Source organism: Xiphophorus hellerii, chromosome 8 (assembly GCF_003331165.1).
Source record: "Xiphophorus hellerii strain 12219 chromosome 8, Xiphophorus_hellerii-4.1, whole genome shotgun sequence".
NCBI classification, from domain to species: domain Eukaryota; kingdom Metazoa; phylum Chordata; class Actinopteri; order Cyprinodontiformes; family Poeciliidae; genus Xiphophorus; species Xiphophorus hellerii.
This window is the reverse complement of record NC_045679.1, coordinates 4,331,500-4,390,479: the sequence shown is the minus strand read 5'-3', so window position 1 is coordinate 4,390,479 and position 58,980 is coordinate 4,331,500. Positions and strand designations below refer to the sequence as shown.

Sequence of the window (58,980 nt, the reverse complement as noted above, 5' to 3'; positions counted from 1 at the left end):
GTAGGAGTCTCTGATTGGTCTGCAGTGAAAGTCCCAGGAGGAAGCGAAGGAACAAGTCCAGGTGTCCATTTGGACTCTGTAAGGCCTGGTCAACAGCTCTCTGATGGAGATTATTTAGGTCAGATTTATTAAGTAATGAAGACTTCTGAGATCTTTCTTCCATCAGGTTGACACCAGAGTTGATGAAGGTCCGATGAGCATGAAGAGCAGCCAGAAACTCCTGAACACTCAGATGGATGAAGCAGAACACCTTGTCCTGGTACAGCCCTCTCTCCTCTTTAAAGATCTGTGTGAACACTCCTGAGTACACTGAGGCTGCTCTGATATCGATGCCACACTCTGTCAGGTCTGATTCATAGAAGATCAGGTTTCCTTTCTGCAGCTGATCAAAAGCCAGTTTTCCCAGAGACTTGATCATCTTCCTGCTCTCTGGACTCCAGTGTGGATCTGTTTCAGCTCCTCCATCATACTTGACCTTCTTCACTTTGGTCTGAACCACCAGGAAGTGGATGTACATCTCCGTCAGGGTTCTGGGCAGCTCTCCTCCCTCTCTGGTCTCCAACACATCCTCCAGAACTGTAGCAGTGATCCAGCAGAAGACTGGGATGTGGCACATGATGTGGAGGCTTCGTGATGTCTTCATGTGGGAGATGATCCTGCAGGCCTGCTCCTTATCTCTGAATCTCTTCCTGAAGTACTCCTCCTTCTCTGGGTCATTGAACCCCCTGACCTCTGTTACCATGTCAACACACTGAGGAGGGATCTGATTGGCTGCTGCAGGTCGTGTGGTTATCCAGAGGAGAGCAGAGGGAAGCAGTTTCCCCCTGATGAGGTTTGTCAGCAGAACGTCCACTGAGGTGGACTCTGTAGCATCAGTCAGGATCTCCTTGTTGTGGAAGTCCAGAGGAAGTCGACTCTCATCCAGACCATCAAAGATGAACAGAACCTGGAAATGTTCAAAGCTGCAGATTTCTTTGGTTTCAGTAAAGAAATGATGAACAAGTTTCACCAAGCTGAACTTTTTCTCCTTCAGCACATTCAGCTCTCTGAAGGTGAATGGAAATATGAACTGGATGTTCTGGTGGGCTTTGTCTTCAGCCCAGTCCAGAGTGAACTTCTGTGTTAGGACTGTTTTCCCAATGCCAGCCACTCCCTTTGTCATCAATGTTCTGATTGGATGATCTGTTCCAGGTGGGACTTTAAAGATGTCTTCTTGTCTGATTGTTGTTTCTGGTCTGTGTGTTTTCCTGGATGCTATTTCAATGTGTGTGACCTCATGTTCATCATTGACCTCTCCAGTCCCTCCTTCTGTGATGTAGAGCTCTGTGTAGATCTGGTTCAGAAGGGTTGGACTTCCTGCTTTAGCAATCCCCTCAAACACAGACTGGAACTTCTTCTTCAGACCAGATTTAAGTTGATGTTGACAAACTGCAGCAAGACGTTCTAAAATAAGACAAAAAGTAAAATTAAGAACTAAATAAAATCATCTTCTGAAGATGTTTTTCATAAATGTGATTCCATCTCTTCAAATTTCAGTAAATGTGCGATTTATCCATCAGGTTAAACCTTGCAGAAATCCTCTTACTGCTCTCCAGACGGTCCGCCAGCTCCTCCTGCTTCATCCTCCTCAGGAAGTTCAGTGTGATCTTCATCACTGCCTCTCTGCTGCTCTTCCTCTGTTCTTCATCCTCACCTTCCAACACATCATCATCATCTCTCTGACTCTCTGAGCATTCTGAGTCATTTGGACTCAGAATCTTATGGATCTTTTTCAGTTCGTTCTTCAGAAAAGCGACAATATTGTCCTCCAGCGTCTGGAACAGAATAATAGATGAAGGAAACATCAGACTGAAATCATGGAGCCAAACCCCAGATGGCTGTTTGACAGACTGACACTCCTGTGGTCTACAAAGTGAAGCATGGAGATAACTGTGAACAGAACGCTTGGAAAAGTTGTTGTTCTTATACAGACCATAAATATGGAGTCCAGCTGTGTTTGATGCTGCTGGGCAGACAGACAACTGGGAACCTCTGAGCTCTGCTGGTCCACTCTGTGGAGGAACCAGGAACAATTAGGAAGTCAAGAAATATTCATCCAGCAGTATTCAGAAATGAAATCACCAAGACTTTCACATTAAATGTACTTGAAGCAGAAAAACAGAGCATCATATGAACAAAATGGAGTGAAGTTAAAAAGAGGAAGATGAACTACAAGGATGAAGAGCAGTAACACCAAAATCACCTAGAAGACATTTTAAAAGGTTGATGCTGAACTTGGACTTCAAACAGTCCAAACTGTCATTAGATCTGATGCTGGTGGAGACAGTTTCCCAGAGCTTGGGGACAGTGGAAGTGAAGGCTCTCTCCACACAAGTCTTCAGGACAGTGTGGGACATCCATCAGGTTCTGATGACTAGATCTGAGGTGATGTGGACATGGAGGAGGTTTGAGATATGTGGGTGTGTGTCCATGTGGGGTCCTCTTTGTCTTTCAGCATTAATCTGTGTTTAATCAGACTTAGAGACTAATCCAAATATAAACCTAGAAATGAAATTGGTACAATTATGTTTTGTTATCATTCTTACATTAGTAGTTTTTCTAAATTGTTTTTTTCATTTAAAGGTTTAGTGTTCTCACCCCAGAGAGGAGGAATTTGTTAAACTGTGTGAAAGACAAAACTTGCTTTTTCCCTCAACCTTGAACTTGTTTTCTGCAGCTGTTTCCCTTTCTACTGAAATACTCCTTACTTGTGAAACTGCCTGTGTGTAGAATGTAGTTTCTGTGTTCCTCCATCATTGTTATCAGATTAACCCTTTTCTGTTAAGATCACTCTCCCACATGCCATTCACTCCTTCCCTGTGTTAATAAAAAGATAAGCGCAGCAGCAGAGTGTGGGAACGCACGATGAGTGGCTAGAAGAAGCAGTTTTCTGTGTCTTCCCCCTTTTGCAAAAGCTTGGTTGAAAACTAATAAACGTTGTTTGTGGTTCTCTTTTATGTAGGTCGAGAAAATACCTATCAGAAATTTACTTCAAACTTCAAACCTTTGTGTTTCTGTGTTAATATTAATATTTGATTAAATAAATGAGTCTGTTTCATTTGGAAAAATTAAGTTGATGCCAAACAGAAGAAAATGCAGTTAAATATTTGTGGGTCAAAGGTCATGTCAACATGATAGTTTATGTGTCTTGATTGAAAAGTGAGTTCATTATGGGTCATTTTTGTCCCCGTTATTCATCAGCAGTAATTGGGTGATTCTCTGAATTCGGTACATTTTGGCGTCTCAGATTACTTAAAAATATACCACAATAAATTGTGTTTTTGATCATTGCATCTATTGAAGGACTCTTTAAACCTCCAGGAAAATATGTCTCCCCACCTTGTTCATGAAATCCCAAACATTATTAAGAATTTCTTTGTTACTTAAGTTGCTTTAAATTCAACCCCATAACAGGACAATTTCATTCCTCTATGAGTAAAACTCTATGTTACATCCCCAAGGCAGTCTAGGGGTTTTGGAGGGGGGCTGTAACAATAGATAAACCAGGGGAAAATGAAGAGACAAAAACAGGAGGGTAAAGTTAAAGGGTTTATTCTTTAAGTGGGATCAGAAGTTTCTAGTAGACAAATCCTCCATCACAGCACCACAAACTGCAGCACACATGCTGCCCAATTGGCCAAGAGGCCCTGAAAGTCAGTTTCCCAGCTAGCCTTATACTCTGCTAATCAAGAGGCAGAGTTAAACCAGCTGGGCCTGCTTAACCCACAGGAGCTCAGCAGCAACCTGAATTGGGGGGAAAATCCTACATGCAGCCACCACTGCATGTAACACTCTATAACATAATTAAACAAATTCTTCCAGTTCCTTTTAGATGACCTGTCCCTTGATATTAATGTACACTGCTCAAAAAAATAAAGGGAACACTTAAACAGGGGTTTAACACTTAAAGTGTTCCCTTTATTTTTTTGAGCAGTATATATCTTATTTGATTTTGAATCATAATAATTAGACTGATAAGTAGAATATGGCAACGTGATGTAAAAGTGCTTTTCATAAATCATAAAAATATACTTTAAAATAAACATTAAATCAGGCTTTTTTATGTTTTTGAATCATTCTTTAAACTTCGCATACAGTCCAACAAATATTAGGCAAGGCAAGGCAAGTTTATTTATATAGCACTTTAAAACAGTACCACTGACCAAAGTGCTGTACAATCACAAGATTAAACAAATAAAAATCAAAATTAAAACACATCAAAACCAACAATGCAGTGACGTAAAACACTCTATATAATACATAAACATACCCAGATAAATACAGAAAAGCAGCATCTCAAACTGAATCAAAGGCCAACCGAAAAAGGTAAGTCTTAAGAGCAGATTTAAAAATTGCTAAAGAGGGGGCCTGTTTTACCAACATAGGTAAAGAATTCCAAAGTTTGGGAGCTGCAACAGCAAACGCCCTGTCTCCTCTCTGCCTCCTGGAAGTCCTCGGCACCTCCAGGTTCATTTGGCTCGCTGATCTAAGAGCTCGAGGAGGACAGTGTATATGTAGCAGCTCCGAGAGATAGGAGGGAGCAAGGCCATTTAAAGATTTAAATACAAATAAAAGAATCTTAAAATGCACTCTGAAATGTACCGGCAGCCAGTGCAGAGAATATAAAATCGGGGTAACATGTTCTCTCTTCCGCGATCCAGTTAAGAGCCGAGCAGCCGCATTCTGGACCAGCTGAAGACAGGACAAAGAAGACTGGCTGACACCCACATATAAGGAGTTACAGTAATCCAGTCGTGTTGTGATAAAAGCATGGATTAATATTTCAAAATAATCCACTGGTACAATATTACTAATCTTAGCAAGCCGCCTCAAATGGAAAAAGCTCGTTTTCACAACGGCACTGATTTGTTTATCCAACTTAAAATTTGCGTCCATTACAAAGCCCAAATTTGTAACAAATGGCTTTACGTAATGTGATAGCGGACCCAAATCCACAGGAGTGGACTTGCAGGTAGTACCAGGGTCAAAAATAATAATTTCCGTCTTTCTTTCATTAAAATTCAAAAAATTCAGAGCCATCCAAGTTTTTATGTCATCAAGGCACTCCATTAAAATTGGTACTGTATTGACTCCCTTACGATTGAGAGGCACATAAATTTGTGTATCATCCGCATAGCAATGAAAAGCAATATTATGTTTCCTAAATATTGACCCAAGGGGAAGCAAATATAAAGAAAACAAAAGAAGTCCAAGTATCGAGCCCTGCGGTACTCCACACAATAAAGGAGCAGACGATGATCTAAAATCATCTATGTCAACACAGAAAGACCTATCCGTCAAATACGACCTAAGCCACACTAAGACTGTGCCTTTGAGACCTACATAATGCTCTAAACGGGAAAGTAAAACATCATGGTCCACCGTGTCAAAGGCTGCAGTCAAATCTAAAAGAACTAAAATCACTGGATCTCCAGCATCAGTAGCCAAAAGGATATCATTAAACACCCTCAACAATGCAGATTCGGTGCTGTGTAAAGTTTTAAAACCAGACTGAAAATCCTCAAGAATATTATTTACATCGAGATAGGCCTTTAATTGATTATAAACAACTTTCTCTAAAATTTTAGACATAAATGGAAGCTTTGAAATAGGCCTAAAATTAGATAACAGAAAAGGGTCTAAGCCAGGTTTTTTGATCAGCAGTTGAACTGATGCCTGTTTAAAAGGTTTTGGAACCACACCAGTGATCAGGCTACTATTTATAATAGCCGTAATAGAAATCCCTAAAACAGGAAGAACCTCTTTAAAAAGTCGTGGGGGTAAAATGTCAGCTGCAGTACCTGAGGCCTTAAGATGACCTACAGTCTCATGTATTAAAGACAAAGTAACAGGTTCAAACTGAGTCTAATATTTGCTGTTATAAAAAAGTCATAACAATGTATCAAGTAACGGTTGAACCCATTGTAACAGTTGACCAGACTGTAACGGGTTGAAGATTTTTACTAAAAGTTGCCATAAGTCCACATTAGCTGGGTTATGGAGCAACATATGATATGATGAAAACAAGAATTAATATGTTTCAAAGACCATTCTTTACTTTTTCCCAAACAACAATAATTATCATTTACATGCCTAAAGGTGTTGAAAGGTTGAGCTTGACAATGACGATGTTTGGATAAAAAATAATCAAATATCGGTAAGAAACTATATTAACACTTAAATCTCTTTACAGTGTGAGCGGGAAAAAACTTAAGTGATGTCACTTCCAGGGTGCTGAGGAAATTGGACTGAACCATTATTTATAAAAAGGAGGGATTGGTCTGCTGTTACAGGGTTAAACAAAACTGGAGGGACATGATTAAAAAGTGATATTTTATAAATTATTCATATATTTTTCTCATATTTCTTTTATTTAGATTAAAATATACCTTAAATGTTTAAAATGGTACAAATAAGTTGCAGTTACTGGTTAGTTTCATTTGTTTTATATTCAGTGAAAAATTAACATTAGTCAGTGGGGACATGCTCATTTGGCTGACCTCTACGCTTCAACAACCCATCAAATCTTTCAGAACATAATTTTTAAAATATATTTGCATGTAATATTACCAAGACACATGGATATTTCCATTACTTGAGTTTTCTTTAAAAATGTGGGTTGAATTATATGAAAATATTTGAGATAAACCTGTGAGACACAAAATGCACCGAATTCAGAGAATGACCCAGTTGCTTATTTATGGTGTCAGTTAGAGATCATCTGGTTCTGAAAGATATCCACATGAGATATTTTTTATCTTAACTGTGGAAATGGTTAATAATCCACTATGTTGGATGATGTTTGAACCACAGAGATGAAACTTTAATCATAAAATTAATTCATAAAAGCCTTTTTCTTTCAGCATTACTCTGTCTGGAAAATAAATTAAATTTAGATTTAGAGAACAATCCAAATATCAATCTAGAAATTAAACTCACTTCTGACTTTTGTGTTTGTGTGTTAAATTAATATTGGATGGTCATAATAAACAGATATAAACTGAACAGTTACAGCAGTTAGAAACAGCTCACCTCTCTGATGGTGGAGATCCAGGAGATTTAAAGTCAATCATATCATCCTTTGACCTGTCGCTCTTAAAGGACACACAGCTGGGTTCTGGTTTTGGTTCTGGTTTGAGTCTCTGATGGATCCTGACAGAAACATGATGATTAAAACTTAATCAGCAAAGAGGAGCAGCAGCAGCTTCATCACCACGTATGTTCTGGCCTGATATAGTGAACGCTGTGTGAAAAGGGCTGTGGACAGTTAGAGATGGTGACCTCACCTCCGACGTTTCCTCTGGGGCTCATCTTCCCCACACAGAGTGGTTTTAGAGGGAGGGACTCCCTCCTCTCTGTCCTCACACTGATCCATGCTGCTGAATTCACATCAGCTCACACACACTTTCTACCTTCACCTGCAGAGGAAACACACATCATTCATCTGCACATCAACTCTGATCATCCTTTACATCATTAGAGCTGGAAAAAGATCAGCTGCTCCTCCTCTGATTGGCTCTTCTTCTCTGCTTCATATCAGTGTCAGGTGAATGCAGTCAGACAGCAGAGAGGCAGAGGAAGCTGCCATCAGCTGCTGCACTTCTACTATCAGTCCACTAGATGGAGACATGGAGCAACATTTACATTCACTGATTCAACCTGAACAACAGGAAGTATTTTAGTTCACATTTATTGAACTATCAACTCGATCAAAGATTAACTATTTAATAATCTGACTGAATTAAACACATTTTAAGAATAATGTTTTACTTTGAAACTGTTGTGTTTAACTTTAATGGTGAAAACCAGAATCTGACTCTAGGAACTAAAAACATAAAGCAGTTTGTTCAGAGAAGAACATCAGCTCTTCATCAAGAGCTGCTGGACTCCAGTTTATCAGTAATCTAATAATCCCTTAGATTATTAAGGGATTATTATTATTATAAACAGCAGAGAGATGAATCTTTGAGTTCTAGTCAGTAGATTTTTGTTCTCCAAACATCAGAGAGAAAAATAAGAAACTAACAGGAAAGATCCTGAAGACAAAGTTCAAATAGAAAACAAAGAAAACTTACAGTTTGTTCAAATGATCCAAACAGTTGAAGAAGAACATCTGGACAACAAACGGAGACCCAACAGAACCGCGGTAGAACCAGACTGGTACCACAACTGAACAGGTCAGTTTAAACTGAAAGTTTTATGAGGAGAAATGAAGCCAAACTGGTTTAACTGGGACTGACTGGGAGTCAGAGGAATGTTTACCTGCTAACTTCTGAAGACATGAATTCTTCTCAGAACTCCCAGTTTGAAAACAAAGACTTTGCTCCTTTCATTTTGCTGATCCAGGTTCTGCTCAGCTCTAATGGAACCAGAACCTGTTTTAATTTGGAACCAATTGGACTCTTCAATGGAGGGGAATTTATCTTCGCTGGTGGGAGAAAGTATAACCAGCATGATGTCTGATTATTAAACCCACAAGCAGCTTTTTTAAATGATCCAAACATGTCAGTGATGGTAAAAATCGATCAGAACCAGAACCAGTTCTAAGATTTCAATCATCAGGATGTGAATAAAAGATCATCTGTTCCTCAGCAGCTCTTGAAATGAGCTCAATGCAACAGCAGTAAACATTATATTGAATCATAATTTATTGAAATGAATCAGAACCAAAGTGCTGAAGCATTGAGAGAAAAACTAAGTCCATCCTTTCTGCTTCCACAGCAGGTCAAAGGTCATCAGCTTCAAGGAGCTGCTGGTCAGATGGAAATCTTTAACTATTTTTATCCCTTTGGAACTAAATAACAAAAAGTTTATAGTTTAATGCAATTATGACATAAAAAATATCAAAACAAAAATAAAAAACAAGAATCTATTAAAACTACAAACTAACAGAAAATAATCTGAAAAATGAAACAAAGGAACAAACTCAACTGTAGTCCTTAATATCACCACACTACTGCTGCTGAAACCACACAGAAAAGTACCGTCGCCTAGCAACCTCTCAGCCAATAGAATCCAAGTGTTATATTGGGTTTTATAATATTTGGATTATATAAATGTTATAAATGGTTAGAAGGAAACTCATTGTTTCCTTCTAGTGGTTGTCTGTGTGGTTCTGTATCTGTCTAGATAGAGAGATGTCTGTCTATTCTAACAATATAGAAACAATCTAGATAGACAGATGTTAGAAAACCCATAAAGCTGATAAAAATCAACATCCATTCTTTTGATAGAATACTGTGACTCTTTAAAGTTTAACTAACCTCTGAAATCTAAACCCATTGCAAATATTCTGTTCCAAACTCGAGCAGAAAATGATTCGCAGGCAGGAAGAGAGTTTTGCAAGGGGAGATTTGATCCAAGGAGAGAAAAGTTTTGAGCGTCAGAAAAAAGGTTTGAGGAAGAACAGTGAATATTTGATAGAGAGCAGAAGTTTTGAGTAGAAGCATTAAAAGTTTTCAGAGGAAAGACATGACTTCCTGCTTTCAAACTGAAAATTATGGCTGAAAAATTCCCCCATAGACTGGAACAAAATGTCTCTGTGTCATAACTTCGACATTCAGACTGGATGAACCGGTTGCTGTTTTTACATTTATTTCCTTGTTTCGTCTTTCCTCCTCAGCTGTCATGTCTGGTGAACAGCCAGTAGGTGGCGCTAGAGTCAGGAGGAGGCAGCCTGGAGAAAAGGCTGTTCCTCCCTGATCTGTTTCCAAGCAGTCAGAGTGTAGAAGTTGAGAGCTGGAGAAGTTTCCTCCTGTTGCTGCAGCAGCAGAGATGTTCTGCTTCATGGACTAAATCAGGTTGGAAAGAGGAGAGATCTTTACTGAGCTGCTGGATAAAAGCTTCTGAAACATTTCAACTCTTTCTGGAAACTAATGAGACATAAAAACAATGGATGTTTTTACCATCCAGACCTTTAGAACCAGTTCAGGTCAATAATTCAGTTGTTTCTGTGGAAGATGAACAGATTTGATGTGAAATGATGAAATTCTTCATTTCTATCTGATGTTCCAGCAGATCTGTAGAAAATGGAGCTGCAGCTCTCAGATATTTCAGTCGTCATGTTTTCTATCAATGAATCCACTGATTAAAGCAGGAATCTCATCTCCATGTTCTCCAGAGGTTCCCAAGGTTTGTTCCTGGAAGCTGCTGCTGGTTCCTCCAATCCAGGCTCCGCCCCCTTTAGAGGAAATCTGTCCATATATGGCGCTAAGAGTCACCTTGATGCTGCAAAGCTTTGTTCAGGGATGAGATGTCAGGATGTTAGTGTCAGTCTGTTCCAGGCTTTAGTTGTTCTCCTCATGAGGAGCTGAAGTCTCTGACAGGAACGTAGAGCTGAACAGGAGAAGAACTTGAAGCTTCTTCTTGGCCTCTGATTGCAACAGCAGGACAATCCAGAATAAGGTGGTGTTTATGTGAACAGGCAGGAAAATCTTCTTCCCCGTTCGAACTGTTCCAACATTTTGTCTTTGTGATTATTCAAGATCATGAGCATGGACTTTGCTGTTTCAATCGACACTAAGAATGTCTGACTGATTTTCTGTATGTTTCTCCATGAAGCTCTGCTACATTACCAAGATGGTTCTGGACAACACATCTTCTTCCAATGAGACTGATGAGCTTGTTTTGGCACAGAGAGAGAAAATAACTGGTTCTCTCCTCCCAAACATCCCCCCTCCCTCCAGCTGTGGAGAACAGCTGAAAAACAGCTGCATGTGTAAATAATGAGTCTGGAACAAGCTGCCACCTCTCTGCTGCTTGATCTGACTCTGACTTTAAATTCAGGTTGATGATTGAAATGAAATCAGGGTTTCAACCTGGATCAGCAGAACCTCCTCAGCTGATCCAGGTTTTAAACAGAGACTGTCCTCACTCTGCTCACCACACTAACATAATGATCAATGATTATATAGGAGCTTTAGGAATAATCTGCATTAGAACAATGTGTGGTTTTAGCTGCAGTACTGTGGTGATGTTAAGAATTATAGTTTAGTTTAATGTTTCTGATTATTTTCTGCTTGTAATTATATTCTGACCAGTTACAGCAGCAGGAAGCAACCAGCTGTTCTTTTCTCTGGGCTCATTTCTCCTCATGACTCCATCATGAAACATTTTCATCAGAACTTCTCTCCTGTCTCATGAGGATTTATCAACCTGCCTCTGATTTCACTGCAGACCTTCTACTTCCTGGTTCTGCTGCTCTGACAGAAGAAACTACAAACCAGGTGAGCTGTCATATAATCACTTATGCAACATTTATAACACTTTGACTTTGAACTCATGTTGTTCAGGTCAGGTAAAGTCCAGTTCTGTTGTGTCTCTGTACAGGTGTGGCATTAGTCTGGTTCTCCTGCGGTTCTGTTGGGTCTCAGTCTGTTGTTCAGATGTTTTTCTTCAACTCTTTGAACAGTTTGAACAAACTGTAAATTTGCTTTGTTTTCTACTTGAAGTTTATCTACAGAAACTTTCCGACTTCTTTCTGTTCTCTGATGATTGGAGAAAATGTTCACTTCTAAATTCAGCTCAAAGTTTTTCTCCCTGCTGTTGGGAAGCTAATCTACAGGATTATTCAATTATTGAGGAAGTGGAAGAAAAGAAACATGATGAACAGATAATGTTCCTTTATTTCCATAAATCAAACTCCAATCTCAACCAGTAACGTCAAACCCAACAGTTTCTTGCTGCTTCGTTTCAAAATAAAACAAATATTGTTAAAATGTGTTTGATTCAGTCAGATTATTAAACAGTTAATCTTCTCCACTTGTAGAGTTTAATGATTGTGAACTAAAATACTTCCTGTTGTTCAGGTTGAATCAGTGAATGTAAATGTTGCTCCATGTCTCCATCTAGTGGACTGATAGTAGAAGTGCAGCAGCTGATGGCAGCTTCCTCTGCCTCTCTGCAAATCTTTTTTAGCTGCTGTTGCCAACAGCAGACATGGCTCAGTTTAATGTGCCATGTCTGCACCATGTTGGAGGAAGAAGAGAGGAAAATATTCTGCTTCTCTGACCTGAAGAACAGGCCTTCTGATGGTTGGCATTTTATTACCAATTTGGTCATAAAATGTTCATATTTTGTAAAGACCGTCACCGGTTCTGTAAGAAGGAATGGACCAGAACTCCAGCAATTATCATGAGAACCTTGTGGAAGGAAACCAGAACATTTGACCCAAATTAGACTGAAGGAGATTCTGACAAAACCTGAGGAGATGGAAGCAAACTTCTGAATATTAAGTTATGAAACTGTCTCCAATATATATTTTTATATAATTATTCTCTTTCTTATTTCTGAATCATGAGGCTTTTCACATTCCTGGGTAAAAGTTACTCAAGACATCAAAATGTACAAATAATATGAATTCTGATTTACTAGAAGTTACCTGTGGAAAACCACAAGGGTCAGAACTGGGTCCTAAACTTTTCTTACTTTACATAAATGATTTATGCAATGAATCTAATTTGTTAACATTTACTTTATTTGCTGATACATTATTTTGATCTAGTCAGTTTGGAGCAGCAACAGTTTAATGGAAGGAGAATTACAAATATTAATGATGAGACAAAAATAGATTAACACTAAATTATGGAAACATTTGTAATATTTAGTAACAAGAAAATAAAAAATGAAAGTGCATATTTTAAAATGTTATGATTTAGTAGAGATCAGAACAACATTGATTATTTACAAAGTCTGTAATAAACTCCTTTCATGGTGTAAAGAAACATTGTTAGAAATGAAAGAAACAAACTATAAACTAATAGAAAATTATTTATTTAGGATGAATATTAAAAACAATTGTAGGTAATTTAGAGGGATTTCTAGTTTGCAATAATTTAGTGAGGAGATAAAAGTGTTTTTCTCTCTTTAAAATATTTGCTAAACAAATAAAATAAGGTTTATGATGTTTTTTGTGAGTTTGTCTACAAACTTAGCTGGAAATCCTTGAAGATGTTTTAGAAAATTATACAGGAAATATTTTGCTGCTTTGATTTTGATGATGATTTATGTAGAACAGAGTGAAAGTTTTATATGTTTGTTTTTCTATCTAAACTTTTTTCAGTTTAAACTTTGTATTCTTGCCATTGACAGTAATTTAAACTTTGTTTAATTATTTCTATTCTTGTCTTGTTTTTCCAGCTTTGTGTTTTTTCTTGGTTTTGTGTTTGTTGGTTTTCATCTCTTTTCCTTTAATGAATAAAATCATCATTTGAAAACTGTTTATTGATTTTAATCAGTTTTTCTTCATCAAATATTAAAATCAGTTTGATGATCTGAAACATTTCAGGTGGACAAAAAGGCAAAACAGAAGAAATCTGTAAAGGAGCAAATACTTTTCACAGCACTTTATGTTTCAGGTCCAAAGAAATCAAGCGGTCCAGTCTGGATTTAGAAGCAGAATGTTCTGTTTAAGGTGTGACTGGAGTCCAGTTGTTCTGGGTTTCTGGATGAGTTCAGAACCTTCTGGATCAACCAAACCAGATGCTCAGATCTTCTCATCTGGAACATCTGGGAGAGATTCTGACTAAAACTACAGACATCAGGTTCAATGAGGATCTGAGATCTGAGAACGTTTCTATGAAGCATTTTAATCCTCTTGTCTCTGTTAGGTGGACAGTGGAGAAAAAGAAGCAGAAAAAAGCAGAACTAAGAACTGGGACATGATGGAAACCAGAACTTTCTGACCTCAGATCTGGAAAACAAACTTTAACTGAGACGTTACTGAAGCTTGATGTTCAGTTGATCCAAATCTAAAGCTGGTCTGCAGGGACGACTTTAGGGTTTGTTTGTTTCTGCTCACCTGGAGCACCAGCCGGGTGGAGTCAGTCTGAGTTCCTTCATCATCTAAAGAGAGCTGGAGAACATTGAAGATCCTCCTGGAAAAAATGGGAGCTTTGGAAAGAAATGAGCAGGGAGAGAAAGAAAAATGGATCTTCATCACTTCTGAAGTGGATGACATCAGAGTTGGATTCAGTGGAGTCACATGAAGAACAGAACACTGAGGCTAGAATAATAAACATCATGCTAAATATTAGCTGCAGCTCCATCAGAAGAAGCTTCAGGTTGAATCTAAAGGAGGCTGAAGATCTCAAAGTGGATGAGAGGAAACCTGATGAGCTCTACAGTCCACTAGATCCAGATCAGAACCCTGGAGAACATCTACGCTGGAAGCAGAGCCACAAGCTAGAAAAATATCCAGGTTTCTATCCAACCTGAACACAGGAAGTCCTTTCTTCTTCTGCTGCAGCTGAGAAGGTCCTGCTGCAGAACTGAAGCCACACAGTTCCTCCACAGCAGAACAGAGGAGGTTCTGGAGGAGACCAGGGTCCACATCTGGACTCAGAGTTCTCCTGAGCTTCAGCAGAGCTGCTGGCTTTGGTTCTGATCCGCCTCTGTTCTGGTGTCTGATCTTCAGAGACCATCTGAACCGACCCATCAGAACTCAGTTGAGGTGGTGGAGGATGGGGATGGGGCGCGGCGAGAAGGAGGAGGAGGAGGAAGAGGAGGAAGAGTGCCGTAATCCATCTCTCTGCTGTGGAGACCTGTTTGTCACTGATTTCACCTTCTTGTCTGCCTGTTTGGCTCTTTTTTTCAGCCAGCATTAAAATGCCGCTAATTCATTTTGGTATTCAGTCAGCACTATTATTATTTCAACATTATGATGGTCCCAAACCCATCAGTTCTTCTACTATTCTGGCTGCATACAACTTCCTTGTTCTGAGGACATTGAGTCTGTGAAAAGCATTAAGACAGACAGACAAATATGAGAAACTTTTGTGAGGAGATTCAGAGTGCAGTGGAAGAAGGAGAACAAAACAGAGACAATGTGATTGATGAATGGTGGATTCTTGCTCCTGAATCTGAAGCTGTAAGATTACAGTGTGATGAGAATCTGAGAGATATTCTGATGAGGACAAAGAACAGGATATTGCCCCCGACTACAGTCATCAGTCTGATGCTGGAACAGAAGTCAGAGTCATCAGGGAACAGCCTTCAATTGATCCAGCTGTGTTACGCACAATTGATCAGAACCTGAACCAGAACCAGAACCAGGCCTGTGTGTTCTATGCAGTAAGAGACTGGTGTATTCAGTGTTTCTGTGCTTTGAACCCTCATCCATTTTACTTCTATGTCAACGGTGGAGCAGGAAGTGGAAAATCCCACCTGATTAAATGTATTGACTCTGAAGCAAGCACTGCTCTGGATCATCAGATCCATCAGTAGCCTCTTCTACTGATGGAGAGGAGGCTGACATATCAAATCAAACTGTCATGTTGACTTCATTTACAGGAACAGCAGCTTTTTCTATCAATGGCTGTTTGTTACATTCACTGCTCAAACTACCCAGGAGTCTAAAACCTCCCATTCAAGGACTTGATACTCAACTAGATGAAGTCAGATTTGAGCTTTTAAATGCTGAAATTATTGCTACTGATGATATTTCAGTGCTTTCAAAACCTCTTTCTGCTGATGTGGATGCAAGACTGAAAGAAAAGGAAATCACTGAGATTTTGGAGGAACGTCTGTTTCAGGGTCGTTGACGTATCAGGATTTCCATCAGGGGAAATTAAACATTTAAAAATATGTTTATCCATTGCAATTATTAGAACATTTGAAATGTTGTGCACACAGAAATTATAATTAAAAATTAAAATGAGACGTTTTCAGAGGTTTTTTATCAATATGATTCGGCTGTGGTCTTAAAAATGTCATGTGGTGCGACCGTGATTTATCTTAAAATAAAGTATTTTCCATCATTTATTAAACATTTTTTCATAAGTTTAATTTTACTGAAGGTGTTTAAATACAAAGTTTTTAATTTTCTTTGTATTTTTCTGATAATTATGACAGTTTTTCCCCAAAAATGAACCAGTTCCATTTATAATTGTCTTATATTTTTCTTCACCATTTCATCAAACTGTGTTAAAAATAAATAAACTCCAGTCACTTGAGGAAACTGTATTAGTGATTAATATTTCTGCTCCAGAAATTAGATATTCCATTTTTAGTTCAATACATTTACTTTTTAATTGGTCACCAAATGATTTATAGAATAAATGTCGGCCAGTAAACGGGTCAAAATCCTTTAAAAAATAAAAATAGTATTACATCCAGTAACAGTACATTACAAAAAACACAAATTAAACACACCAATTTAATTCACATCAAAATTAATGCAGTAATCAACTTTGTAACAAACATTTCAAACAGATCCTCATAAAATCAGAAAGTTCAGTAGATTGATTTTATTTTCTGAACTTTTTAAAGTTTTATTTTAAAAACTTAATAAAAACAGAAATGTTCAATCTCCCAAATGTAAGAACAATAATGACAATAGAATAATTCAGTTGAATTGAATTATTTTAAGCAGAACCAAGTATGATAAATAATGTAATCATTCACAAGTTCCCCAAATGTGAGCTTCTTTCAAAACAGAAAAGATTTCAATGAACTTCTAAACCATCATATTACTCCTGGGTAGAGACGCTCCCATCAGGGTTTTTCCTGCCGGTTCTGATCACCATGAGGTCCGATCACTGCCGATCACAGATACCGATCACATGGATTGGCTGTTAATGTTTGGCTTTAGGTAGAAATGCTACTATGTGATCTGGCAAAATGGAGCCATAAAATTTGACCAGGAAAAGAACAGAATGAGCAGCAAATGAACCAAATGCAGAAGAAAAATGTTTTTATTTAAAACACATGAAGAAAAACTGCAGCAAATTTACAAAAGGAAGATTTAATATTCAAATTTGACATGTTGAAAAAAATAGGAGCCGATAGAAACAGAAAATGATCAGTGATTGAGAAAAACTGATCAACATTTCAATGAAATCTGATGAATGAAAGGAAAAAATAAGAGAAACAACATCTTGATATTCAGTGTGAAGCTTTGAATGGAAACAAACAGCAAAACATGTGGATCCTGAAATAATCCTGGAAAAATCCTGGAATAATCCCAGCTTCCATATTTAAAGGACTGGAAGAAGAAAAGGTTTCCAAGGACTCAATCAGAATTGTTTCACCAAGAAATAGATTGTAGAGACTGAACTATCTGTTCAACAGTGACAGAGTTTCTCTGACAGGAGGAAAATCTTTAGACTCTTTAGACTCAACTCAGCACAGAAACACTGAGGAACCAAACATGGACCAGACTGTAAATCCAGGAATCAGAGGTTCAGTGAATGTGGTGTTGAAGGTGTGGAGGAGGATCAGTGAGTCAGAGGAAACTCTGTAGAAGGACAGAATGCCAGCAGGACAGTCCACATACACTGCTACTCTGTTAGAGACAGAGGAGGAGGAGAGACGAGTTTCTATGTTATTGTGCCAGACAGAGTAACCACCATCAGAGCAGCTCAGACTCCAGGAATGATCATTCCATCCAAACAAACAGTCTCTACTGTCTCCTTTCCTCCTGATTCTTCTGTAACTCACTGATATATAAACTCCTCCTCTCCACTCGACCTCCCAGTAACAGCAACCAGTCAGACCAGTTCTACACAGCAGCTGATGATAGTTATCAAATCTGTCTGGATGATCAGGATATGACTGAAGCCACATCACAAATGTCACCTTCCTGTTGTCTTCAGACAGTTTGAGTTTTCTTCTCACTGTGTTTGTGTCGATGGTGAGTTGACAGGAATCTGATGGAGAGAACAAACACAATCCAGCTGCAGTTATTGATCATTTATTGACACTTTGATGATGACTCCTGAATGAGTGATGTGACAGTTTGAAGATGGTTGAATGTGAGCTGCTTTGTTGTCATGAATCAGATGAAAAACACACTTACACTTCCTCAGACCTGGTGTCAAGAATGGGACTCCAGCAGGCTCCACCCTGAAAGGAGGAGGGGGGTCAGACCATCAGTCTCTTTCAGCAGCAAACATGGACATTACATGTCTCTCAGACACACATTGTCCTCCACTGAGACAGGAACAGTCCAACATTTGGATTGCAAACTGCAGTGGATGTAGGAAGGACAGTTGGTGCTGCTGCAGCACAACTCATTTCTCCAAACACAGGAAAAGCTCCAACAGAGAGGAGAAAGGAAATCCCTCAGTAACAACCTGAAGAAACTCACTGAAGCCTAAAAGGACATCAGGAAACTAAGGAAACATTTCTGGAAGCTCAACCTGATTTAATAATCAGCATTAAAATACAATCAATCTAAACTCTGACACAACACCTGGATACCTGTTCCATCCACACTCCCACACACAGATGAAGGAATGAAACACTAAACAGCCCTGCTGCTGAAAACCTGCTGTGGCCTCACTGTAATATCCAGAAATACAAACATTAAAAAGGAGAAGCTGCATCACATTCAACAAAGAGTTCAACAAGAATCAAAGATTTGATCTCTGAGCTCAGACTCACAAACCAGGGAGAGGCTTCCATCATCACACACCTCTGACAAACACCTCCAACCTTTCAGCACTTCCTCTACCAACCAACACCACCAGGTGGCGCTGCTGCACACATTTACAATGAGACCAAGAAGAAGAAGCAGCATCCTGAATCCAGCAGCTGCAGTAATGGCTTGTGAAAGTGTCCAAGGAGCATCTGGAACCAGAACCAGCAGATCCAACAGTCCAGAGAGTCTTTGTTTGCATCTTTCCTCTCAGATTTCCAAGCTGCTCTGAGAGGGAAATGACATCATCATTCTACTGATGATGTCACGCTCTGATGTCACTGATCAGGAGCTGCTGGACTTGTACATTTCCAGCATGGAGGACAGAGAAGATCTCAGCTCTGATGAGGAGCTGGCCTGCCTTCAAACTGATTCAGGGTCAAAGAAATATTTCCAGATGAAATCAGACTAAAATGTTGGATTGTCCTGCTGTTGCAATCAGAGGCCAAGAAGAAGCTTCAAGTTCTTCTCCTGTTCAGCTCTACGTTCCTGTCAGAGACTTCAGCTCCTCATGAGGAGAACAACTAAAGCCTGGAACAGACTGACACTAACATCCTAACATCTCATCCCTGAACAAAGCTTTGCAGCATCAAGGTGACTCTTAACACCATATATGGACAGATTTCCTCTAAAGGGGGCGGAGCCTGGATTGGAGGAACCAGCAGCAGCTTCCAGGAACAAACCTTGGGAACCTCTGGAGGAGAACATGGAGATGAGATTCCTGCTTTAATCAGTGGATTCATTGATAGAAAACATGACAACTGAAATATCTGAGAGCTGCAGCTCCATTTTCTACAGATCTGCTGGAACATTAGATAGAAATGAAGAATTTCATCATTTCACATCAAATCTGTTCATCTTCCACAGAAACAACTGAATTATTGACCTGAACTGGTTCTAAAGGTCTGGATGGTAAAAACATCCATTGTTTTTATGTCTCATTAGTTTCCAGAAAGAGTTGAAATGTTTCAGAAGCTTTTATCCAGCAGCTCAGTAAAGATCTCTCCTCTTTCCAACCTGATTTAGTCCATGAAGCAGAACATCTCTGCTGCTGCAGCAACAGGAGGAAACTTCTCCAGCTCTCAACTTCTACACTCTGACTGCTTGGAAACAGATCAGGGAGGAACAGCCTTTTCTCCAGGCTGCCTCCTCCTGACTCTAGCGCCACCTACTGGCTGTTCACCAGAGGTGGAGAAAGAACTCAAAAAATGTACTGAAGTAAAAGTACAAATAAACAGACAAAAATGTTCTCTAGTAAAAGAACCACATTAACATTTTTACTTGAGTAAAAGTAAGAAAGCATGAAAAATATGTTTAATATCAGCTGAAGTTGTTTTAAAACCTGACAAACGAGCCTCATGGGAACCAATATTCTAATTTATTGAATATGACTGTAAATGTAAATATGAGATGGAGATTATTCACATTAATTCAGTAACCAGGATGTGGAGGAGTTTAACGTTACTGGGACATTCATGGCAGGAGACGCTGCGCTCCATGCGCCCCGACCGCAGTAATCAATGTTACTGCCAGTTCAGCTGCTTACAACTATTTAATTGTTTTATTTATTGCAGTCGATTTAAACTAGAAGCTTGGTAAGATTACATAAAACTTCTCTAACCTAAATCAGTTTAACATCCAAAACTCAGACAGCGTTTAGCAGCTTAACTTTCCTCGATATGTTTTTCAGATTTGATGGTGAATTTTTGAAAGCTAGCAGTTCATGATATCAGGGAGGCAAAGGCGGCACCAGAATCATTGATTACTTTCAAACTAACCAACAAATCAAAAAGCGACTTGGATGTAACTTGTAACGCAACGCTTTATAGAAATGTAGTGAAGTAGAAAGTACAGATACTGTAAAATGTAGTGGAGTAAAAGTTCCCACCATTAAATCTACTTACGTACAGAAACATGAAAAATGTCCTTAAGTTCAGTAACAAAGTTCTTGTCCCAACAACCAGGATCAGGTGAAGGACCTCTGCAGTCCCATGATGCTTCCTCTCCCTCTTCTAAACCATCTGATGGGCTGATATCATCCCTCTACTTTATCAATAAAATGTTTTTCTTTCTCTTATTACGATTCCATTATTTATCCTAAATGTGACGTCAGAGCTGTGGATCTGGAATCTGATTGGTCGGATGGATATTTCCCTGGTTTTCCAACATGAAGGGTCTCTGCCTTTTTCCAAGACGTTGGGAATTTTTCCCAAACTTTATTGAACAATCCCAAAAGCTTTCCCAACTACTGAAAACCTAAACACATTAGTCTTTTCTTGGATCTGTCTAAAAGGTCTTATTATTGTTTTTTCATTTCTACCACAGTCAACAGAGCACAATTCTACTTTTTCACCATCATTCACTGCAATTCTTCATTTCCTCTGGAAAACAAGGGATTTCCATTCTCTCCTGATTCCTTTCATTCTTTGGATCATTTTCCAGATGTCGCCCCCTGGTGGAGATCAAACTACTAAATGGATGAAACTGTTAAAATTCTCACTTTCTTTCTTTGCCTCATGAATAGTTTTCTTCACTTTTTATGTAATTTATATTTGATTAAATCCTGAAAGTTGTGAGTTTTGTTTAAAATCTAAAGTTCTTTATTTTTCTCTCCCATAACTTTTAAACATCCATCTGACCAACATGGAGTTACTTTTCTTCTCATCTTTGCTTCTTGGGGCTGATTGGTCTGGAGCTCCATCAAATATTGTTTTAAAGTCCTTTCTGCCATCAGTAGATCATCGTGGAAATCTAACTGAACTTCTTTTATTAATTTAGTCAGAGTCCCTATTAAACTATTAAACCCATCCCACTCTTTAATTTTCCTTGTGAGCCGTTCTTAGTCTGGAGAATATTCCAGAAAACTGGGTAATGATCTCTGCCTCCAGATGAGGCGTCTAAATATTTAATTATCAAATTAAACATTCAGCTTCAAACTAAATGTTTCCCAGCAGACTGACTAAAGACATTTCTCCCTCTTCCTCCTCTATCAGACCTTCTCTGCTCCTGCAGCAGGTTCCTCCATACCTGAGAGCTTCCAGTCTCCAGTGTGGATCCTTCTGTCCAGCCGACAGCAGCTTCACTCCTGAGTCTCCTGGATGATTGTAGCTCAGGTCCAACTCTTTCAGATGGGAGGGGTTGGAGGTCAGAGCTGAGGCCAGAGAAGCACAGCCTTCCTCTGAGACCAAACAGCCTGATAAGCTGCAGACACACAATTCATCACATGATGAGAACATTGAGGTAGAACCCTAGGTAGGTAGGTCGTTAGCTAGGTAGGTAGGTAGGTAGGTAGGTAGGTAGGTAGGTAGGTAGGTAGGTAGGTAGGTAGGTAGGTAGGTAGGATGGATGGATGGATGGATGGATGGATGGATGGATGGATGGATGGATGGATGGATGGATGGATGGATGGATGGATGGATGGATGGATTTGTAACATGTGAAATAAATAAGAAAGCCAAGCAACTGCTGGGATCTGTAATAATGTTTCTTTTTGCTCCTAAGATGCAGCAATTTGTCAAGTGCCCAGAGTTACCTGAGAGTTTCCAGGTTGCAGTTTGGACTCTTCAGTCCAGCAGAGAGAAGCTTCACTCCTGAATCCTGCAGGTTGTTGTTACTCAGGTCCAGTTCTCTGAGACTGGAGGACTGGGAGCTGAGAACTGAGGACAGAGCTTCACAGCTTCTCTCTGAGAGGTTACAGCCACTCAGTCTGAGGAGACATGGAGAAAAACCTGTTATTCAGCAAATCACAAATATGTATTTCTTTATTTCCAGTCAAGAATGTTCTTCTTGGGAAGACTCAAATGACTTTTTACTTCACATATTGAACTGGATCATTTTGTAGATGGTTCTCCTGTGTTGAAGGAATGAACAGACAACGAGGGGCGACTGTGGCTCTATGGTAGAGTAGTCGTCTTGCAATCGGAAGGTTGTAGGTTCGATTCCAGCTTCCTCCTGCCACATGTCGATGTGCCTCTTAACCCCAAATTGCCTGCGTATTGGTGTATAAATGTGTGTGTGTTTGTGAGTGCGACTGGGTGAATATGACTCTAGTGTCTTTGAGTGGTCAAATGACTGGAAAAGTGCTATATAAGTTCAGTCCATTTACCAACAAAGAGGCTGTCAAGAGAAATATTACAATCCACCATGAACTAAATGAATCCAGTGTCAGTTTTAACAGAAAGAGTCCAGTGGAAATCTCGGCTGAATAACAGCATCAGAGCTGATTTGAGGGAAAACACCAGCTTCAAGCAAAGCAGAGAGAATCTCAGATTTCATCTTTCACTTTTTAACTGCTTGGATACAGAGATGGAAAACTGAGCAGCAGCTGACAAAAGCTGTTCCTTTGAGCAACAAGCTAACTATTTAGCTTCAAACTAAAGGTTTCCCAGCAGACTGACTAAAGACATTTCTCCCTCTTCCTCCTCTATCAGACCTTCTCTGCTCCTGCAGCAGGTTCCTCCATACCTGAGAGCTTCCAGTCTCCAGTGTGGATCCTTCAGTCCAGCCGACAGCAGCTTCACTCCTGAGCCTCCTGGATGATTGTAGCTCAGGTCCAACTCTTTCAGATGGGAGGGGTTGGAGGTCAGAGCTGAGGCCAGAGAAGCACAGCCTTCCTCTGAGACCAAACAGCCTGATAAGCTGCAGACACACAATTCATCACATGATGAGAACATGAGAACATTGAGGTAGAACCCAAGGTCTGAACTGGACATTTTCACAAGAGGAAAAAAGTCAATAAATTAAATTTTCAATACCAGTTAAGATAAAATAGTAATAGCACTCTAATTCTGTTACATGAGTAATAAAAATCAACATTTGTCACTTATAGAACGGATCAGAATAGAAACATCCTTCATTTTTTCACAGCAGGAAGTTCAGGTTTACCAGCAACAAGTTTAAGGTAAATGGAAAAATAAAACATTGAAGAAAAAAAATAAATAAATAATAGGAGACTGTAAAGTAAGGACACATTTATAATAGAGGAATAATAATGCTGTACATTTAATAAAAACAGCATAATCAGTTTGAAAAAATGCACAGCTGAGTAGAGCAATTTATAATCATATGTATGATGTGTATATTGGTATGTTGAAACAGCAATAAACTATTTAAAAGACATTTAAAAAGACTGTATGTAACAGCCAGGATGTAAATAATTTATATGTTTTTTTGGGAGCAGTTCTGGTTTAGAAAGTCTAACAACTCCTGGGAGGAAGGATCTGCAATAATGCTCTTTTTTTCTTACAAAGCTGGATTGCAAGAGTCTTTGTTGCTCTGAGCGTTTCACTGGCCTGGTGGAGCAGATTTATTCCTATAGATAGGTTTATAGTTGATGCATTTAAAACCAGGAGAGTGGACCAATCACACAGCTGGTGCCTCTACATGTTGCCTCGTGCTGCCACTGCTTGATCTCTGAAGCGTGGATCACCTGCACCTCTTTTCACTCAAACTGGACACAGGCTGACCTGTATGGACATGGGCGTAAATCCCAGGTGGGTCGGGGGGTCCGGATCCCGTAATCGTTGAATTGTCCCCCCAAATAAATCATGAAAGAAACCTTTGTATTTAAACAATATCAATATAAAAATGCAAGAGAAACAAAGAACAAAGTAAATCTGCCATTCATCTAAGAAAAGAACAGGAATAAATTTTAAGGAACCCCCCCACCATTCTTAGAACAATGGTTCAGTCCAAAGTGTAGGAGGAGCAACAGCAGCTGAACGGCACAGGTTCCGTTAGAGCCGCTGAAGTGAGGAGCTAGCTGTTAGCTGTGGCTCTGCAGCACAAACAAAAAACCCTCCAGTAAGTAAATACTTAAAGTAAAAGACATGTAACACATTTTATTTGCTTTCACTGCTTAAGAGGAAGAAACACACTAACAAAAATCAGACTGCAGTTTGTTCATTTCATTACTTCAGCTGAATCATGATAAACTGCATTATTATGCCTTAAATCAAAAGTAGCAAAACTGGCTACATTGCTTTCAAAGACTGAGCTCCTTTTTCTGTCAAATGTTGCTAATATTTCAATTATGTTTAACTCTAACTTTTACTTTAATGAGAAGAGTTTGAAACTGGAGTGGCTGAGTGTTACCACTAGCCGACAGCTCCGTATGTGAGCCGAGAGCAGAAGGACTATTGAAGCTGATAGTAACACAAAATAAAGTATGTCTTTATTTCTTATCATCTTCAATGTAGAGCCTTTAAAACCAGAAAATAAAATCTGAATATTTTTCTAGAAAACTCTGGTGCTCATTAAGTTTAAGTTATGATTCCCAAATATTCAATTTCTACATATTTATAGGTTCTCAGTTGTCCAGGACATGAAAAAAACCACTTGTTGCACATCCTATCACAGTTCCACTCTGGAATTCACTGACTTCCTGAGAGCAACACATTCTTTCACAAATGTTTGTTAAAACAGTCTACATACCTGGGTGCTTACTTTCATACACCTGTGGCCGTGGAAGTTATTGGAACACCTGATTACGATCATTTAAATGGGTGGTCAAATACTTCTGGCAATCTCTGCTAGCAGCTAGTGGATAGAAATCACTAGAATTGAGAAAATTTTACCTGAGAGTTTCCAGGTTGCAGTTTGGACTCTTCAGTCCAGCAGAGAGAAGCTTCACTCCTGAATCCTGCAGGTTGTTGTTACTCAGGTCCAGTTCTCTGAGACTGGAGGACTGGGAGCTGAGAACGGAGGACAGAGCTTCACAGCTTCTCTCTGAGAGGTTACAGTCACTCAGTCTGAGGAGACAGAGAGAAAAATCTGTTATTAAACAATTCCTCAAAATTTATGTTCTTTCAGATCAACAATGTTTTTATTGGACACAGAAGGAACTATCTTATTTTACACAACCCTTGCATTTGTTGTGAACTGGTTCATTCTATAGTTGGACCTCCAGCCTCAAAGGACTGAACTACAGGTAACAAGGAGGTTGGAAATAGCATTATAAATGTTCATAATTAACTATATTAATCCAATTTCAATTTTAACAGTGGAGAAGTTTTGCTGCTTTAATATGTAACACTATGTCTAGCTGCTGAAGGAAGTCTGTTTCTTTTTTTGCTGAACCCCCCAATGGAACATTTTGAAGAGACAATGTGTTAGGGATTTTTTGGTATTATCATTTTATATTTCTTACTCTAGTTCACATTAAGTCTATAGATCTTTGTGATTTTCTGTTTAAAGTGTTCTCTTCTTTAAAGGACCTGGAGGTCAATACTGTCTGTTCAACTTTACGAGAAATAGATAACACTGAGTTTCTCAGCCCTTTTGCAAGAACACCCCCTAATTTAGTAAATACCTGTGAACAGTCGTATTTTGTTTTCTTGACAGTATTGACCGAGATTTGAACCGGGCTCAGACCTTTGATCAGATATCACATCTGGACCTGGGTTGTTAGATGTTTGGGTTAGAAGTTTTACGACCTCTGTTGTTTTTCCGGACTGCCCCTTTGCCTGTCCTTCTCTGACAATAAAACAGGAGCCGCTGTAAGGGCAGCGGAGAACGCTTTGTGAAACTGATCGGAGGAGAAGTTTGACAAAGCCTTCCCCTTTTGCAAAAGCTCCACGTAAAATTCATATACGTTGTCTGTGGTTCTTTCTTTTATTTAGGTTCGAAAGGAAAATACCTATCATTATTTGGTGCCGTGACCCGGATCTCTCACCTCCCCCGCTGACAGGCAGAGGAAGACGTGCTGAATCCGTGCACGGCCAGAGTCAATTGGACCTGGAAAGGAAAACCCAGGAAGCAAATTCTTCACTGGGCCAGCGACGTATCCGACTTTGTCTGCCAACGGCGGAGTGACGAGATCCGACTGGACAACCCGAAAACTACAGAAACGTAGGTGAATTTTAAGTCATATAGGTTTGAGTCCTTGTCAAATATTAATTTGACTAAAGAAATACAGGTTTGAGTCCTTGTCAAATATTAATTTGACTAAAGAAATACAGGTTTGAGTCCTTGTCAAATATTAATTTGACTAAAGAAATACAGGTTTGAGTCCTTGTCAAATATTAACATTTTAATTTGACTAAAGAATAATGAAGGGTTAGAGTCCCAGTTGACAGAGAGTTTCAACTAAAGGCAAAAGGATAGGCTTTTAGAGCCTCCTTAATTAGAGAACGCCTCTTAAGGGAAAGTCCTCACGTAGATAGAAAGTTTGTTATTTGCTGTGCTGCTATTGGTGTTTTGTTTGCTGTTTTGTTGCTGTGTGTGCATGAAGGAGTGAATGGTGTTTCTCTCTCTGGGAGTAAAACTCTCTGCCTTCGGAATTAGAATCCAAAGTGAAGAACCGCTTGGAGCTCGGCTCCAAGTAGAAGCCTGTTCTTCAGGAGGCACTGAGTGCTGAACTACGGCACTTTCTCTGAGAGAGCACATGATACCAATATTTTCAAGCTACAATTGCAAGTGATTTAAAAAAAAAAAAAAAAAAAAAAAAGCTAGAAAGGAAGATGAACTAAAGTGTGCAAAATTATGGTTAAAAGCAGCCATAGACCGGAAAGAACAAATTAAAAAGGTTAAAGACAAAAGGCCAGCAGATATTGACAGGCGGAATGCCTCGGTGGGACGGGGAGAGCAGGTACGGCCGACTGCTCCTCCCCCAACCGCTGCGACAGATTCGTCTGCCCTTGTCTCAGTATTAACAAACTCGGTAGATAGTCAGCCGAGTGCACTTCTTAATATCAGAAAGTTAGAACAAATGTCTGTAAAAGGGCAAATTACAGTCATTTGTCAGGAACTAAACAAGAAACAAAAACAAAAACCACAACGTCCAGATGGATGTTGGAATTGTGGCCATTTTGGCCACTGGGCTAGACATTGCCCAGAAAACAAAATAAATCATCGGAAGGGTGGCAGATGGAAAAAAAAACAAAAAACAAAAAAAACAAAAGTATAACTCCTCAGCATAAAGTTTTCTTCCACAACCAAACAAAACTTAACACCAGATCAAATTGATGAAATAGTGGATGTATGTGCAGCTTGGGATATGTTAAATGCATTAAAAGAAAAACCTTATATCACACTGATTGTTTGTGGGGAAAAAGTTGAATTTCTATGCGACACTGATGCATGCAAAACAGTTCTAAAAACTAAAATAGAAGGTGTAAACCCCACAAATAAGTCCATTTGGGTGAAATCTGCCGATGGACAAACATATAGGGAATATATGTCAAAAAGCATATCTTTTAAAGATCCTGAAACAGGAATTAAAGTAAAAGCTTCTGTTGTAATGTCACTTAAGTGTCCAATAAATCTGTTAGGTAGAGACCTAATGACAAAATTAGGGAGGGCAGTAGTCCCTGTACAAGATGGCATGAGAGCTGTCAGACTAAAACATTCAGATCTGTATACAATTCACAAGGATGAAAAATCTACTGTTCATAAGATCTAAAGTCAGCTGACAATCCTCATGTCCCAAGAAAGCTTCTTAGAGAAGCTCGAGGACAGCTGGACTCGCCTGAAACAGAAATGAACTATAATCAGTTGCATGTAAAAATGAACATCCTAAATGATCCACAGGATGATTATGTGCAAAAACAATTTTGATGAGAAATGGAATGAAACAATAAAAAAAAAAAAAAGGAAAAGAAAATTTTTCTCAGAGAACAATGTTTTTAAATGTATTGATTACTGGGTAGAATAATTATAAAAGATTAAAACACCCACTTGGTGCTATGATCCTTTAGCTGTATGTCTAGAGGTGTCAGCGATCAGAGTTTGGTACCGACCTGGACTTTATCCAGCCTCATATCTCACTTAAATTCCAAATGAGAGGAGGGCTGCTCGCTGGCTTCACAGATTCAGCATTAGGATCAATAAACTTAAGGTAATTCATTGATCTCTGATAAAATGATTACACAGACTAAGTTAATTTAAATGTAAATTAACTTACATTCTACATTTTAAAATTAAACATGGCAAAGGATGAAAGAGACTATGGGTTTTAACATGTTTCATGTTTATATGTGTTTTAAATGATTTATGTTTATAACATATAAACAATGTTGGGTACTAAGTGGCTAAAACTATACAATCAAAAGAGAGAAAATATATATATATAAAGGAATAACAAACTAATAAACTCCTATTTGCTTCTTTCCTTTTCCTCTGTTTGAGCCTCGCTGCGGTGCGTCTAACCTCTGACCTCAACTCAAACCTGTCTTGCCATGGCCGAGATGATGTCCCTCTTTCGTCACTAGCTAATGACGGCAATCAAGAAGACAAAGAAGAGTTCTATCACCTCCAGACACTGAAGTATCTGCTGATTTTAATTCCTTGACACCTGGGAACTGCCATTGAGCAAACTCTTGTATGGTGTCCTGCTGGACATTGGACTGAAATTACATTCTTGTGTTTGGATGCAACTGAACTCTTACAACCTCTGCTGATCTACTCCCTGACATCAGCGTGGAGAAGGAAAAGATAACGTACTTCTGAGACAAAGACAACAAACTGAACTATTTGATGCTTGTTTTATTTGTGAACTGTTTGGACTTTGACAGAGGGACAGTTTGGACAACTCAAGATCCAACACCAGTGCCAGTTGGACTGACAGGAAACTGCAGAGAGAGTAGGAGGGAGGAGGGAGGATTACACCCCAGCGACGCCAGCACTGGGAGGAGGAGGGAGAAGTGAAACAGAAAGGAGAAATCCAAAGATAAGTGTATCACACACACAGCTGTCATACACTGTTATTGCATTGAAGATTTGCTTGCTAACCCTGCACACAAATTATCTAGCCAGAAGAGGAAGTCTTAGAGGCTTTTATGTTCAATGATAGACAAATTCTCTCAGTTTGTCCCTGTTAACTCTGAGTCCTGAACAGCAGGACCACTGCTAAGGATCCTTTTAGGGTCCACGAGCCAAAGGTTGGGAAACCGTGAAGGGAAAACTGCAATCATTGAAATTTCAGCAAAGAACTAGCAAAAACTTATGCCACTAAATTACACCAACTAAAAATCATCAAAGATTTTAAGCTAATAATTATTTGCAAAATTTCCTTTTTCCTTTTTTAAAGGACATGCTAGTTTGGATTTAAAATTAAAATATCTCTAAGTGTTAAAACTAAAAATAATAAATAATTGATGCTGCAGTGTTTGTAGACCATTAAATATTTGTTGCGCAGTCAATGTAGAGTTAAATTTTTTAATGAATCTACATTTTATTGAATTGGGTGAAGTGTTACAGCAGCAGGAAAATCAGTTACTGCTGGATTCTAACACATGTAGTTCCTTTAAAATGTGCACGTTGCCTACAACAGGATTCTGACAACTAGAGATAAATGTTAACAAATTAAAAATGTTATTAAGAAATATTGGAAAAATTCTTAAAACGTCAGAAAATTTGATAATAATTTGAGCAAAGAAAAACAGTGAAAGTAGACTGAAAATTTGTTAACTGACTGAAAATCTAATAGATTTTTATGTTTCTGTTTGTGTCATTTTGCACTGATGAAAATGAATGTGATTAAGAGAACAAACAAACTATACTCAAGAACTGAGTAACTGATCAAATTATTGGTTATTTAATATTTAGATAATAAATTGTCAGCTGGTTTGGAATGTGAGGTTAAAATAAACTTAGATGTCAAGTAACTGGATACTCCAAACTGATGATTGTGAATAAGAATAATATTTTCTAGACTAAAGATTAAACTTTGAATCTAGGTTTGATTGATTGATGATTATTAAATTCATAAAGAAATACTGAATTAGAGGATTTGAGATTTTTGTTTAATTTTGGGAAGGTCATTTTTTTTTGAAAGAGTAAGGAAATGTTCTGCAGACGAGCCAACTCCGGGTTGTGCCATCTGACAGGAGTAGAGCAGAAGTGTTCCACCTTGATGAATTTGACAACTTCCACATAGACAAACCTTCCTACCACAATCCCTGTAAGGCAGTTGCAATTTTGACACATGGATATTGTCAATGTGTCAACTGGGAGGAATGATTATTAAAATGAAATGAATCACGGATTAAAATGAAATGAATCAAAAAATCAAATTCTTACTTAAAAAATTTTTTTTAGTGCTGTATAGTACTACATGACCTCTTTGTGTTAAAAACAATCCTCAGGGAAACATGAGACCATAAAGAGGAAGTTTCCCTAAACCTTCTTATCAATTCCAGACAATGCACATGGATTTTAGTGAACTTACACAAAGCGGACCATATAAATATTGTTTGTTAATGATTGATGCTTTTTCTAAATGGGTTGAAATAGTCCCAGCAAAGCACGCAGATGCTTTGACAGTAGCTAAAGCTATTTGTAAAACTGTTATTCCATCACATGGCATACCACTACCTTTTTATAATAAAAAGTAGATTAAGAAATGTATGGAAACAAATGTTTAGATTTGGTAAAGATGTAAATAAGAATTACACTCACACAAGAAGGATTAACCATTTGAAATAATTCATGAAAGACCATACAGCTTGCCAATGTTTTCTGCAGATTTGCAGAAAGCAGATGTGGAGGAAAAATTGACAGAGTACATGATCAGGACGCTAAAGCAGAAAGAGGTGTCAAATGCAAATTTACTGCCCTCTGCCTCTACTCTCCCACAGAAAGTCCCTCCCATCAAGCCAGGAGACTGGCTTGTCAGAGAAAGGAAGAGCTGGGCCAGCCCACTGTGGGAGGGACCATTCCAAGTGCTGATAACCACACCAACTGCTGTAAATATTGCTGAAAGACCCAGATGGATACATCTCAGTCACTGTACGGTACAGAGAGTGTTAGACTTCTAGATTGAGTGATGGGGAAGATCTGGCTACACAGGGAATTCACTGTATAGATGTGTTTTGTCTCAACGCCAGCAGAAGAATTCAACAGATCCTCACTCTTTTAGCCTAGAAATTCTGACATCTCTGTAATCTGAGCAGCAATGGGACTCTCACAAGCCAGGTGGAATCCCTGCTGTGCTGTGACTGCAGCATGTTTATTGTGTTGGAGTGGGGGCTGTCTCACCCTCAACAAGATAAGGAGAGAAGCAGACACATCCTTCCCCCAGACTCATTCACAAGATTACAACCCCTATTTGTGGTGGCAACTGATGAATAGAACTGCATATGAAGAAAATGGGACCAACACATAACTGTGGTCTGAGACATGGAAACAAGCACACACCCAAGTGACACCATACATCTGCCACAGATAGACCTCTGACTACCAGAAGTAATTATTTTGGTTAGTCTTAAGCCAGGAGCCCTTGGTGTCTGTGTGTATAATGGCACCACCTTTCTGGTGACAGCTCCATAGAACCTGTGAAACAAAAAATCTACACCTCCTGTGACAAGAAAGCAGACATTTTCGACTGTGACGACTGCCAAGCGACGAACCACATCAGTACTGCCTGTTCCAAAAGATGGAAGTCTGACCGCAACTGTACCAGAGTTATTCTTCTAAAGATGAGGAAGTTCGACATCGGAAGCAAGACCAGGGGACGTCAAAGTCACCTTCTGCAGCACCATCATTCCAGGGAACAGAGGATCCAGGACAATGGCAGACTGTGACTTTCCTGAAAAAGGTCCAGGACGTTCACAGCCATGGACGCTACTGCACTAGGAGAGATGTCATGCCGAAAGCCCAGCCCAAAGGTGGGGAGGCCTTACTAAAAAAACTGGAGTTCCTTGGAAATTCCGGATCTGGAGCGGCAGAGAAGAGTGTATCCAAAGTCTATTCCCATCAGTGGGAGTAGCTGAAGTTCGAGACCATGTTGAGATCAACAGGAACTGGAGGAACTATACATGATGCCCTGCATGAATGGGAAGAGCTTAAAGACTATGTGGACGATGCAACTCAGAGGTCACAGCCTTTTGACTCTATTTCTTGGCTCACCTCCGGACCCTGGTGGCAGCCTTTTTATTAAAGATTGGAACACCCATCATGACTGTACTGATCCTATTCTGTCTCTATACAACCTGCATCATTCCAAGTCTTCGTAGCATGATGTTAAAGACATTTAACACTGCTTTGATCAGCTATCAGATGGACAGGGTAACCTCTGACACAGATGAGGACTACATCTGGTTTCCAGAAAAATGAAGATAAACAGGAAAACAGGAACATATGATGATGTGCTATACCTAATAAACAGATTAAATCATTTGCTCAATGGCTCCTGCACTGAACATGTGACAATAGATGATGTTCGTGATTTAAGATGCATTTGGGGTATACTGTTTCTTTTATTTTTCAGTTATTGCATTATATTCCATATATTCATTGTGTATTTTCTGTGTTTAGATTAGAAAAAAAAAAAAAAAAAAAAATCTTGCATTTATTGGTTCTTTTCTTTTCTTTTCTTTTCTGTGCTTAGCTTTTGCTTAATAAAATGATAAAAGGGGGGAATGTTAGGGATTTTTTGGTATTATCATTTTATATTTCTTACTCTAGTTCACATTAAGTCTATAGATCTTTGTGATTTTCTGTTTAAAGTGTTCTCTTCTTTAAAGGACCTGGAGGTCAATACTGTCTGTTCAACTTTACGAGAAATAGATAACACTGAGTTTCTCAGCCCTTTTGCAAGAACACCCCCTAATTTAGTAAATACCTGTGAACAGTCGTATTTTGTTTTCTTGACAGTATTGACCGAGATTTGAACCGGGCTCAGACCTTTGATCAGATATCACATCTGGACCTGGGTTGTTAGATGTTTGGGTTAGAAGTTTTACGACCTCTGTTGTTTTTCCGGACTGCCCCTTTGCCTGTCCTTCTCTGACAATAAAACAGGAGCCGCTGTAAGGGCAGCGGAGAACGCTTTGTGAAACTGATCGGAGGAGAAGTTTGACAAAGCCTTCCCCTTTTGCAAAAGCTCCACGTAAAATTCATATACGTTGTCTGTGGTTCTTTCTTTTATTTAGGTTCGAAAGGAAAATACCTATCACAATGCACCAATATATAAACTGAAACATGAATATTTACCTCATAATTAGCTGATTTTTATCCATCAAAAAAATACAGCAACAATCTGTGTCCTTACAGAGCTTTGTTGGAGGCTTTAACCCCTGGCAGCAGCCTCAGAAGAACCTCCTCTGAAGCAGAGTATTTCTTCAGGTCAAACACATCCAGATCTTTTCCTGATGACACTAAGATGAAACCCAGAGCTGACCACTGAGCAGGAGACAGTTTATCTGTGGAGAGACTTCCTGAACTCAGAGACTGTTGGATCTCCTCCACTACAGAACGATCATTCAGTTCATTCAGACAGTGGAACAGATTGATGCTTTTCTCTGCAGACACATTTTTGCTGATTTTTTTCTTGATGAACTGAACTGTTTTCTGATTGGTCTGTGAGCTACTTTCTGTCTTTGTCAGCAGACCTTGTAGGAGTCTCTGATTAGTCTGCAGTGAAAGTCCCAGGAGGAAGCGGAGGAACAAGTCCAGGTGTCCATTTGGACTTTGTAAGGCCTGGTCAACAGCTCTGTGATGGAGAGACTTTAGTTTAGGTTTATTAAATAATGAAGACTTCTTAGATCTTTGTGTTTCATTCATCACGTCAGAACCAGAGTTGATAAAGGTTCGATGAGCATGAAGAGCAGCCAGAAACTCCTGAACACTCAGATGGATGAAGCAGAACACCTTGTCCTGGTACAGCCCTCTCTCCTCTTTAAAGATCTGTGTGAACACTCCTGAGTACACTGAGGCTGCTCTGATATTGATGCCACACTCTGTCAGGTCTGATTCATAGAAGATCAGGTTTCCTTTCTGCAGCTGATCAAAAGCCAGTTTTCCCAGAGACTCAATCATCTTCCTGCTCTCTGGACTCCAGTGTGGATCTGTTTCAGCTCCTCCATCATACTTGACCTTCTTCACTTTGGTCTGAACCACCAGAAAGTGGATGTACATATCAGTCAGGGTTCTGGGCAGCTTTCCTCCCTCTCCGGTCTCCAACACATCCTCCAGAACTGTAGCAGTGATCCAGCAGAAGACTGGGATGTGGCACATGATGTGGAGGCTTCGTGATGTCTTCATGTGGGAGATGATCCTGCTGGCCTGCTCCTCATCTCTGAATCTCTTCCTGAAGTACTCCTCCTTCTGTGGGTCATTGAAACCTCTGACCTCTGTTACCATGCCAACACACTGAGGAGGGATCTGATTGGCTGCTGCAGGTCGTGTGGTTATCCAGAGGAGAGCAGAGGGAAGCAGTTTCCCCCCGATGAGGTTTGTCAGCAGAACGTCCACTGAGGTGGACTCTGTAGCATCAGTCAGGATCTCCTTGTTGAGGAAGTCCAGAGGAAGTCGACTCTCATCCAGGCCATCAAAGATGAACAGAACCTGGAAGTGTTCAAAGCTGCAGATTTCTTTGGTTTCACTAAAGAAATAATGAACAAGTTCCACCAAGCTGAACTTTTTCTCCTTCAGCACATTCAGCTCTCTGAACGTGAATGGAAATATGAACTGGATGTTCTGGTGGGCTTTGTCTTCAGCCCAGTCCAGAGTGAACTTCTGTGTTAGGACTGTTTTCCCAATGCCAGCCACTCCCTTTGTCATTACTGTTCTGATTGGTTGATCTCTTCCAGGTGGGACTTTAAAGATGTCTTCTTGTCTGATTGTTGTTTCTGGTCTGTCTGTTTTCCTGGATGCTATTTCAATCTGTCTGACCTCATGTTCATCATTGACCGCTCCAGTCCCTCCCTCTGTGATGTAGAGCTCTGTGTAGATCTGGTTCAGAAGGGTTGGACTTCCTGCTTTAGCAATCCCCTCAAACACAGACTGGAACTTCTTCTTCAGACCAGATTTAAGTTGATGTTGACAAACTGCAGCGAAATGTCCTAAATTAACACAATAATAAAAATCAGATATGAAATAAAATCATCGTTTGAATTTGATTACATCACTTCAGCAAATGAATAATTTATCTATAATTTCAAATCTCTGTAGAAATCCTCTTACTGCTCTGCAGATGGTCAGCCAGCTCCTCCTGCTTCATTCTCCTTAGGATGTTCAGTGTGATCTTCATCACTGCCTCTCTGCTGCTCCTCCTCTGTTCTTCATCATCACCTCCCAACACCTCATCATCATCTCTCTGACTCTCTGAACATTCTGGGTAATCTGAACTCAGAACTTTCTGGATCTTCTTCAGTTCTTTCTTCACAAAAGTGACAATATTGTCCTCCAGCAGCTGGAACAGAATAATAGATAAAGGAAACATCATAAGTCAAACACCAGATGGATGTTGGACAGACTGACAGTCCTCTGGTCTACAAAGTGCAGCATGAAGGTGACTTTGAACAGAACTCATGGAAAAGTAGTTCTTGTTTATGTACAGACCATATATATGAAGTCAAACAAAGCATGAAGCTGTGTTTGTTTCTGCTGGGCAGACGGACCCCTGGGAACCTCTGAGCTCTGCTGGTCCACTCTGTGGAGGAACCAGGAACAATTAGGAAGTCAGGAAATATTCATCCATCAGTATTCATAGATTGAATCACCAGGAGTTTCACATTAAAATTCCATAAAGCAGAAAAACAGAGCATCACATAAAAATAATACAAAGAAGTTAGGAGGAAGATTAACTACAACAGTGGAGACCAGTAACACCAGAAACACCCAGTAGACATTTCAAAAAGTTGGTACTGATAGTGGACTTCTAACAGTCCAAACTGTCATTAGATCTGATGCTGGTGGAGACAGTTTCCCAGAGCTTGGGGACAGTGGAAGTGAAGGCTCTGTCCACACAGGTCTTCAGGACAGTGTGGGACATCCATCAGGTTCTGCTGACTAGATCTGAGGTGATGTGGACATGGAGGAGGTCTGAAATATGTGGGTGTGTGTCCATGTGGGTTCCTCTACTGGATGTTGTTGTGGGGATTTTAAAATGGATCCTGTAGATCCCTGGAACCCAATGAGCTCGCATTGTATCTGTCCGCACAGAGACAATCAGAAGGTAAAGGTCCATGATGTAATATCTGGATGTGAGCAGTGAACCAGGTGATCTAAGTAGTTATAAAGATTTAATGTTCCTGCTGATCCCACTAAGAACCAGCAGAACCTCTGATGGTCCACATCAGCTCAGTTTGGTTGAGTTCCAGCAGATCTCACCAACCACATCATGAAGCTTTCCTTCCCTGCTGAACTGCTCTCACAATGCACACAGGAACCAAGTCCTGATGGACCAGACTGGCTTTACCAGGTATTTCCCAGTGGAAATGTGTTCCACTGTTAGTCTGACATGGAGCCAGGAAGCAACAGAACATCATCATCAACATCCCAGAGATAAAGATATGAAGGTCTTTTCATGAGAACAGATCAGCTGATTTCTGTAGATAATGGATCAAACCTCTCTGTAAATATAACTGTAAACATCTGAGATCTTACTGGTTCAGTTTCCATAGTTACAGCAATTAGAAACAGCTCACCTCTCTGATGGTGGAGGTCCAGCAGATTTAAAGTGAATGAGATGATCCATTGACCAGTCGCTCTTAAAGGAGATACAGCTGGGTTCTAGTTCTGGTTATGGTTTTAATCTCTGATGGATCCTGAAAGAAAAACTCTCATTAGAAATTTTCTGTTGTTTGTTTTCAAGATAATTTTTATGTGACTTTAAAATAAAGAGCTGTGAGACACAACAGAACCAGACAGATCATCAACCTGATGTTCTAAATGATTCCTATCAGAACCGGTCCAATCCTCCAACATGTTCCTGATCATTGATCCTCCTGAATAATGTCCAGCCTTCTTTAAAGAGCAGAAAGATTTGTTTCTGAGACCAACATGTTGGTTTGAAATGACTGAGAGAAGTTTGGTGATCTTAGTGTTGAGCTCTGACATGGAGAAGAACCAGGAATTATTTCCACTCTGACCATCCAAGGAGGATCTGATGGAGCTTCAATCAGAATCAGATGGTCCGTTAGAGACACTGAAGCCCACTGCTCAATCAGATCCACAAAATATTTAGTTTAACTGTAGAAATGGTTGATAATCTGCCATGTTGGATGATGTTTGAACTTCAGAGGTGGAATCATAAAAATAATTCAAAAAATTTTTTTGTTTCAGAATGAATCTGTCTTTTGTCAGATTTTAGAGAAAGATGCAAATATTAACCTAGAAATAAAATTCACTTCTGTCTATTTGTTCTTGTGTTAATATTAATATCGCACAAAATAAATGAGTATTTCATTTGGAAAAATTAGGCTTATACAAAACAGAATAAAACACAGTTAAAGGTTTCTGGTTCAAATGTCATGTCAGCATAATAGTTTATAAGAGTGTGTCCTGACTGAGGATTTTTAAGGTTCTTTCTGTATGGTGTCAATAACTGACCAATGAATGATGGTAAAATTGATGTCAGGTAAACATCAGATCAGATTTTGAGATTTCTGTTAACTAGTGAAGCTCTGGGTAGAGACTGTGGATCTAAACGGACCTGTTTGATTTTTGTACAAAGGAGCCAGTTGAACTTTATTGTGTTCATAGTAACATGTTCCTTATTGGAACATGTTTCCATGGAGACATTATACGTATTACATATTTGACGTGATGTGTTTGAAAAGAAAAATAACCTGAAATTCAGTCTAATTTTCCCATGTGTCAAGAAAACTGGCATGGGGTGTGAGATCTTTCCGGGTGTACGCAGAAAAGGTGCATAAAGGCCTGAAAGAAAATAAGCAATCTTGTGGTTTGATTAAAAGTTAATTAAGTTGGATATGTATGAATACAAATGGTAACATGAGTATAAGTAATCACTCAATAACTTTCTGCAAAGTATTTCTGAATAATGATCTGTAATGATTTAACTATGTAATGATTATGGATTGATGATTTATAATAAGTGAGAGATGTGATTAATTGTTAATGAATATCAAAGTTGTGATAATTTGAAATCAATTCAAATGTTGAATGTGTTCAATGGTTGTAATAAGAGAAAATAGTGAGTTATAGCAGAGAAGGGAGAATAAGGTGAAGTCAGCAGGATGGGTGTAGTCCTGCTGGCAGGAGATGTCGCAAGTTGAGGAGAGAAGGGACTTTCCATAAGTGTCAGCAAAAACAGGTTGGGGGCCGGCGGGGCTTTCCGGAAAAACAAAGCAGAAGTTCAAGAAAAAAATAGTAAAGCAAACTCCACATACACACAAATGGATGTGAAAAGTATAAGAGAGGGCTGAAATAAGGAAGCAACTGTTCTTAGTCCGCAGCGCTGGAGACAAGTCGACACGGAGAAGCAGATCAAGGAACAACAGAAGGACCGCACCTCAGAGCCACGGGGAAGTCGAGACTTCGCGCCGCTAAGAAGGGACAAGAACCTACAGCCCCCGCCCGGGTTCCTGATTCGACCGTCGGCCCTGCCTCACCCAACGTTCTCAAACTCTGCAACAGACTTGGAGGAAAGACAAAGGTCCCTGAGGGATAAAGAGCTGGGTTTTCGAAGGATTTGGACCCGTTCTGCTTTGTTTCTATTCTAAGGAGGATTTTTCCACACAAGGACAAAGACTCTGACCAAGGATTCCGGATGTTTCTGTTGCCAAGATTCACCATCAACTGGGTGTGAGTTGCTTCTGCTCCATAAAAATCCATCTCAGAAATTGCGACATAGGTTAGGGAAAGGAGACAGGATAGTATGGTTATACATGTTGATTTTATTATACTGCTCTTGAATTATATGCAATTAATTATTGATTTGTATGTCACATATCCCTGCTTAAGCTTGCTTAATAAATTTATATTATAAAATTCTAATGAGGTTGGTGGACATTGGAATTAATTGAGTCATTTAATCATTTTTCAGTTCTTCTAATTGAGGTAAAACTAATGTACATGATTCCAGTAAATAGGAGGCTTCATAATTTCCTTTAGTGAGTGTAAATAATGACCCTGGGACTTATATCTAAGTCACTAAATTTAATCTAGCCGGTTCCAAGAGCGAGTTATATTTCAGGAAGCGAGCTACCGTTAACAGAAGTGGTTATTGGAATTATGCAGCTGCGAGGGCTACTCAGCTGATTGTTTCTTAACTGTAAAGGGTTGTAACTTCTGGATCGGAGGTAGTTAGAGCTAGACGAATCGCTTTCGCCACCAGTTTGAATAGATAATCTCTTATAGATCTCTTTTAGGGTAATACCCAGGTCTTAGAGATTTTCCGGACCTGTTAGACAGAGAACTGGTCAGTAGTCAGCCCAGGAGAAGTCGTGAGGAAGTGGGCGGGGCTGGCTATTGCGCAATAACAGACATGGCGTCCCTGGGTGGGCCTAATCCAACCAAGTAGGAGGGCCCTATTTGCCAAGTCAGTAAAAACAGATGTGAGGATCTGAATAGCTCACTTGGTTTGTTAACTCTTAGGGAATAGAGTTAATGGTGACTGATAAGGCCATCAGTCACAACCCTTGCAGCAACTGTATAGCATACAGGTAAGGGAAAGCTTTTACTGAGGATAAGAGACCAGATCCAGACAGTAAAGCCAGTAGCCAACACAGCCTGGACCCATCCCTACTCGAAAGCGCAAAGAGAGGCTTTGGGGGATAGGCGACTCGAAGACAAAGACAACTATGAGTGAAGAAGAGGGAGGGGAACTGGATCCCCTACAAAAGCCAGCAATGGAACAAGAGGCAAGCAACATCGGCCGGGACGAGAAGAAACATCAATCCAGTCTTTCCCAGTCTACATTATCACAGTTTCCTGTAAAGTTGATATTACTCGGAGATGGATTGGATTCCTGGACTGAGATGAATAAGAAGATGTTCTTTGAATCTCACTACACCCCCAATAAGGACATGGCTCGGAGCTTGATGGAGGTCCTAGTGCAGAATCGAATATACTACTGCTCCCAGCTTAAAGAGGGTCACCGACTGGGGGTCGTCAGATGCCCGGTAAAGGTTGCTAAGAAGTCGGAAGCTGGAGAATGGCTGAAATGGTTCGCTAAGCTCCTTGAAGAATGGACGGATGGTAAGCTGCGGATTGTCTACAGCCCCTCCGAGAAGTATGACCGTGTAGTAAAGACCGCTACAGTGGCAGCAGGCATCGACGGAATCCTGGTGGACCCTCAGGCTAAGGGGGTGCGCCATTACAAAGAGTGTACTGAGGCCCTGCAGAAAGTTTCGACCTACAAAAAGGTCAAGGAAAAGGAGCAAGCCCCCGACAGGGCAGAGTCGGAGGTGTCTGAGCCTCCGTCCCGACTGCCCAGCAGAGCCACAACACCGACTCACCAGCAGAAGCAAGCTCCAGATGATCTGATAGATCTGACGGACGACGACGGAGGCAACCCAGCACCACCGGGTCTATCGCGGCACGAGGAGAACCCCCCCAAACGGTCGGATGAGGAAGATCCCGAAGGAGCGCTAGTCGGCGGTTTCACTGAGGAGCAGTGGGAAAAAGCGGCCAGGCAGTGGTCCCCTCAACGGAATCCGGAGTGCGGGTTTCATCCCCGAGACCACAGCACGGGGAAGAGACCGCTGCCACCTAAGGGGGCCCCAGAGGGCAGCAGTTCCGACAAGGACGGAGAGGAATCGGACGAGGAACTGTGGGACACCGACCGCCCCAAGAAAAAGACTCAAAAATCGGATGCCTGGAGGATGGCCCGACAGTTAGCCGAGATACCTCCAGGGACTCTCAGCGTTGGACTGCAAACCGGGCTCAAGGTTTATCGGTTAATTGGAGGAATATGGGACCTTGAGGGCGACGGACTGATTGTGTTCACCAACGATAGATACAAGATCCTCAACCGGAAATTCCGAGCCAGCCTTAAGAACCAAGCTGGGAAGTATTACCAAAAGGATTCAAAGGTGCTGCAAGCTACCTGTAGTACAGAAACTAGAGGAGAAGTAGTGATAATGAAGGGCTACAGTCTCCCTTATGGTGCTGTAGTCCTGGTCCCAATCGACGCTTACCAGAAAGGAGAGAGTCTGGAGGAATATCGGAAGAAGATGTGGCACGGACTCGAGCGGGGCCTATTAGCGGCCAGCAACGAAAGCATGAGAAGAGTGATGGTGAGCGTGCAGGGACTGAGATCGACGGATCTACCAAGGGACACCGCCAGATCGATCGCAGAAAACGGAGTGGTGAATATAGCCAAGACCAACAGTCATCTCTTTGTGTTCAAAGAAGTGGTGGTGGTGGTCGACCCCCGTCTGCATCGACTCCGCACTGAACAAGGGGTGAAAATGGCAACTGAGGTGGAGGAGCAATGCCGCATCAGCCATCCATCACAAGAGATTAGGAAATATCCCTTAATAATTCCACAGAGTGAGGTTTCAAACACCACCCAGACCGGTAAAGCCAAGGTTATGGAGCCGCGCAGGATAAAGTTAAAGGAAGCACCTGTCGAACCAGAGTTCCAGGCAGCAAGATACGTCAAAGAATTCACGTTCGAAGGAAGCGACAGCGAAATGAAAGGATCCAATGCAGGTAAAATCAAGACTGAGCAGCTGACAGTCCAGGAGAAAGGACTGATGAAACCAGCTAAGATTCAACCGCTGAACTCCCCCAGGAGGGAACCTCTTCGACAACAACAGTATGACGACGTTAGCGACTCGGAGGACGGAGAAGAGCAACCGGAGATCGAACGTCCTGGAAAAGAGGAAGAGGAGAGTGATCACGGCAGCGTCTTCTCCGATCCAAAGCAACCACCGGCAGAACACAAGACACTCTGAACAGGACACCACCGGGGTAAGAAGAAAGAAATAGAAACCTTTGACATCGAGAGATCTTCTGAGAGACTGGCGAGAGACGTGACCTGGGGTCCAGTACAGGCTAAGGACGGGCGGCGTACGTATGTACCAGAGGTCGGCCAAACCGAGTACCAGATCCCGGCAGGATGGGCCAGCAGATTGGGAGACCGAGTGCTGCTCGAGGTAGAAGCGACAGTCGGGGAATGGGCTAACATCCTGATGACACCATCTTGCTCTACCCTGACAGCACACTATTCCCTGACTACCCACTTCAGGAATGCATACATTGGAATTATGTACGATGTGATGCTACGACGACTGAAGAAAGCTGCCTTCAAGTACTCCAGGGAGACTCGACAGAAGCTAGACGAGGTGTCGGCTGATGAAGAGGAGCCGCAAGCGACGTCTTCAGAGCCAGGACCACAAATCCCGGTGAGACCACAAGGGGTGTCAGCTCAGCTACCTGCCACTAATACGGGACAGGATGCTTACGCCGAGCTGAAGAATCTAAGGTTGGTGATTAGGAGTAAAAACGCAGACGAAAACAATGAGGAGTATTTGAAAGATGTTTGGCCAACCGTGTTGTCTACCACCAACCACGAAGGAGCCAAAAAGCTGTGGCTGACCAGCGTGACTGCGGACCCGATGATTGGAACAGAGTCCGCACAGAGCAACTATGAAAGGTTGGTGTTGGAGGACGGGGATGATGAGGAATCCCAGGTGAAGAGGGCCAGAGGACGGCTGGACAGGGGAAGCCGGTTGGAACCGCTTTGGCACACACTTAAGCAGACCGTTTCTCCTGCAAGATATGTGAAAGTACTGTGTGAGGTGACAAAAGGACGCAGAGGAGAGATTGTGTTCGTGAAGTTACCAGTGAGAAGCACAACGGTCGCTCAGATGGATGTAGCAGTGCAAGGATTCGACCTGGAGCAGCAGTACTACGAGGACAAAAGGAAGAAGGAGGCTAGCCAACCGGCAAAGCCACCTGGTAGGGTCAACATCAGACAACCATCCAGCTTCCAGAGTAGACCGTTCCAACAAGGAGCACAGCCATCCAACTTCCAGAGCAGACCGTTTCAACAAGGAACACCGCAATCCAACTTCCAGAACCGGCCGTTCCAGCAGAAACCACCAGGACCACAAGGAAAACCGACCAACCCGCCGGCTGCATCAAACCAGCCAGGAAAAGGTCAGTTCCTGACGGATGAGGAGTATAGGAAACTGAGCCCAGAACAGAGGACGGCCCTCCGTGAGTCCCGTAAAGCCGGGGCCGGGGGGTCGCCAAAGTAATGGCGTCCAGGTCGCGGGTCATTTTAGAAAATGCCTACTGGGAGGGAAACGAAATCTACGCTAAAGTGGAGGGAGTGCCCTACCTAGTGGACACCGGAGCAGAGGTGTCTATGACCCGCAAAGACCTAAAAACAGCAGGACACCTGAAGGTTCAGTTTGCTAATGGAAAAATAGAAGAAATGCCCTATGGAACCTGGAGAGGAGTAGTGTGGGTGAAAGGTCCCTACAATCTCCTCACAGTAAAAGACTTAGACGAACTCAGTAAAAAGAAAGGCACACATCGCACCCTGGAGCGAAGGCTGTCAAACTTGAAAGCAAGATTGGTGAAGGTCGGCCCGACCCAAGCAGGATCAGAGAAGCAAGACTGGTACAAACCAGTTGACATACCAGCGGTGACAGAACAGAAGCTTGCAGAGAGTGACTTCTCCCCGGCTGGGAAGGAGAAGCTGCGTGAGATCATTGTTACAGCACAAGTGGCACGATTCAAAAATGATTGTGGGGATTTGGGCCCAAAGTTTGTTCATCACATCGAAGGCGGGGTTCATCCACCTGTCCGGCAGTACCCGCTGAACCCTGGAGCAGTCGAGGAGATGGACAAGATCGTGAAGGAGCTGGGCGCCCTGGAAATCATCAGAGAGGAGCTCAACCCGATCACTAACAGCCCCATCCAGGCGGTGAAGAAACCTGAATCGGCTGGAGGGGGTTGGAGACCAGTTATCAACTTCAAGGCCCTGAATCGGAGAACAATAGCGAACCGAGCCAGTTTGATCAATCCACAAGGAGCGCTGAAGACTCTTCGAGTCAAGAAGTTCAAGTCCTGCATCGACCTAGCCAATGGATTTTTCTCCCTACGCCTCGCCAGACAGTCGCAAGGTAAAACTGCATTCACTCACAAAGGCAAAAGCTATGTGTGACAAAGGTTACCCCAGGGGTACAAGAACTCCCCAAATGTGTTCCAGTCAGCAGTGATGGAAGTACTGGGGGACGTAGGTGCGACTGTGTACATTGATGATGTTTTTATTGCGGATGACACAGAAGAAGAACACCTAGAGAGGCTACAAAAAGTGGTTGAAAACCTCACCAAGGCAGGTCTGAAGCTAAACCTCAAGAAATGTCAATTTGGACAATTCCAGGTGAATTATCTAGGTTTCCAAGTCACGTCGGACTTGGGACTCTCGGATGGGTACAGAGAAAAGCTGACGAACATTCAACCACCTCAGTCAGAAAATGACTTGCAGAAAATATTGGGACTGTGCAACTATGTCAGAGACCATGTACCCAACTATCAGAAGTATGCCAGACCTTTGTACCACTGCCTGAGAAAGAGTGAGGACGACGAGAAAGACGGAAAAAGGCCCTGGGTTTGGACAGCAGCCAATCAACAGAACCTAGAGGAATTGAGAAGGGCCATTCAAGCAGCTGTGAGACTGGAGCCAAGAAGTTTGTCAGAAAGACTGGTGGCAGAGATCAGCTGCGAGAACGACGATGCCATGATCAAAGTGAGTAACGAAAATGGAGGCTTGGTTACCCTGTGGAGTTACACCCTGACTTCTGTTGAGAAAAAATACCCACAGGAGGAGAAAGAGCTAGCGGTGTTAGCTCGATATTGGGGTGTGCTGAAAGATTTAGCACAAGGACAACCAGTTAAAGTCATCACACAGAGCCAAGTTCACAAATACCTAAGAAAAGGGACTGTGGAAAGTACTAAAGCAACCAATACGCGGTGGGGAAGATGGGAGGACATCTTGCTGGACCCGGAGCTTGAAATTGGGCCAGCACAACCCACCAGCAAGAAACGACCACAAGAGACATCTGAAAAACCAGGACAACCGGAATGGACAATCTACACCGATGGATCCAGAAAAGGGTCCGACCAGTCGGCATACTGGGGATTTATTCTAAAGCAGGACGGCAAAGAGAAATGCCGTCAGAAAGGAAAGGCTCCCGGTAGTGCTCAAGCCGGAGAAGTAACGGCAGTACTGGAAGGATTGCTGGAGCTGGTGAAAAGGAAAATCAAAAGTGCCAGGTTAGTAACCGACAGTTACTACTGCGCTCAGGCCCTTAGAGAGGACTTGGCCATTTGGGAAGAAAATGGTTTCGAGACAGCAAAGGGCAAGCCCGTGGCACACAAAGATTTGTGGAAAAAGATTGCTGAGCTAAAACTGCAGTTGGAGATAGAAGTTGAGCATCAAAGAGCACACACGCATGAGGGAGCTCATTGGCGTGGGAATGATGAAGTGGACTGTTATGTCCAACAAAGGAAGATCGTCTTTGTCGGTACCGAGAAGTGGGACAGTACTCCCAGAGGACGGGAGGTCCCAGAAGAGTACGTGGTCGAGGTCGTGCGGAGCGTGCATGAGGCCCTTGGACATGCAGGCGTGCGACCTACCCGTAAGGAGCTGGAGGAGCAAGATCTTTGGATCCCAGTGAAACAAGTCCAACGCGTGCTAAGGGACTGTGAAGTGTGTGGTCAATACAACGCAGGTCGCCGAGGGCAGCGGATGGATGGGTTATCCATCAAGAGCACGGTCCCCTGGGGCTCAGTCTGCATGGATGTTGCGGGCCCCATTGGGATAACAGGAAGAAGAGGTGAGAAGTACCTCTTAGTGCTGGTGGATTCTATGTCGGGGTTTGTAACTACAAAAGCAGCCAGGAAAGCAAACGGCAATAGTGTTGTCGGCATGCTGGAACAAGTATGCAGTGCCCTGGGAATCCCGAAAGAGCTGCGCACGGATAATGGGACTCATTTCCGTAATTCACAGGTTGACCAATGGTGTCAGAAGTATGGAGTAATGCGAGTTTACTCGCCACCCTACACCCCACAAGCTAACGGAGTGGTGGAACGAGCCATTGGGTTAGTAAAAAGCTGGATAGCTAAAAATGCTAACACCAACAGCTGGAGCACCCAAGCGGTGGAAATAGGGCAGGCCCTGAACGACAGAAGCAGAGCCGAGAGACCCGCCCCTGCAATGGAACTCAACCAACGGCCGTTCACCACGAAGGAAGTGGGGCGGGGCTCCAGCGACAAAAAGGAGAAGCTGACGCCCAGAGTGCCATTCCGAGAGGGACAGCGCGTGTGGGTCAGAGCAAGAGAGCAACCTGTGAAGGCAGCAGTGAAACCCAAATTTGACACAACTGACATCGTCAAGCAAGTACTGGATAGGAACACAGTGCTGCTGAAAAGAAAAGGGGTCCAAGGAGTTGAGCAGCTCAAGCCAGTTCCTGACTAAAGCGAAACAGAAGCCGGTGAAATGGCCAGTGAATCATGTACCATTCCACCCTATCTCGGACTGGCCACCGTGAAAGGGGTGGTTGTAATTAGGAGAACACCTTCAGGGATTTGGGCAGGACGAGCCCTGAAGAAATTGGATTGGGCTAAAAATGGAGTCCTGTCGGAGGAACGAGAGATGCTAATGTGGGGAAGAGCTAAAGGTTGCTGTCCGGTCTGTTTAGCAGACCACCAACTCCCCATCACCTGGGAGGGACCGGGCCGCAACAAACCCAGGCGACAGGAGGCTACCGCAGAGATGCTACAACATCTTCACGTCTCCCCGGTCACGATTATGAACAACACGATCTGTGGGAACTGCCGGGTGGGTTACCTGCCCCGGCTTAAGTTTGAGACCCAATGGGGATGGCAGGAGGAAGAACCAAAAAGTTGTTATTGCTCATGGGATGGAGACGATCTAAGCCACTGCTCTACGTGCAAGGACCAGTTGAGGGGAGGAGAAGTGACTCTGACGGGCCAGGCTGAAGGATGGCAAGTAACAAGGTTTTATAGCTCGCTGCGATATTACAGGACATATGGAAAAGTACAACCAAACTATGGGAGCCCCATACCCATAGTGTTACCGGGACCTTCAGCTCCCCCTAACACCCCAGAAGAAGCGGACCCATGGGTATGGAGGAGGGAAGAAGGGCCCCATGATGTCCTGTGGGACTCTATTCACGCCGCTTGGCCATATGAAGTTGCTAGAGCATCCCCGTCATTTCCACCATTGAATACCAACCACTCTCCTGCGATCTTCAGGGTGCATCGGCCCCATGCGTACCAACCATCAGCTGAGGAGCTAAGTGCACTCCCAGATGACACCAGAGAACAAGCCGTTAATGGTGGATGGACAGGCCCCTGGGAGCTGACCACCTGGGCACATCTGATTCTGGAAGTCATCAATGACTGCACAATTCCTGTGGTGGATCTACCGGACGTACCAAGGGAAGATGGAGTACGCAGCTCAGATCTGTATTACTACACCACTGAGGTGGACGGGTGGGGCAGCAATGCGGTGAGACCGAAGGAGAAGTCTTGCCTGTACTGGGTGACAGCGGAATCCCAGTTTCGGGATGGAGTTTTGCAACACCCGGGAGGCGTGGCCCAGAGAGCGGGTACGCCCTCTGATCCTAGCACCTCCTGTCAGGTTCAGCTGTCAGTGCGCATGATCACCGTCCCCTATAAAGGAATCTACTCGGTCGGAGCAGCCATCAAAGTGGTGCCAGACGAGCAGGCTTACGCCACCGTGTCCTGCACAGAGCCAGAGCCTCCTCAGAAGAAACCCAAGGCAGAAGCTCACCTCAACATTACCATGGAGGAAGAAAAACCAAAACTGACGGACACACCGGGAGGAGGAAAACGAGTCGTCAAGTCTAGAGGTCAGCAAAACCCCAAAAAACGCAGCGGAAAACTGTTTTTCATAACTAAATTGTTCAAAGTGGGAGTTGGAGTCTCGTCGGGACTATCCGACAAAGGCCCGTTTCTGAGACTTCCTACTACTTCCATTCTACTAGATATGCCGAGAGAAGATTTCACTGCTTCTTATCCACTCACCGATGCCTGTTTTCTCAAATACTTCATATATCTCCGACCCACTGATTTCCAAAACAGAAAGGAGGTAGGGGAAAGTGAAGAATCCACGCAACCTCCTTTACCAAAGCCATTTTTATTCATCCCTACGTCACCGCCTGCTTGGCAATGACGAGGGTCCTCTAACACGGTTAATTACGCATCAATTTCACCTATGTGTCCGAGATCTCTGCCATGGACTTTTAATGCAGGGTATCTGAGGATACGGGGGATCGAAGTGCGGATTAGATGGGGTCCCCATTACCTTGAACCATTGCAAGGACTGTATTGTGAAATTTCAATCAATGACATGATCATCTGGACTACATCACCAAGTATAGTAAAGAGGGAAAAAGATCCGGAATGTTATGTATTTAATAATACCAAACTTCCATTAAAATTGGAAATAGACAGGGTCTACCCCAATCCACCACACCAGAAGATTTCTACTCCGTCAACCTGGGGGTATCGCACCAGACTAACTTTGCATGGGCAATCATTGTACGCCTACATCACGGTACCCGCCCCAATAGGGTACAAACACGACTCCTGGTACGACCAGCCGCTGAAAAATGGCACCGCCCAAGGCCCGTTTCCTCGGCCGTACTACTGGAGAGTATTCCACTGGAAGTGGGAGTGGAGGGGGTTGGAGCCTGATTTGCCCTACCCCTCTCCAATATTTAAGACATTGCAGCAGGGAAGAGCCACCAGACGGGTTGCAAAGAACCCTGCCAACCAACGCCGCAACAAGGCTTTGAGAAAGATCTGTGCCACGCCTGATACAGCGGATCCAAGAGAAGCACTGATCTGGCCAGGATGGATGACATCGGCATGAGGCGCCGGCCTACAGACCCGACTTTGCTGGATGTTACCTCGGATTCGGACAGCACTGCTGACACTGACGACGACTCGGAAACCTCTGACGAACCCTTGCTACGGAAAACGACTACGATAACAGGAAAATCCCTATGCCTGAAAGGGCTGCTAACGCTTCTTGCCCTGCTGTTTGCTGCTGCTGTTCTTGCTACTATCTTCTACTTCATCGGAGTTGGACCGTGGTACCTTACGCATACAAGAGTCACCTATGGACATTCCAAGTATGCTACCTTCAACTGTTGGAATACAAACACCACGGCTATTTTTGTGCCATGGGACAACAAAACTTCTGTCCAGAACCGAACCGGACTATTCGCCAAAGACAACGGTAAAAAGTACGTGGAAAGCCGAGCCTACAACTTGAACGACTCCACCCTAGACGACCTTCTGAATCGTACCTGGGAGATCTACACCTATGACTTCCTCGACACCGGGGTGCTCTGCTGGATACGAGTTCTGCAACACAAAGAACGTCGGACCGTGAGATGTAACTGGATTCATCCGGACCGAGGTATGCCGGAATGGCATTGCAACATGGCTTGTCGGTCGCTGCTACTGTTACCAAACCAAGGGTACTGGGATACCGAAGTAGTATACCCAGCCCCACACAGGTCCTCAGGCTGTCGAACCTGGCTCCCACGAGGGGAGTTTTGGGGAGACTATCACCTGAACTGCAGAGAGGATGTCACCATCACAGCGCCACCACCGGTAAACAAGACCTCACACAACACCTCCCGACATGATTCTCCAGTCCGGGCAACGAGGTCGCCTCCAAACGACACTTGGACTAACATCACAGCTTTTCTGATCAGACAAGGACCTAGACGGTTTATGTATCAAGCCGACCAACAGTTCTGTTACAAACACTACTTCACTTGGTTAAATGCTTGCCTCTGGAAAAAGTTTACAAGATGTGCGGGACAGAATCACATGGTTTTAGCCGTGGAAGAATACTGGTCTGACTTATGGCACTCTGTGCGATCAGTACGTACGGAAATTGAAACCTGGCTGAACGACACATTCCCATGGACATATATAGCCAAAGACCAAACATTCTTTATGGGAGACTTCCCGGAGGGGACGGTTCGCTCTACTACGGGGTTAACAGAGCTACACATTACCAACTTACGTACACAACCCCTTCCAACTCCTGATGACCTTCTGAGCGCTCCTAAAAAGGACTTTGCAAACATTAACAAGTGTGTCGCAAAACGAATTTTTGACAGCCTTAATGACACTTGTTGGGTGAAAACCCTCTCTTCGCCACGATGTGACCTCTGGCAAACTGGCAACGCTTTTCACTCTACCTGGAGGTATCACTGCCCTAATCCTGAGAGCGCTCCTACGGCTAAATGGGCTCTACGAGCATGGTACGAGGATCACTACCGAAATTGGGAATACGAGTGGTGGGGACTCCAAAAAGAAGAACTTGAAGCCTGGGTTACACCCTGCCTTAAGGAATCAACTAATTATTGGATCCAGTACCAGTACCTCGCCACAGTTTATTCAAAGGAACGCATGATTTGGCCTGGAGTTTTCTGGAGACCTGAAAACTATGTCAACCCGAGACCTTGGCGCATGACTTGTAGAAATAACACAAGAAACATCCTTGAATGCGTAATAAGTTTGGCCAGAAGACCCTGCCAGAATGTCCGAGGTTGGGAAAGCTACTGCAAAAAACATTATGCAGATGAGTATGACACTCACTCGTCTGAGGTCACCTGGCGAAAAATCAATGGACAATGGCGGAGGGCGATAGTGAGCGGAAGGACCTGCACCGACGCAATTCTAGGATATCATCTCCAGAAGCGTAAGAGCATACTTGGCCTTCCCGTTCCGTTCATCCCAAATCCCCTTATAGCCATCGCCGAAGGACATGCTTTCCGGAAAAGTCTGTGTGAAGGGAACATAGACTCAGGGTTTGACTGGGTAGGACCTAACCTTTTGTATTCCAATCTCACCTGCACAACCACTACGGAGAATTGGCAGAAATGTGGACAGGGCTCTAGTGAGCATGACTGTTACTGGTACGAGACTATGGGTGCGACACTGGTGGCCGCAATCTCCGAAGTCGTGGAAGAGGTTGCTAGTGTGGTTGAAGGAGGCCTCAACATTGTTGAACGATGGCTGCTGGATGCTTTGAGCCTGTTGTGGCCATATCTCTTAGGGCTACTGGGCGTGGCCGTGGCTTTAGTCATCGGCAAAATTGTCCTGGAGGAGTGGCTAAAAGCACTTTGTCGTTGCAAAAAGAGGAACTACCAGCCCCTCCCTCCGAAGGAGGAGCCTACTTCTGCATAAGAGAGAGCTGCCGTGTGCCTGCGAGCCATTCAACCTTCAGCTGCCGACAAGACCTGATCCAAAATGACCATCATCGGACATCATGGAATCCAACTCTTCAGCCAACTCATCGAATCCCAACTCACTTTTTGCACCGATTCAAGTGAGTACCCTTGAGCACTTAGGGGTTACTCTGGCCTGGGTAGTCTACTGCCACACTGGTGCCTGGCCCAGGGGACATCCTATGAGGATCTTCGTTGCGCTACAAGGATATGTCAAGCTTATCCTACGACCCATCTTTCTCCACAAATGGGGGTTAGCATCATCCCTCTTCGCTTGTTACCTGATGGGCCGTACTCGCATCAACTGGCGCAGGGGCATTGTGGTTTGCCTATGGCTCTTCACGGATACAACAGCGCTGACACTGGAGTTGGTCGTTGGGGGCACTCAAGCTACCTGAACCGCTCCACTTAAGATCCTCACAGCTATTCTGGAAGGGCTTCTAGCAGTATCTATCCTCGTCTGCCTAGCGTGCCAGGCCTTGTCCATTACGGGTCAGAGCAGGCGTCGCTGGCTCCAGAAGTGGATAATCCTGGCTCTTTGGGCAACGGTTTGGGGGATCTTGGTGGTCCTCTACTGGCTTCATGAGACCTCGGACCTGGCCATTGTTGTATGGATGATGACCTATGCTGCAATATTTCATGATTCAGCTCATGTCTATGATCTGGGGCAGCCAGCTCCTAATAATGATATTCCGGCTCCTGTGATTAATTCCCCATGGCTCGCAAAACAAGCCGGCACACGAGCTTAAACCCAGCCTACTCTCTCAGCCTTCGCTTTTGCATATTCGTTGTTTTAAGTAAATATTGTTAATCAGTAACCAATGATCATGAAGTTACCTAGGTTGCCATTTCTCCTCAGGCATCAACCTGCTGTGTGGGGTGTGGAATCGCCGCAGAATCTTATGGATTCATTTGGGTGGCATCGTCCGCCCGCTGGTGTCACAAATGCGTGAGCAGCCATTTTACTGATGTAACGGCAATTCTCTGCGCCACGGGGCGGGAGGATTTGCCCTACATTGCGGCTTCCACATCTAAATCCCTGGAACGGGTGCACAAAATCATGTGGACCTCTGCTTTGGGCCAAGAAGACGACGAGCTTACAACACCTCCGTTGTACAAGGGACTACAGCTGCCCATAATTCAGAAGTTATGGGAACACCAGCTTACTCGGCAATGCCTCCCAACTCTACATCTTCTCGACGGACGAGTTGTGGCAGTGGGCAAGTACCTTCCACCTACGCGTCCCATCTCTCCGGATTTGTTTATTGATGTCGGATGCCAAACCAGCAGTGCGACTCACGTGAAAAGTACCCAAACTGAGACCCTCAGTTCATCTAACCAGGCATGCCAGACTGAGGACACCCTTTCCCCATCATCTCCATCACCGAGTGATATGGATTTCCAGGATCTGCTGACGGAGTTGGACGGCTACTGCAACAACCCATCAACGCTGCCAGACTTCACGATGGACCTGCCTTCGCCTCTGCAGCTTTCCGTCTCCGGTGGATCTACACTTGACAACGAATTGGGCGCAGAGATCTGGCTTTCTCCACCGTCCAATCTCACGGAGTATGAGGTTGTGGATACCTGGACACCTTCATCGTCTCCGGTTACCTGCTACGAGCGAGACATCCTGACTGCTGATTGTGGTGATGGACTTGACCTCTTTTGACTTTGGACTTTGTGTTTTCTGCGAAGCACCGTCCGATCTCAAGGAGGGGGTGTCAAGAAAACTGGCATGGGGTGTGAGATCTTTCCGGGTGTACGCAGAAAAGGTGCATAAAGGCCTGGAAGAAAATAAGCAATCTTGTGGTTTGATTAAAAGTTAATTAAGTTGGATATGTATGAATACAAATGGTAACATGAGTATAAGTAATCACTCAATAACTTTCTGCAAAGTATTTCTGAATAATGATCTGTAATGATTTAACTATGTAATGATTATGGATTGATGATTTATAATAAGTGAGAGATGTGATTAATTGTTAATGAATATCAAAGTTGTGATAATTTGAAATCAATTCAAATGTTGAATGTGTTCAATGGTTGTAATAAGAGAAAATAGTGAGTTATAGCAGAGAAGGGAGAATAAGGTGAAGTCAGCAGGATGGGTGTAGTCCTGCTGGCAGGAGATGTCGCAAGTTGAGGAGAGAAGGGACTTTCCATAAGTGTCAGCAAAAACAGGTTGGGGGCCGGCGGGGCTTTCCGGAAAAACAAAGCAGAAGTTCAAGAAAAAAATAGTAAAGCAAACTCCACATACACACAAATGGATGTGAAAAGTATAAGAGAGGGCTGAAATAAGGAAGCAACTGTTCTTAGTCCGCGGCGCTGGAGACAAGTCGACACGGAGAAGCAGATCAAGGAACAACAGAAGGACCGCACCTCAGAGCCACGGGGAAGTCGAGACTTCGCGCCGCTAAGAAGGGACAAGAACCTACAGCCCCCGCCCGGGTTCCTGATTCGACCGTCGGCTCTGCCTCACCCAACGTTCTCAAACTCTGCAACAGACTTGGAGGAAAGACAAAGGTCCCTGAGGGATAAAGAGCTGGGTTTTCGAAGGATTTGGACCCGTTCTGCTTTGTTTCTATTCTAAGGAGGATTTTTCCACATAAGGACCAAGATTCTGACCAAGGCTTCTGGACGTTCCTGTTGCTAAAGATCCATCAGCAACTGGGTGTGAGTTGAATTTGCCCCCAAAAATCTATCTCAGAACTTGCGACATAAGTTAGGGAAAGGAGACAGCATGGTATGGTTATACATGTTGATTTTATTATACTGCTCTTGAATTATATGCAATTAATTATTGATTTGTATGTCACATATCCCTGCTTAAGCTTGCTTAATAAATTTATATTATAAAATTCTAATGAGGTTGGTGGACATTGGAATTAATTGAGTCATTTAATCATTTTTCAGTTCCTTTAATTGAGGTCAAACTAATGTACATGATTCCAGTAAATAGGAGGCTTCATAATTTCCTTTAGTGAGTGTAAATAATGACCCTGGGACTTATATCTAAGTCACTAAATTTAATCTAGCCGGTTCCAAGAGCGAGTTATATTTTAGGAAGCGAGCTACCGTTAACAGGAGTGGTTATTGGAATTATGCAGCTGCGAGGGCTACTCAGCTGATTGTTTCTTAACTGTAAAGGGTTGTAACTTCTGGATCGGAGGTAGTTAGAGCTAGACGAATCGCTTTCGCCACCAGTTTGAATAGATAATCTCTTATAGATCTCTTTTGGGGTAATACCCAGGTCTTAGAGATTTTCCGGACCTGTTAGACAGAGAACTGGTCAGTAGTCAGCCCAGGAGAAGTCGTGAGGAAGTGGGCGGGGCTGGCTATTGCGCAATAACAGACACATGACAACAGAACCCAATAGAACTTGTTATCATCACATGGCCACAATAACAGATATAAACTGAACAGTTACAGCAGTTAGAAACAGCTCACCTCTCTGATGGTGGAGATCCAGGAGAATTAAAGTTAATAAGACGACCCTTTGACCTGTCGCTCTTAAAGGACACACAGCTGGGTTCTGGTTCTGGTTTGAGTCTCTGATGGATCCTGACAGAAACATGATGATTAAAACTTAATCAGCAAAGAGGAGCAGCAGCAGCTTCATCACCACGTCTGTTCTGGCCTGATATAATGAACGCTGTGTGAAAAGGACTGTGGACAGTTAGAGATGGTGACCTCACCTCTGACCTTTGCTCTGGCTCTCATCTTCCCCACACAGAGTGGTTTTAGAGGGAGGGACTCCCTCCTCTCTGTCCTCACACTGATCCATGCTGCTGAATTCACATCAGCTCACACACACTTTCTACCTTCACCTGCAGAGGAAACACACATCATTCATCTGCACATCAACTCTGATCATCCTTTACATCATTAGAGCTGGAAAAAGATCAGCTGCTCCTCCTCTGATTGGCTCTTCTTCTCTGCTTCATATCAGTGTCAGGTGAATGCAGTCAGACAGCAGAGAGGCAGAGGAAGCTGCCATCAGCTGCTGCACTTCTACTATCAGTCCACTAGATGGAGACATGGAGCAACATTTACATTCACTGATTCAACCTGAACAAGTCTTATAGTTCACAATTATTAATTTCTACAAGTGGATTATTCGCTCCATTAAAGATGAACTATTTAATCATCTGACTGAATCAAACCCATTTTAATAATATTTTTATTTTTGAAAGGAAGCAACAGGAAACTGTTGCTGACGTTAATGGTGGAGACTAGAGTTCGGTACCAGGAAATAAAAACATGAATCAGTTCGGAGAAGAAAACAGTGAAACATCAGCTGTTCATCATGTCGTTTGATTCCAGTTCATCAATAATCTAATAATCTTGTAGATTAGCCTTCAAACAGCAGAGATATTAAAGTTTCAGCTGAAATCAGAAGTGAAACTTTTCTCCAAACTTCAGAGATTAGAAACAATCAGGAAAAAGTTAAAGTTATGAAAAATTCAACAAATAAACAAATCAAACTTACAGTTTGTTCAAACGATCCAAAGAATTAAAGAAGAAAATTTAAACAACAGACTGAGACCCAACTAACGGTCTGGAGCCGCACATGAACAGGGAAATTCAAACCGAAAGTAAATGTGACGGATGTTGCGTAACTGATGACGTCACAGTCCACTTGGCTTGTAGTTTTTTCCTTCAAAGCAACAGAACCAGGAAGTAGAAGCTCTGAGGTGAAATCAGAGGCAGGTTGATAAAATCTTCATGAGGAAGGAGAGAAGTTCTGATAAAAATGAGGGTGTACTTACTTTTGATCATGACTGTAGTGATGATTGATAGTAACAAAAAATGAAGAACAGTATTTTAGTTTATTCATCATGTCATAAAGAAAAAATGTGAAAATACATTTTTCAAACTAATATTTTCACCATGTCATCCATACGTTCATTCTAAACTAAATATTTAATTCACAAGCTAAATATTTACTTTGAAAACAAAATTTTTGAAAATAATAATTTAGCTAAATATTTAACTTCAAAATGAATATTTGTTTTGCAAACTAAACATTTAATTTTCAAATTCAGTATTTAGTTTCAAAACTACATATTTAATTATCTATTTTCATGTCTAGTTGTTCAGTCAGACCAGGGGCCCCAAAGTCGGTCCTGGAGGGCCGACATCCTGCATGTTTTAATTCTCCCTAGTTTAATGCACCTGGATCCAATGACGGCTCGTTAGACGGCCTAAGAAGAAAACTGACACGCTGAAAAGGTTGTTGGTTCCACCAGGGAGAGAACTAAAACGTGCAGGATGCCGGCCCTCGAGGGCCGACTTTGGGGGTCCCTGTTTTAAAAGGACAAATTGAAGGTTTTCTTTAAAAATCTGCCATATGTGTAACATGACGTGGTACAGTGCACCATTATTGTTCTTACTTCACAGGGAAGTTTCTCCAGAGAGTGAGAGACCACCATCTTCGTATTGTCATCATATCATTCTGTGGACGTCACAGCTTCACATTTAATGAAATCTCCAACAGAAAGCAGAGACTCTCATCTGTTTCCTTACCTCGCTGAAACCAAATGATGCTCCCATCACAAAGTAGTGCATACTGTTGAGAAAAATGTGATTATTACGTCTATACAAACCATACAACAATATGGTGGGTGGAGGCGGATGTTACCATCACTACAAACATTGCACAGTTGTTGGACAGTCCTTGTTTAGGCAATCCCTGTGGTGTTTAGGAGAAAATTCAAGAAGGGGGAAGAAAATTAATGTGTCATTACTATAACAATCAGATTGAGGTAAAGGACAACAGCCTTACCCACAGTATTGATTATAAACATTTAAAGCAGGAATGGTTGGAAATAAGCATCTTGTAGCTCTAAAGAACCACAAGTGTCCCATCAGAACATCTCACCTTAACATCATTGCCAACAAATTCTGTCCATGGTCCAGATGACATCTGAAGACAGACTTCTCTGATGATACAAAGTTTTTAAGTTAATAGTTAGCAAGGGTATATTTCACAACATAAAAATTATAAACATGTATGAGAATGAAAGACAGATGTGAGACAGAACGGTCTCTTGATGGTCCAGCTTTAACCCATGTCTTGTTTAAAAAGAAACAAGACTGCTTAGAAAATGTATGTCCTATTGGATTTCAGGCATTAAAACGTTATCCACAAATTCAATTTGGATATTTACTCTTACATAAATATGAAGATTAATGCTGAACCTTTGCCTCCGTGGAACAACGGAACAACATGCTGAACACATGCCACTTTCAAACTCATTCCTATAAAACCTTAATGTTTTGATGTGGTTTTCATCTGTGAAGCCACTGATAGAATCAAGGAAGAAAATCTCCCTTTGCTTAGGCTTCAGAATCTGAAAAAATATGTCACACTGATGATGAACACTACCGCAGAGTAATAAATGAATTAGACAAGTGTCAAGAAATGCAGTAAATATGTAAATAAGTATTGTACTAACGCATAGTGTCCAATGTCCAGGACGCCACACAGGAATCAGAACCCAGTCCAGATCTTGTGCCTGCAGCTTCCAATTAAATCACAAAATTAATATATTGTGGTGAATCTGACATCCAAAGCAAAAATATGTACTGGTAGGTGTAGTGCTGGGTCAAGGGAAAGAGGTGGAAACCAGGTGTGGACTACATGACTGTTTCCTGTTTCCTGTTGGTAGCTGCTGGCTGGACAGGTGGCTGGGCTGATGCACAGCTGGACACCATATTGAAAGTCATTGCCTGGTTAACCAAATGATTAACAAACCTGTCCCTTCTGTCAATGGCTGAAAAACAGTTCGGGCAATGAAAGTGAGATGTGTCTCTCCAGGGTAGGCCACATCTGAATATATGGAATTCTGCAGGAACAAAAAGAAATTAATACAATTAAAAAACAACATCTTTATACTTTGCAGATAAGTTTAAACGAGACATGGTTAATTCCCACTCAAAATAGAGCGAGGACACAACGTCATAGCTACTAACATTAAAAAAAGGTTATTACACATCAGGAAATATACAAATGATTGGTAGAAAAAAAGGCATGTTTGAAATTAATCACTGTAGATTTTTTAACATTATTGTTACTGTTTTGTAGGATTTAACAATTAATTATACAAGTCACAATGGCTTACACATAACAAATATATATTCTGCAATAAATTATTAGAAACTGTAAAAGTGATATTGCTCAAACAGCCAAGGGCAGGTATTAACTAATTAAATATTTACTCAATTACTCTGTAACTTTTGACAAAAAACAAATTATGACTATTTTTCCATATGTAAAACTCTTTAGTAAATGTTGTTGATATGCAACCTAATGCGAGTAACTTAACTGAATGAAGAACACATTTTAATCCATAAAAAATAAAACATGATACACAGATAAATGTTTATGTTTGGTTTCTTCAGACCTTCATTTGTTGTCTTGTATTAATATTTTTCATTTTTGGTTTTAAAATACCTAACAGTGCACATAACTTTATTTTTATTCATGTCTGCTGAAATAAATGGGTAATATTACATTGCACATTATGATCAGTAAAACAGTAGCTAATAAAAACCATTTCACCAAATACT

General features: G+C 42.0%; 1 protein-coding gene and 2 long non-coding RNA genes across 3 annotated transcripts; all 3 read right to left on the bottom strand.

Annotated features, from left to right (window-relative positions):
- Positions 1-33,424: 33,424 nt before the first annotated feature.
- On the bottom strand, positions 33,425-35,749 carry LOC116724507 (NLR family CARD domain-containing protein 3-like). Its single transcript, XM_032570247.1, has 2 exons — positions 35,357-35,749; positions 33,425-35,235 (listed from the first exon to the last, which is right to left on the bottom strand). The coding sequence occupies exons 1-2, from the start codon at positions 35,616-35,618 to the stop codon at positions 33,440-33,442; spliced, it is 2,058 nt and encodes a 685-aa protein (XP_032426138.1). The 5' UTR covers positions 35,619-35,749; the 3' UTR covers positions 33,425-33,439.
- A 19,432-nt stretch (positions 35,750-55,181) lies between these two features.
- On the bottom strand, positions 55,182-57,058 carry LOC116724673 (uncharacterized). The gene is made up of 5 exons (XR_004340229.1): positions 56,935-57,058; positions 56,802-56,863; positions 56,178-56,189; positions 55,898-56,097; positions 55,182-55,235 (listed from the first exon to the last, which is right to left on the bottom strand). It is a non-coding gene; the product is annotated as an uncharacterized LOC116724673 (long non-coding RNA).
- Positions 57,059-57,066: 8 nt separating this feature from the next.
- Positions 57,067-58,339, bottom strand: LOC116724685 (uncharacterized). Its single transcript, XR_004340241.1, has 3 exons — positions 57,867-58,339; positions 57,290-57,350; positions 57,067-57,100 (listed from the first exon to the last, which is right to left on the bottom strand). It is a non-coding gene; the product is annotated as an uncharacterized LOC116724685 (long non-coding RNA).
- Between the last annotated feature and the right edge of the window lie 641 nt (positions 58,340-58,980).

Excerpts from the sequence above, each read along its gene's own strand:
- LOC116724507 (XM_032570247.1), bottom strand. The coding sequence starts at position 35,618 with ATGATGTTTCCTTTATCTATTATTCTGTTCCAGCTGCTGGAGGACAAT. Across the intron at positions 35,236-35,356 it reads GGCTGACCATCTGCAGAGCA|GACATTTCGCTGCAGTTTGT; the intron begins GTAAGAGGATTT and ends GTGTTAATTTAG.